At 29.8% G+C, this 72,089-nt stretch overlaps 2 protein-coding genes across 2 annotated transcripts; both read left to right on the top strand.

Moving 5' to 3' along the window:
* The first annotated feature begins 188 nt into the window (after positions 1-188).
* Positions 189-6,732, top strand: LOC129988738 (TD and POZ domain-containing protein 5-like). The gene is made up of 2 exons (XM_056097010.1): positions 189-2,151; positions 6,325-6,732. The coding sequence occupies exon 1, from the start codon at positions 626-628 to the stop codon at positions 2,132-2,134; it is 1,509 nt and encodes a 502-aa protein (XP_055952985.1). The 5' UTR covers positions 189-625; the 3' UTR covers positions 2,135-2,151; positions 6,325-6,732.
* A 33,163-nt stretch (positions 6,733-39,895) lies between these two features.
* Positions 39,896-43,737, top strand: LOC129987804 (speckle-type POZ protein-like). Its single transcript, XM_056095744.1, has 2 exons — positions 39,896-41,664; positions 43,223-43,737. The coding sequence occupies exon 1, from the start codon at positions 40,141-40,143 to the stop codon at positions 41,641-41,643; it is 1,503 nt and encodes a 500-aa protein (XP_055951719.1). The 5' UTR covers positions 39,896-40,140; the 3' UTR covers positions 41,644-41,664; positions 43,223-43,737.
* Positions 43,738-72,089: the final 28,352 nt, after the last annotated feature.

The raw sequence follows: 72,089 nt of genomic DNA, 5'->3' as shown, positions 1-72,089 counted from the left end.
CATGTGACCCAACGGGATATTGGCAAATGGTTGTTTTATCGGGACAACCATTTGCCATTTGTCCCGTTCGGATCACGTGATCTTCCTGACGTAAGCGTGGCCTTCCATTGCGCATATGGCCTCGTGTGAACACTGTTAAGAATGTTCTGCTTTTAGTATTTGTCATATGGAATTCTGGGATGGCGGAAAAATGCTATCTCTTCTAACCAATCGAATGCAGGTAGACTGTTTTTTTAACCAATAAGGTTCAAAGAATTATAAAGAAGGAGGTGATATTTCTCGGAAAAGCTGGTTGCTTTATGTTTAATGTTTTGATAGCTTACACCGCAAATGTTAACGATATAACATTTCAAGTAGCTGTTAATAAAAATTGGCGTTTTCTCGATAAGGAACAGTTTTCTACAACCTCTAAAGAACTTTATATTGTCGACAGAAAGCTAAGAGTTTTATAAATTTTATAAGGAAGGTTGTGACATTTCTCGGAAAAGCTGGTTGCTTTATTTTTAATTATTATCTAACCCAATTAAAATCAAATTTTATGTTGGATTAGAGGCCTCTTAATCTCATTTGCAATTTAATAAGAACAGTTTCAATTGCCGCTTAGCTGAATAAGAAGTTTTTGGATATGGAATGCAAAGAAAAAGTCACTTCCATTACGTGGGCAATTCAAAATTTTAGTTGTTGTTGGCAAAAAAAGAGAAAATTTCTTGTCAGTCCGACTTTCTGCATTTACGCACCTGAAAAAACAAAATGGAAATTAATATTATATCCAAACGGGTTTGTAGATGGCAATTACATTGCATTCTTTCTTTATAGAGACAAAGATTGTAATTATATTGAAAGTGTAGAAGTAGTATACAGTCTTGAAGTCCTGTGTGCTGATTTCTCTATCCTAAAGACTGCAGAAAGTAGAGACAAGTTCGAAAAAAATCAACGATTTGGCTTTTCAAAATTTCTAGGAAAAAAATCTCTAGCTATAACAGAAAAAATAACTCACGTACCTCAAGACGTTTTAACAGTGCGTTGTAGAATAAAGCGGTTTGTCGAAAAAACAATAGATATTCGACAAATATTTGCCCGAACCATTATCAATGTCGAAAGAATTTCTTTTATTTGGCGCATAGAGCAGTTTAGTCAAATGACAAAAGAAGAGACAAAATCTTTTGTAATTAAATCTGCATTAGATTGTTGTATGATAAAAATTGATCTATCTTTAACGAATGAAGAAGATACCGAGGAAAATGTGTGTCTGAGTATGCGTTCGTTCGAACATAGTGTGAAATTTTCATCGATGAGGACATTCATATTAGATTCCCAGAAACATGAAATTGATTCTGGCGAGTTTAAATGTTTTTTTGAAAGCGGAAAAGGGTTGACGCATCTACTTAAAATCACAAATAATATGATAATGAAAAATAAAGATCTTTATCTGTATGAGGATGTTTTATCTCTAGGATTTGTGATAGCAATCTCCACTGGAATATTATACGAAGGCTTGGAAAATGTCGAATATTCGTATGCCACACATCTGACCACGAATGAAGTTGTCATGGATTGGCGAAGTTTTAACGCTGAAGGAAATAGTTATGATGAAAACAGTGAATTAAAGGCTGATTTAATTTCCTTATATAGAGAAAAAAGTTTGTGTGACATGAAACTCAAGACAAAAACGAATAATTTCTCTGTTCATACATCAATTCTAGGTGCTCGATCTCCAGTGTTCAAAGCAATGTTTTCAAGTGATATGAAAGAGAATATTAATAGATGCGTCGATATGTCTGATTTACAGGATGAAACCGTGCGTCGATTTCTTTTATATTTGTACTCTGACCAACTAGAAGACTTGAAATGGGATGATGCTTTGCAACTATATAAGGTTGCAGACAAATATGCAGTATTTTCTCTCGTACACAAATGTTCTATGTTTTTGAAGAACAACTTGAATCTGGAAAACGTATGCGAAGCTTTAATGCATTCGGACTTGCACCAAGATGAAAATTTCAAGGAAATTGCGCAAAACCTTATATTGAAAAATGCAAATACAATTTTTAAATCCGAAGAATGGAAAGTTTTGGCGGTTGCTAACCCTCAATTAGCAGTGGAGACGATGATTCGGATTTGGAATGACGACTGAATGGAAAATTTGATGAGGTAACTAGCAGATTCATTATTATTTCTCCTAAAGCTTAAAATAATCTGATATACAGTTCATATTTCAAATTTTCTTCGTTTAGGTCTTTCTTTTAAAGAAATTTCTTATTGCTATCTCATGAGATTTATTTCAAAAAAGCATGTCAACATCATGTGTATCAGAATGTTTCAATTAGAAAACTGAAAATGAGAATTGTAGTTCAATATATATCAGACCTGGACAGAGAACTATTAGTTACTTTATTCTATTTTCTTTTATATTTCATCAGAATAGTTGATTATTCTAATTGAATATTAATATAGATTTTCTTTTAAATCATATTCTTTCTCTTCCTTTTCGGCATGTACATTTATTTAAATCTTACATACTTAGAAATGTTAAAGATAGAAACCTAAAATCTTTTTCTTATATTAAACATCAAATATTTAACAAAAAAATGTCGTGATAAAATAATATACAAAATGTATTATATATAATATTATGGCATAAAATGTTATGGCAATGAAGTGTATGATATCAAAATATTATGGGTTGCTCGTGATAAATATGTGGTTGCACTTTGCGCTTTGGAAATTTATATTTTTCTATTATATATTTTCGCAGATAATTATATTTTTTAAAACCTTCATAGGTCTTTTTATTGATTTATATCTGCCTTAAAAGACAATATCTTTATCTCTATCGATAATAAAAAAATATTGTGTGGTTACGCTGTAGCTCAAAGCTACAAAACCTGGCACACATATATTTTGGCACGTGGAAATATGCACTTCGGAGTGTTTTTAATTAAAATTTATATATTGTGTGTTTATTCCGCGAAAATTTGTGAAAATATTTTTGCACAAAATATGCTTTTGCATCACTTAAAATTGAAATTTTTTTTAATTATATCGAGTTATTCATCGTGAAGTTTTTAGCAATTTTTATTTATTAACTTATTTACTTTAGTTTATTTCATGCTTTAAAATGGATTACATTCTTGACCAGAATACAAACCGTTTTTTCTTATCAGTGTGTGTGTGTGTGTGTGTGTGTGTGTGTGTGTGTGTGTGTGTGTGTGTGTGTGTGTTATTGTTGTTGTTGACAACAAAGGTAGAATTTTTGTCATTAATATATTTGTAGTTTATACGAGAAATAAGAAATAAATTTGCAATACCTAAAAAGTTAGAACAGAAATAAGCAGAACAATTGCGTTTTTAACAAGGCTGCGGTGTCGTGGGACTGACCACCATTACGAAATTCCATGTACATAATGAGAAAAAAATATGCTAGTCTAATAAGAAAACATGTCTAATAGAATTATGGTGATAAATTTGCATCCAAGCTATTCAACTGAAATTAAAGATAACCAACATTACATTGATGGCTAGTTATAATATTGTTACAATTTTTTTTTTCTTCTACAACAAATACCGCCACTCAATTGTAATTACTCAGCGCATTTAATTGTAAGTTTAGCAGCTTGCTTGCTGTCTAATCCTCCAGTTTCTTTACCTGTCGGCGACTCCGACCACTCTCACACACACAACTTCCGCCGATACACACACTTCTTCCGCAGCTTCTGAGTGCCCGTCTTTTACAGTTCCGGGAGGCGAGGCTAGAATCTTCTGACCAATCAGGGCGCATCTGAGTGTATCTCTGTTATTACTGGATGGATCATGAAACTTCTCGAACTTTCTGGTATTATCCATTTAGTCGCCAAACTCGCCAAATTCAACGCCAAGTCGCCAAATGGTCGCCAAGCTCAGCACGCCGTGCGGGATAGCAAAATTACAGATTTGTAACAATATAATTATTATGATATGTAGATTAAATGTTCAAATAATGCAACTGCACTTCACATTTTTGCTACTGTTAATCTGTATACAAAGGCTTTTGTAAATATAGTTTATTACATACGCTATCTAAATATTCCGTAGACTCAACTACTTTTTTAAAAAATTATGTCCTGTATTTGTTATATGAACTCCCTACAATAGATTTTCATCATTTGGCTTATTATTTAAAAAAAAAATTCCAGTCATCTAATGTGATGATTTATGCAGAAGCGAGTGAATTATCGGTCAAAATTATCATTAGAAATCTAACTTTTTTTCCCCATAAATTAAAAATACTTTACAACTAAGAAAAAGAAAATTGTTCCCAAAATGTAGCATGAGTATTTAAAGAGCAAAATCAAAGACAATGAAAGTTTCGAAAAAGTGACAATTTATTGCATTTGCTAAATCACTTGGTTTTTCAATTTCTACAAGATCAGAAGTTTAAATAGATAATGGTAATTCATAAATTATTGCAAGAACCTGGAATTGGACCTTTGGTTAAAACGACTTTGCGAGGATGATTGTGGCTTACAAAGGGACATGACATTTGGTTTTCATTTAATATAGTATAAAGCTATAAATTTAATTAATACTTTCTTTAATTTCAAACTTTTTAATTATTTTTACTGCATTGCTTTTATTTATGATAAAGTACTCAATTTCGTTGAAAAAGTAAAAACTCGTGTATTTTGTGCTTACCCTTTTTCATATGTTCACATATTCAGTTTGTCGATGTGTCCCAATTTCGTAGTTTGCCAAAAATGTCCTTATTATGTGCAGGCCTCACAATTCGATCTTAACGTATGAAAGATGGAAACCGTGATTATGAAAACTATTGTCTAGACAGAGCAAAATGGCTATATGATGCTCGATGCTTACTAAGTAGTACATTTTCACCACTACTTAGCGACAGCATTTCGTGTGGAATTTTCAACCACTTAACTGTTTTTGAAGATTAAACTCGTCATGAAAAAAAGACAGCATTTTGAGTTATGACGAGTTTATTCAATAATTATTATATTTATAAAATTGTTTGATTATTATATTTATAATTAATTATTATATCTATATGATATATAAATGTTTATTACAATTTAGATTTGCACTTTCCGAAGAGATCGAAACAGCTAAATGGTTCAATTGAAAAAGGTGCAAGATATTGAAAAAATAATCGATTACAGAGTTGCAGAGTAATATCGATTCAGAACGAAACTTGTTGAAATTAATGTCTGGATTAGAATACAACAACAATATTCAAAACTGTGATATCAAGAAACGCTGCAGAAATGAACATTTACATGTCATTAGATCATTTATTATTCTTACTGCAATAATACGCATCGGAAAAGATGGTACTGCAATTTTGGATTGCAAATCCAACAGCACAAGGTAATTGGGTACATTAACTCAAACATTAATAATTCATCTTCAAACGTTTGCCAGATTAAAGTACTTTCTGCTTTCGAACCTGTCATTCTCAGAAAAACATGCATTATCTGTCATTAAGTTTCAGTGATTTATAATAAACCTGCTTTATTCTCACATTCCCGCTTGCACAGGTTTCACCATTTATATGGGAACCTAACTCTGCCAGAAATTTCTGAATGCATTTTTTGAGAAGAACACAGATGGACTTTTGAGAAATTTGGAAATTGCCACCGTCTAGAAGAAAATGGTTTCTACTCTTAGCATAAATGTGTGCAACTTATTCTTTCGTTCTAAACCGATAATTTCTAGAAATATTTCTAGTATCTCATGTTTGTGATAAGAATCATAAACACAAAATTCGACATAAGATGGCGCTACAAGCTGTAGCATCACGCAGCGCTTTTAAACTTATTCTTAGACGCTATTTTTTTCGATTATAGCATCGAATATATGGGAAAGGGAGTTTAAATTTTAGTGCACATCCTATATATATATTTGGAATATTGTATTGCATTATATTTTATTATAGATATAAAATTTTAAATTTATGTGTGACTTTTCAACAGCTTTGTAGTAAACGACATTTCTAGAAAATTTTTTAATGTAATAAAGCGAAACCGATACAAATCCTCGGTTTTATTTTCAGTTCCACAATCTTTGGTTTTATTCGCAGTATGTGAAAAAAAAAGTGTTATTTCAATTTATCTGAAAAAATCTTCTAAATTTCGTCATGACTCCTAATGTACAAAAATGGGAGGCACAGAATCAAAGACATAAATCACTTTTTGGTATTTGTACTTAAATTACTTTCTGGTATCTGTTAGGTAAAGTGTCCTATCTTTGGAGTAAGACATTTTAGCGTAATATGAATAATTTTTATCTTATATGTGTATTTTCTATTTTATAAATTGTGCTCTTTTTCAGTGGAGTAGTGACAGCAGAATGCAGGATATTGCTGTCTCGAGTGCCAGTGTAATAGCGCATCAACGGGACGATACAAAGCGTTTCTGAAATGAAATATCATGGAAGAGCGAAAAATAAAGCTATCATGTTCCGAGCACTGTTTATATTTAAACGCCACTGCTTCTTTTGCTATTTCATAACTTCAGAAAATGTCATGGATTCTTCAAATTATTATATGGATTATTTACAAATTTTTATAGTTTAGAGTAGATACAATTCCTTAATTTATTCAAATTTTTGTAAATGCATGCATGTTCACGAACGTGTTTAATTTTAATTCTAAATTTTTGGTTTTAATAGTTTGTTTCTTTAATAAATAAAAATGTTCGTTATAAGTAGCAAACATTTGCTTTTGAAAATTAACAAAAAAGAATGCATCTTTGTTTTTAACTTTTTGTAATTGTTTGAATTTAATCCAAAAATGTTCATAGTTTTTCTTACATTTTTGATCTTATGATATGTCTGCAAATGTAAGCACTTCAGATTTAAAAGTAATATTTAAAAGAATTTCAAAACTTATACAAGGTTCTGACATGCTTTTTTAAATGTTACATTTATCAATTTGAACATAAGTAGTTTTGAATTCAGGTAATTTTATGATTGCTTCTACATTTACAATCTAAATAGTTATTAAATATGTGTTCAAAAAAATTTACTTTCTTTGTTTTAAGAGAAGGATTCGAAGCAAACTATAATTCTTAATTTTTATATAAATAATATAGAGTTTAAAAGTTTTTCTCTAGAAGGATTCGAAACAGACTATACTTCTAAACTTTTATATAAATAATAAAGAGTTTTTAAAACATCTAAATTTATGAATGTTTATGTGATTGTAATTTATGTTACTATTAAATATAAAAAAAAAATTTCATGCTGCTTGCTTCCTTTGTTTCTTTGCTTTTTGTTTCTAAAGAATATTTCGGAATAGACAGCAATTCTTAGTTTCTGTAAAAAATAATTTCTGCTTAAAAAGCAGATGATTTCATAGCTACTTCTATGATTGTAATCTATATTATTATTAAATGCAAAATAATTTTTAAAAAAAAGCTTTATTTATGTTTTTAGAGAATAACTTTAAATTAGGGTTTATACAAAAACCGGTTTTCGAATTGAATATTTGTAAAACACCGGTTTTAGCCGGTTTTCGAATTTTTGTCAAAAAAAAATAGAATAATGGAAACTATTATTGAATCTAATTCAATAATAGTTTCCCGTTTAGTATTGTCATAAAAAGCATGAATCAGATCCATTACTCTAGAGTTGTTTCTTTGTAATGAATATCCTTGTTGTTAAAGAAACTCTCGTATTTATGAATTATTTGTAATACTATTAATAGAAAATCCATTCATTGCTGCAAATTTTGATATGATTTCTTCTAAACTACTCCTTTTCACTTTCATAAAGTTCTTTTTTTTTTTTTTTTTTGAAGAAGATTATTATTATCCTGGCGTTTCTACTTCGACGATCGTTTCTGATTTCTCTCCGATAATTATTTTACGAACTGTCTTTCAAATGATTATGTTGATTGCTCGTAGAATTTCCTTTGCAGTTGAACATTTTATTACAATCATTGCAGATTAACTTGTCTATTTCTAACTTTTTGAAACCATCCCAAACTTCCGACTTATTCATTTTTATCTGAAAATGAAATTAAAAGTTATTGAATATCTATTTTTGCAGTTTACAATTTTATTATTTTAACGATTAATATTAATTTAATATAAAAGAAACTAATCTACACAGTTTTAAAATAATCTAATCTCCATATTTTGTTTAGGAATTTTGAAAAAACCGCATATTCTAATTTCGAAGCTTGCTAAAGACATAATTTATTTCGAAACGTTGTGAAAGAAAATATGGATTATTTAACACTCTATGCTTTATTTAAAATCCCATTAGACAGAAGCCAGAACTTTTTATTTCACATTAATTTTTGAGAGAAAAATTTATATAACAAAATTAAAGTTTTAAAATGTAAAATAGAATATACAAACATAAAAATTAGAAACGTACTTTATTTTTACCAAATATAAAAATTTTATATTTTTGTTTCCAGTTTCACTTTACAATATAAAGCGAACCTGTCATGGTTCATAATGGAGATTGCACATATGTATAGGTACTAACATAAAATAAATCGGTTAGGCACGTCTTTTCCACGTGCACACGCGTAGTGCACAGTGCACAATGCACTTGCCAACGCAACTTGCAACGTTGAAAAAAATGTGTTTGCTACTCGTTGCATAAAATGAATAGCAAATCAAATAAGTTTAAAATTAATTTTTGCATAACAATATGAATTCTTTAAACCAGTTTTCTTAATTTAAAAACCTTTTTTCAAATGTGAAAAATTTACTTTAAAAAACCGGTTTGTTAAAACTGGGTTTGAAAAACCATCAAACCCTATTTTAATTGGATTGCAAGATCACTTCATATATGTTAAATGTATACTGCTTCTAATTATGTTTATTTTTAATGGAAATAGCTTTCTAGATAGGAAAAACAATTAGCAAATATATATAGATACATGATGATGATCGCCACTCTTGAATAATAATGATTCCCAAAGATTAAATGCAAATACAATCCAAATTTTTTTTAACTTCATCCTTTAATCGGTGGCATCCTTTGCCGATAGTATTTACAATAATTATTGTAAATCTTGAGCAGCATTGCATATAGATAAGTAAAGTATAAGATATTACTATCTATGAAAAATTCTTATAATACTATGATTTACATAACAGACCACTTCAAAAGGCTTTTGTATATCGGACTAAAGCAACCATTATTGGATATTTATTTGCAACCCATTATGGGATATTTTGCAAAATTTTTGATAAACATCTAATACGATTATAGATATAAATATTATTTTAAAAATAGTTTAGGCATACACTTTTATTATTGCATTAAAAACATTTGTTTATTCTAATTATTTTTTAGTTTATGTACTTGCTTATAGTTTATAAAATTTATAAAATCAACTTTCTCAAATTTACTATCAGATGGCGGCACTTCTATGGAATCAAAATTTAATATGATTGATTGATTATATGATAATTAAATCTTTAATTATTAAAATGGTTCATTCACATCGAGAATGCATGCAAATACACAAAAACTCTTGCATATCAAGCCGAAAAAATCAGTTGATTACAGAATTCGATCTTTAATCGATCAAAATTCGAATCATGAAGCAAGTGATGCTTAAAAACAAATGGTTTATGAATTTTAAAAGAAGTAAATGAATATATAGACATTAGAATTCCTGCATTTCAATTTTTAAAAAAATCTTTGCACATATATTTTTAATGGAGAATGACTGTTGGATCCGGAAGAATAAGCTTAAAAAGTATTTAAGAAAAAAGAAACTTCTAAAAACAATAAAAATGTTGATTACTTAAATTCATCCTCTTTTTGCGACCAGCTAATAATTCGTGATATCGTTTGCTCTATTTCTATTTCTATTTCAATTTCTTATGCATAACTTAATGTTCCTGATCTTCCCTCCAAGTAAATATTTTTCAGCATCTAATTGTAAAGAGCATCAAAGCAGTCTTATTTTAATAGCATTATATCTGTTCTATTCATTAAGCATGCGAGCCACTCTTAATAGAAAAGACAGGACTGTTCTATTAAATAATAATACTTTCACGATAATCTATTTTCTTTTACACTATTGTAAGATTGATAAATATAGTGTGCATGTCGCTAGTATGAGCTCGGTAGTATAACTATGGCGTTATATTGGTAAAAAGCTCATTATTATTCCCTTTAAATAAAAATTAGAATTTCACTGCAAAAAAAAAATCCTTACAAAATAAAAGAAACTCAGTAGACAGAAAATAGAAAAATAATACAGAAAAAGAAAGAAGAGCGAATTTTCATTTCGTTTTTCTCATATAAAATACATATACAATATGATAAAAATTGAAATACCCCTAATCTGAGCTCTCTATACAGCGAACTACTCAATATAAAGCTTCAAAATTGATGACCATGCTATTCAAGACATGGGGAAAAGGATTGCGCGAAAAAAATAGTTCCAGAAACACGCCGATAGATGGCGTTGTACAACAAAAAACATGCTTAAAAGATACAAATAATCTAATACACACACACACACACACACACACAAAAAAAAAAAAAGGCTACATGCAGAATGGAATTTTTCCTTTCTAGTTTCTATTGCTGAAATGAAAAAAAAAGAAGATAAAAAAGTGAACAAACTTAAACTATCATTGTAACTGCAATTTCGCACTGTAAGCACAAAATTTTGCATACATCCTTGGTTTGCAGTTACTATTATACGCATAAAAGGAATAAAGTTGGGAAAATGTCATTCTTATCAACGATGGCTTCTCGCTTAACTTGTGAAGTTGTTTTATGAAAACAAAGGAAATGCTGCAGCTGCACTTCTAGAGTTTTGTCACAAAGGACCAGCAGGTACAAAAATATGTTCGAAAATTTTACTGTACCCCAAATGCAACAGCGTTAATGTTTTGATTCAATTACCTTTCTGCAAGATGAAGTGCCTCCATGCATTGGACTCTGCACAGCAGTTTCTCCGACAACATTTTACTTATGATAGAGTAATTAGTCGTGCGTTGCTGGCAACCTAACCATCTCGTTCTACGCATCTTAATCCCTGTAATTTTTGGCTTTGGCGATACTTGAAAAAATCGTGTTTACCGAGGACGTCTAGTAATCTTGGCAGATTTGAAAGACAATATCAATCTGCATGTGAGAAGCATCTCAATCGACCAATTAGAATCCGCACTTGAACAAGCTAATAAGCATCTATAAGGTTTTTGTGATTGAATGTTTAATACATCCAAATAAAATGTGTTAAAAATGTGTATTTTGTCTTTTCAACATATTTTTTGTTGTACAGCGCCATCTATCGGTGTGTCTGGAACTATTTTTTTCTCGTAATCCGTCTCCCCGCTGAATAGTATGTTCAGCAATTTTGGAGCCTTTCCACAGATTAAATCGCTGTATAGAGAGCTCAGAGTAGGGGTGTTTTAATTTTGATCACCTTGTATATTAATCATGTCGTTCTTCTCTGACTTACAACAATGGAAGAAAATCACATAATTAAACTTTTGAAGGAACAATGAAAACAGCTTGGATTTCACTTCAAAAATGAAATTTACAGCTAAAAATTTGTAATAATAAACCAATTCCAAAATTCTGGAAGCATTTTCAAAATCAAATTAACATAATTTAAAAAGACAATTTTTTTCGAATTGTAAGGTGGTGTAAAAATTATATTTGCGATGCGCTAAATTTTATTTTAGAGATTTTGACATTTACATCCCAAAAATCACTTTTCATGATGTAAATGTCAAAATTACGCTTTATTTTTAATTAATTAAAATTCTGATTAATTTTTTAAAAAATTGATTCTTTTTATACATTTTTGTTTTTTAAAATATGTCTCGAGCCGCCGTGGCCTGCTGGTAAGGTCTTCAGAACCGGAGGGTTTCAGGTTCGAGACACGATTCCACCGAAGAACTGTCGTGTAAGCTGTTTTGATGCACGTCAAATCCGTCAGGGCCAGACATCATCCGACTGGTGTGGTGTGAAAGTTTGGAGAGGGGTGCCAGCTCAGATGTCATCCTCGTCATCTAATCGCGATTCAAAATTACGATTTCCAAAGTAGCCCTAGAGTTGCTTTAAAAAAAAATGGTGCGTTAATGTAACTAAACTGAGCTCTATGTGTCTATGTCAAATTTAGTAGCTCTAGATCGAATAATCTGCTGTAAATCGCCAATACACATAGGCGCATGCATTGTTTATTATTAATAGAGATTTTCAGTACTAAAGTAGGGTATAAGTGAAGATATAAATGCAAATAATCATAAAACATGTTGCTCTATTCTCATTGATTTAATCATCTTAAATTTCTATTAGCAATGAATTTATTAATTTTTTTTTCTTATTAAAGGCAGAATCATTTTCATGATTAATTTTTGGGAGTGAGCTTAGTATTGATTGAATAAAGAGAGGTAGAAAGCACCACAAAGAAATAAAATGGCTTGATAAACTACCTATTTATATTTTATTATTTTGAATGCTTCATTCATTTTATCTATTTACAGAATTTTATGAGTTAAAATATGACTTGCGGTATTCATTCAACGTTTCAGGAAAAAAAAACATTCATTTTCAAAATATTTCTTATCCGGCATATTTTTCAACAAACTGTCCTGTAATAGAAACTTCATTTCATGATAAAATTATACTTGGTAACTAGTATTTAAATTCCGTACTGAGCAAAATATTTGTAGTATGTCCTTGTAATGATAATAACCACAAATGAATTCGACAATGAAAACGATTCTATATTGCTCTAGGGATTCTCTAAACCCTCATATCGATTAAAGAGTTCTTCAAATAAAGTTTCGTTTCTGCCGGCAGTTTCCAGGAAAAGTTACAAAATAGATAAGGGGAAAATTAGGTGCCGTTATATTAAGTGAAAGAAAATGAAATGGTTGCGTTTGAGAGTAATTGGTTGCAATAAAATGAACTAGAGAGTAATTGGTATCTTGAGGCAATTCATAGTAAAATTCAGAAATACCAAAAACGTTTATTACTTAACACTGAAAACTTTTTGAAACGTAACTGCCTGTTTTCACTTTTGTAGTCATTTCGCGTTCTCTTCGAAAATGGGAGAAAATGGGAGGAGATGGGTGGAATGTTGTGAAATGTCCTGTTAACAAGATAGCGAGAGACGAATGCAAACAGTCATGTCTAGAGGTCAAAGGATATCAATAAAGGTGAAAGTCGAAAACAAAAGAAAAAATATTGGTAATGTAGATAATCATTATCTTCTATACATTGAATATGTTTCATCTTTGATTTATTAAACATTAATTCGTTTCGTATAGGTAAAAATTATCAATTCTGAGTAATTTGTATTTGGTTATTTACGATATAACATTTGCAGTCAAATTTTTAAATATTTCCAACCAATACCTTTATTAAATTTTTGGTGTGTTTTAAATACTTGGGCAATAATATTACTGATTTTTATATTTTGTGACCCGTTCATTTAATTTATATGTTTTTCTTGAAAAAAAAATGCTTCCTTTTTCTGTCATTTTTACTTTTTTATACATAACGTATACAACAATAAAATATTGAAATAAAAAAAAATCGAAGTCGAGATTTTTTGACTCCGAAATATATAAATTTTGGAAATATAGCGTCTGTCTGCGAACATGATGACTTAAAAAATGTTTAAGTTAGACAGATAAAATTTGGAATATGGACTTCACAACAAATTTACAGATTTATTTCAAGAAAGTGCAGTAAGGTTATGATTTTTCTTACTTTTAATATAAATATTTCATTTTAAAAACTATTCATTGTTTTCAATATTATGTAGCGTGGATTAAGCATTTCTGTGGATTAAGCATTTCTGTGGATTAAGCATTTCTGTTGTTGTCGTTACTTATGGCACACTGACCGATCTATTAGCGATTTAAGCCTGTTTTTTTTTCAGTAGCTCCAACTAGGACCAAGAGTACGGCTTAGCTTCTTCACGCGTCACATTCGCTTGCACAACCCCTTTTTACAGGTGGGCGCATTAACACACCTCACAGATAGAACACAGAAGAAGAACAACCATGCCCGAGCCGGGACTCGAACCCGGGACGGCCAGATCACAGGAAAAACGTGCTCCCCTATGCAAGGACGCCGGCTTAAGCATTTCTACTGAACAAATTTTTTGATACTTGGCGAGTTATTTGGCGATTAAACCCTCACATGCATTAATAATATCCAAAAATCGAATTTCTCTTTAAGACATGTTTTTCTTAATCGATAGAAACAAAAATTTTCACACAAAATTGTAATCATAAATTCTCATACCGACTTTGATGTCTTTAAGTCATTGTGTTTTGAATTAAGGCGTTTATTTATTTCTGTCCCACAGACTATAAACCCATAGTTGGATTTGGCTTAAATTTTGATGAGTTCAAATTTTTCTAAATATTAAATATTTGTACCGAATCTTATCTATCTAGCTCTCTTTTTTTTTGTAATCGTGTTAACTTATATTCAAACATCCGAACAGACAGGCTTCCTCTGACCAGATTTTACTCAAAATTTGATAGAAATATACAAATTTGGTATAAAGACCGTATACTAAATTTCAACCGTCTAGCTCAAATTGTTTCTGAGTGATTTTTGTTGCAGAAGATGGACATTTTCCAGAAATGTGTTTCTTGAACTCAGGGAGATCTAAAACGTGGAGATTCGTCAAAATCTTGAGTTCGATTTTTTCGAGGATTATAATACTTTTTGTATACTACGTATACGAGAAAGTTAAAAAAAAAAAAAAAAAAAAAAAAAAAAACACCTTTGAAATTATATGTTAGATGTATTCATATTACATTCGTAACAGGTAAAATTGTTTTCTTAAATATCGATTAAACATGTTTTCTTCTGGGCGTCGTTTTACATCAGTCATTGGAAAGATACACAAATTATGTACTGAAAATTTATTTTGAAGCTTCGGCATTTCATAATGACATGATACCTTGCATTTTAATAAATACCATTCAATGCCAATATTGTCATGTTTACTCCACTATCTGATTCACTTATGACTTTTCTTTTTATGGTTTTGAAATGATTACTTTGACTTCAATTAACCTTTTCTAGGACCGTGGGAAGTATGCTTCCCACCAAATTTATTAATCTTTGTATGAAATTTTGTAGGTTGGCATAAGTTCTGACAAATTTTTTTTATAAAGACAGAAACTTAGATGCTTCTGTTCTTTATCTCACACAAAATGATACGTCTTGGTTTGTTACTTTATTATTAATTAACTAAATTAATTAATTAATCAAATTAAATTTATCTAATAAGCTAAATGAATCCGTTTTCTTATTCTAATTTCAAGCCTAAAAATATTTTAACATAATATGACTAGAAAAAAATGGCCCTTTAAAGGGTTAAAATGGTATATTTAGTATGGGCTCATGGAATATTTAAGATATTCATACATTTCATAACAATCTCTACTGAATTATTATAACATCTAGTAATATCTAAATTTTACTTTAGAGGTTCAAAATATGATAAATGAATGTAAGTATACCAAGAATATAAGAAAAGTTTCTGATTACTTTCTTCTATATGAAATACAGAGAGAATATTGTACAGAGAGAGTATGCCAAGCATATAAAAAAGTTTCTTATTACTTTCTTCTATATGAATTACAGAGAGAGTATTGTAAAGAGAGAGTATTGTACAGAGAGAGTATGCCAAGCATATAAAAAAGTTTCTTATTACTTTCTTCTATATGAATTACAGAGAGAGTATTGTAAAGAGAGAGTATTGTACAGAGAGAGTATGCCAAGCATATAAAAAAGTTTCTTATTACTTTCTTCTATATGAATTACAGAGAGAGTATTGTAAAGAGAGAGTATTGTACAGAGAGAGTATGCCAAGCATATAAAAAAGTTTCTTATTACTTTCTTCTATATGAATTACAGAGAGAGTATTGTAAAGAGAGAGTATTGTACAGAGAGAGTATGCCAAGCATATAAAAAAGTTTCTTATTACTTTCTTCTATATGAATTACAGAGAGAGTATTGTAAAGAGAGAGTATTGTACAGAGAGAGTATGCCAAGCATATAAAAAAGTTTCTTATTACTTTCTTCTATATGAATTACAGAGAGAGTATTGTAAAGAGAGAGTATTGTACAGAGAGAGTATGCCAAGCATATAAAAAAGTTTCTTATTACTTTCTTCTATATGAATTACAGAGAGAGTATTGTAAAGAGAGAGTATTGTACAGAGAGAGTATGCCAAGCATATAAAAAAGTTTCTTATTACTTTCTTCTATATGAATTACAGAGAGAGTATTGTAAAGAGAGAGTATTGTACAGAGAGAGTATGCCAAGCATATAAAAAAGTTTCTTATTACTTTCTTCTATATGAATTACAGAGAGAGTATTGTAAAGAGAGAGTATTGTACAGAGAGAGTATGCCAAGCATATAAAAAAGTTTCTTATTACTTTCTTCTATATGAATTACAGAGAGAGTATTGTAAAGAGAGAGTATTGTACAGAGAGAGTATGCCAAGCATATAAAAAAGTTTCTTATTACTTTCTTCTATATGAATTACAGAGAGAGTATTGTAAAGAGAGAGTATTGTACAGAGAGAGTATGCCAAGCATATAAAAAAGTTTCTTATTACTTTCTTCCATATAAAGTACACAGCGAGTATTGTAAACAATTAGAACTTGAGATGTTGACAAATATTTACATTTTAGACCTTCCTGAGTTCTAAAAACAAATTTTTGTATTATGTATTTCCATCTGTCTGACTATCTGTGACAAAGTTGGCTAAAAACGCTTTGATTTAGACGGATGAAATTTGGTGTATGGACTTTCCATCAAATTTATGGATTCCTATCGAATTTTGAGCAAAACCCATTCTGAGGAAGTCTGTCTGTCAGGCTGTTCTAATATAAGTTGATATTAAAAATTACAAAATGAAGAAAGCTAGATCGATAAAATTTTGTGAATGGGTTTTACATCCACCGTATAGACATGGATCCAAATTTTAGCCAAATCCAATAAGGGCCTGTCTGTATGTTCAGAAACATGTAGGCGCGACAACAAAACAAAACAAAAGCCGCTATAACTTAAATACATCAAATTTGGTATGTGATTTTTTTCTACTACGATTGCAGTTATGTATCAAATTTTAGATTCAATTTGTTGGAAAAAGGAGTCTAAAACACAAATTCGATTCAATTTGTTGGGAAAAGGAGTCTAAAACACAAATTTTAGATTCAATTTGTTGTGAAAAGGAGTCTAAAACACAAATTTTAGATTCAATTTGTTGGGAAAAGGAGTCTAAAACACAAATTTTAGATTCAATTTGTTGGGAAAAGGAGTCTAAACCACAAATTCGATTTTCGGATGCTATTAACATAATGCCAAGTATTAATCGCGAAAAAACTCGCTACTTTAATTCGATAGATTCGTAAAAATGATTAATTCCTGTCAAAACTTAATATTTCGTAATTATTGTAAGCCAATACCATGCAAAATGTTCTCTGTCTTACGCAAGGACCGAGTTGCGAGTTGTTGGAGATAATGATTAGATTTACTAGAGAGTATATCAGAAAGCTTTTGAGAAACCACTTCCTCTAATATATACTCATAAGGAACAGTCTCAAGTCCTTGTTGCTAATACGTGTGAGATTTTCAGGCGCGGAAACGCACTGACTCAAATATGCCCCTAGCTCTACTGTAAAAAAATCCCTTCAAAATTCAATTACCTTTGCATTATATCTATGGTGGTATTTATCAAAATAAGCTGTTCCTCTCTAAACGGAGCTATTCTAGCCTTGTCAAGGGCCGCGGTGGCCTGGTGGTAGAAATGGCTCTCGGCTGGTGAGCTCTGGTGGTGGCTGTCGGCTCGTGAGCCGTAGGGTTTCAGGTTCGAGACCTGGTTCCACCGCAGAACCGACGTGTAAGGAGGTCTGTTGCACGTTAAATCCGTCAGGGCCAAACGTCTGATGTGGTATGGAGAGGGGGGTGTTAGCTCAGGTGTCGTCCTCGTCATCTGACCATGGTTTAAAATTACGAGGTCCGTCCCCAAATAGCCCTGGTGTTGCTTTTTAATGGGATGCTAATATAACTAAACTAAACTAATCTAGCCTTGTCAAAATGGTTATAAACATAAAATACATGATACGTACTGTTCGTTTTAGTATGTTAAGACACCACTTTTCCACGGTTCTATCTCACTAAGGGGTGAGACGCGGAAGGACGAGTGCATTTCTGGAGTTCTTTGTCAACCCTTGATTCCAACGCTATTAGTTACTCTTTCATTCAATTTTTTTTTCACGCGTATATGATTATCATGTCGTTTCTTATTATTTTATTTTATTTTAGTCTGCGGATAATCCGGGTTTAGTTTATTGTTAAATGTAAAAATCTCCTCCTTTCAACTATCCTCTCAACCCTGTTTGGACGAATTAAACCCATCTTAACGCATGTGCAAAAGCGAGGAGGGTTTTAGAATACGTTGGCAAACGACTTGTATATAGACAGACTTAAACCTTTTATTTTTAATTATTATTTTTAATAATAATATATTTGAGCCACTGTTGCCAACGCCACATGTATATGGGGGTAGACACGGTTGACAAATTCTTTCTTCCTTATATTGATGCTTATTGACTTTTGCCATCGTAATAATTTTAGAAACATTTTTTTTTCAAGTTTAAAATAATTGAAAAAGAAGTGATAACAACATAAAAGAAAGCCACACCTGTAGAAAAAAAAAATTAATTTCAATTTTATATGTATGGTTGTTTTACTGTACTGTATACAACAAAAGTGTACAACAAGTTTTTGTATACAACAAAAGTATACAACAAGTTTTTGTATACAACAAAAGTATACAACAAGTTTTTGTATACAACAAAAGTATACAGTTTTTTTAAGTATACTTTTACAGTACAGTATACTTAAAAAAATATTTCTGTTAACAACAGTTTAACGGTTCAAATGAATTAATATTTATGAGACTTACACTTCTGAAAATCTAAATAATATAAACTGCTTTGTGAAAAATTATCGATCAGATAATGTTTCCAATTATATAAGCCAGTATTATGGATAGTAAAGAAGTAGCATCTATTTTAGATGTTGATACAACGTTTCAAAAAACCAAGAAATATAAAGACCTCGAAAAATAAAAATAATTTTCGTATGAAAGAGAAAATTCAGCCTATAGAGAACGAAGAAGTGAACTTTAGTGAAGTAATTTTTGGGAGAAAGAAGTAGGTTAGATATTGTGATATTGTCTATTAATGAAAGGTAAAAATCCCCGATCTTCTAATTCAGAAGTTCTTAAATCTTCGTGGAATTTTCAATTCATTAAGTACTTTGGGAGTATTAATTGGTAGAAGTCAGAGTAATAAATAAAATTGAGCATATACACGAAGTTTTTCCAAAATTTTGGAAAAACTTCATGTAGCCTTGCTGATTGAAATTTTAAACTATATCGTTGCTAACACTTTAACTTACACATTTTCCAACATTTAAAATGGTTTAATCATTTTATTAACATTTTAAGCCTCAATGGCTCAAGTAGACAGAATATTTCCAAATTTAAAAAAAAAAAAATACCTGAAATGTATTATAGTTCTCAAGAGATTAGCAAATCTTACTGTTATTTCTATTGTAAATAAAATGGTAAAAAATTAATTATAAATTTACTTATAAAACAATTCGTAAAAATCAAACCCAGAAAAGTTCAATTGCTATGAAATAACTTTAAACTTTATTTATCTATACTTATAAAAAACCTCAGTGTGTGTGTGTGTGTGTGTGTGTGTGTGTGTGTGTGTGTGTGTGTGTGTGTGTGTGTGTGTGTTGGCGCACTACGGGCAAGACTGTTTGACCTACAACTACCAATTTTTTATTGTTTTATATCATTTACTGTATGTTTCTGTTACTATGTGAGCAATTTTGCTTTTGTTTGTGTATCTACTTGTTTACCCCTATTTTTCTTTCTTCTTTTTTATTTATGTTTTTTTTAGCATTTGTGCCTGCATCCTTATATTTGAAATTTATTCTACTGTCAATTGCGTACTGACTTACATCTGTAAGCCTTGTGGTTTACTTGTTGGCACACAAGGAGTTTATACATGAAAAACAAACAAACAAACAAAAAACTACTAATTTTGGCACATGTTTACCTTGGTGGTCTGAAATGGGCACCTCGGAACGATTTTTTCGAATTTTTAATTAGAATTTTAATTAAAAATTAAGTGAAATTTTGTCGTTTTCCTACTATAACTTCAAAAATATTACAGCACAAAATTGATTTTTACATCATACTGAAGTTCAAAAAATAATCGTTTCAATGATAATAATGTTATAATCTATAAATTAAATTTCTATTTTTAATGATTTTTTAACAGTAATTTAATCACATTTTTCAACAATTTATTTCGCACAAAATAAAAAATAAAATTTAATCTGCACGAGCATGGTAAAAAATAAGCCTTTATCAACGTGTTGACATCACATTTACAAAAGGTCTGACTAAAAAAAATAAGTTAATTATTACCGCAAATTAAACTTAGAAAAATGTAATTTTCAGCACGCGACTGAATGAATTGAAATAAATAAGAAATTTGATATTTTCTTAAAAAATGAATGCAAAACAAAGGTTTCTAGATCGTTTGCAATATATATAGTATTAATTCTGTAAATCATCTTCATTTAATATAAACAGGATTTAATACATACAGGATATCCATTCAAATCCGGACCCAACGGCTAATTTGTTAATCTTTAGTTATAGACATTCATAATGTTTAGTACTGTTAAAATGTTCTAAATGAACTAAATAATTATATTTTATGTAACTTGGGTCAAAAAGTGCTCTGATGAATTACGAATTTTAAATTTTTTCTTACTCTGTTCTGTGATCCGCATTTCACGAAATATTATTCAGACACTAATATCTATACTTATAATAAAGCCCAATGTGAGTATGTTGGCGCTCTGCAGGCCAGACCATTCGACTTAAAGCTACCAAATTTGGCACATGTATACTTTGTAAAACGGGAATGTGCACCTCGGAGCGTTTTTTTTAATTTTTAATTAGAATTTTTATTAATTAAAAATTAAGCTAAATTTTGACCTTTTTCCGCTTTAACTTCCGAAATGTTACAGCACGAAATTGATATTTACAACCTATTGAAGTTCAAAAAACAATATTTTTAATGATTCTAACATTTTGACATACAAATTAAGAAATTGTAATTCTTTTTTTAAAAGTAGTTTAATAATATTTTTCAATAATTTATTTCACACAAAATAAAAATAAAATTTATGATGCACGAGCGCGTTGCACATTAATTGGAAAAAATAAACTTTTATTAACGCGTTGCTATCATACTGACGAAAGCTCAAATTAAAAAAATAAGTTAAATATCATTCCAAATTATACATATAAAAATGTAATTTACAGCTCAAATCTGTAAGAAATGAAATAAATATGAAACATGATATTTTTGAAAAGTAAATGCAAGGAAACGTTTTCTATGATCTTTTACAATACCTATATTACTAATTCAGTTAAATAGTTTTATTTAAAGCAGCATGGTTTATCATGGGCAAGATATATTCTCGAATCGGAACATAACAGCTAATTCGTAAACCTTTAGTAATAGACATCCTCTACCAAATGGTATAAATTAAGTAAATAAGTATATTCTATATAAATTGAGTCAATAAATGTTGATGAATTACATCTTCTAAATTTTTACATACATCCTCTGCCCTGTGAATCATATTTAACAAAATATTCTTAAGACGCTGATCTTTTTAAGTAAAAAGACTTGCACTCCAATCAACTAAATTAATCAATAAAACTGGTCGATTTATGAAAATTTCAATATCACTATTCAATAAAAGCCGGTGATTTTAAATCACTTCATCGACCGTCTCAAAGAAACCAATCACCTCCCAGAATTTCTCAAAAGTGACTGTCCTAGATTAAGAAAATGCTGATTATTCTAAAATTATGATATTCAAAACTTAATAAATCGATTCGATTTGAACGCAGAATGTAGAAACTTTAATTTATTTATTTAAAAATTGGAGTGTCAAGAATATTTTGCAGAACATGATTCCTTAGGTTGAAAGGACTGTCTAAAATTTAAACTTCATAATTGTTTGAAATATATTTATAAATTGAAAAAATAAAATATTATTATTGACAACGTATATATCCTTTTAAAAATAGAGCTAAACACTGAATTTTTTATTGAATCTGTGAAATTTTTGTTGAATAATTGTTTGAGATATTATAAATCATGAAAATTATTATGTAGTGCATATAAGACTTCAATGCCGAAAGACTCTACTTTTAGTTCTCAGATTTTTTTAAAGACATGCTGGGATGCACTAAAATAGTCTTTATATTAATTGTAGTTTCATTATTTCCACTTCAATTTGAAATTGTATTATACGGGCATTATGGAAAAATGAGAGAGACGCTTAATATAATGATCAAAACCGCTTAAGGCCTACATAAAACAGTATAAGTAAATAATATGACTATCAAAATTTGAAGCTTAAAAATACTTTGCTTAAAACCCTATTCTGAGACAAAGTTACACAAAATATTAAGAGATATTTTAGAGAGTATTAATACTGGCGAACATCCTGGTCGCCAAAGGCGGATAGTTTATAATAAGCTTATTAAATGCTTTGTCAATGCGATTCAACACAGTTTATGTAAACGTATATTCAATGTCTTAATATAAATTAATGATAGTAAATAATTAAAATATTATTTACTTATCTGCATGGTCTATCTATATTTTTCAAATATTTGATATATCTTACATAAATAAATTTGCATCTAATTGTAATATGATAATGTTAAGCAGTATATTAGTTGGATATAAGATGTGTTTATTATACTATTTAGCCTTGCTCGTTAAGTTATTTTAAAAATATAAATTTATTAATAATTTATAAATGTGTAATATAAATAAAATAATTAATAATTTATAAATGTGTAATATAAATAAAATAATTAATAATTTATAAATGTGTAAAATAAATGTGTGATATAAATAAAAAATATAAATTTATAAATAATTAAAAATGTGTTTGAATGAAGGTTTTAACAAAAAAAAAAACAAATGTTTACACATTTCAAAAAAAATTAATTGTAAAACGGATTCTTAAAAATGTTTTCATATTACTTTTATTTTAGAAAACCTTCATTTATTATTAGCCATAAACCATTCTCCCTTAATATAAGGGATGATACAGGATAATGGATATACATTTGTACGACGACGCCACAGACTTGGCGCGCCCCTGGGAACAACAAATGGGAAGGGAGAATATTTTATTTGTATTAAAAATAACATAAATGTCGCTAGTAATGAAACAATTGAAAACGTACAACATAATGCCTGTGTAAATACATCTCCAATGAATGCGTCATAACAGGTACAGTTCATTTCATGTGTAGGGATGACGAATATTTTCAGAGCGGTTATTACTAGGGATTGCAATACCGGACCAAAATTTCAATACCGGTATTCGGTATTTTTTAAATCTTAATACCGGGATACCGGTTTTAATACCGGTATTAGAAATTTTAGAAAAAGAAAGAAAACACAAGTGTTTCTTTGTTTCATTTGCCAGTTTTGTTAGAGAGTGTAAATATCACAAAAAATAATTTGTAACTTATAAATTATAACAGTATATAATCACAAAAAAGTAAAGAAACATCTTATTTATTTAAATCACCAAAAAGTTTAAATATCACTATTCAATCTATGGTACTATTACAAATTTTTGAAAAGTGATTTTAAAAAACATAATGTATCAATTGTACTGTCATTAATCCTGGAACGCAATTTTTTGCAAAAATGACCAGCTGTCGAAAACGCTCTTTCGGCATCTACGCTAGTTGGTGGTACTGTTAGCAATGCGCGATATACTTTTTCCAAGTATTTACCTCTAAATCCCTCATCTTCAAATAAATCGATTTCTCATCGGATGGTTTTGGATATAGCTGATTTCTGAATTGTATTTTGGTTCGTTGAATTTTTTTTATTTATCGCTAATTTTAATTTTTTTTCAAGAGACAATTTCTTTTCACTATCGACAGTAATGACACAATAATCTTCGATAATTGAACTGAATTCTTCTGAATGTGGATAGGTTTGTGGGTAAAAAATTTTAAGAAAATTTACTCTAAACTTAATCAAAATTGAATTGGTTATTTTCTTTTCTTCTTTCTCATTTTCATTTTTAAAATCATTATAATTATGTAAATACCATAAGACATTTTCTATTTCGGTATGCCTTTCTTCTGTGCGATTTTTCAATATAATATATAATTCTTCAGATAGTGATGTGTCCTGTTTTTTCAGTGACTGCAAGATGAAATTTATTGTTGCATTAGCTGTTAATAAATTAGAATCTCTCCGACATAATGCGTCAATAGTCAGTTTTATTGGAAGTAAAGCTGATATAGTTCTGGATATTAAGTCGAATTTACTATCTGAAAAATTAATTTACAGGTTTAAGTCGATGATTGCTTTTTGGATTGGATTTCTCAGTTCAAAAATCGTTCCATCATTAGGAGTAAACTGTTCCAACGTGTTTTAGAATCTAATATTAACATGTATTCTGCTTTATTTTCAGTTAGTATATATTTTAGTAATATATCAGTTTTTATAGGGAAACGTTTAAATATCTTAACAATTTTTCGAACTTTATAAATTATAGGAAGCAATTCTTGATAGGTTAATATTTCACCCTCATTAGCAATATCTTCTTCAACAATTACATTGTCATTATCTTCATTTTCAATATCACTCTCACTCTTACTCTTTTCGAAGTTGGAATCCGAAGTTTCTATATCCACAGTATTTGGATTCTTCAGTTCTTTATTTTTTTGGTATTATACATCTATTACTCCTAATTGAATTCCATGTGCATAGCACAACTGCTGATTTGCACCAATCAACTTTCCAACTTTTTCCATAATTTTTGCTCCATCAGTCATTATGGAAATATTTTCTTTCAGGGATAATCCATGTTTCGCTAATTTAGATTTAAGCAATTAGTTAAGCCATTAATTAGCTAATTAATTTCGCCCGTTAGGGAGACATAAAAACAAAAACGTATACTATTTTGCTATGTTCGCGATCCCTGAACATATAGGGGAGACAATTTTTAAAATTTCTAGTAAATACCGAAAAACCGGTATTTAAACTTGTGAATACCGGTATTACAAAATTGTACAAATGGCTCAAAATACCGGTATTCGGTATCCCGGTATACCGGTATTGCAATCCCTAGTTATTACGTAACCAATATCAAAAAGTCACAAATACAAGTGATCAATACTTTTCAAAGAGGGGTGTGATTCAAATCCTTGATACGATCTTACTGATGATATTTCGATTACAGGTTTTGGATCACGATAGAAAGTAACAATCGATACGATATCACTGAAATTTGCCGGAGCGGTGACTTCACTGGAAAGTAACAATCGATACGATCTGTCCAATGGAAGTTCTCGAAAGAAATCTGTGATTGGATTGAAAAGTGAACGGACCGGTTATTTTAATTATCGTATCGTATCATTGAATTGCATATCACTGAAATTTATCGGAGCGGTGATTTCACCGGAAAGTGCGAGGCTTCACTGGAAAGTGCGAAGTCACCGCTCCACTTTACGGGAGTCATTGATATTCGTATTTGATGATGCACTATTCCATACAGATCATTTTTAATTGCTCGTGACATGATTGACTTTGATTACATGTACTCTGTTTACTGCTGGCGCCATCTCTTGGTAGAATATAGGACTAAAGTAAACGTTTTAAAGAAATGACATATATTTTTAACTCATCTTTTCCAGAAAAATGGTTCACACTAATAAATAAATTAAATAAATAGTTTTGAGAAAAAAAATAAAATTTAAGGAGTAAGCTGAAACAGATAAATTAATTCAATCACACGTTACTTAAATTAGTAAATTAAGTATTAATTACAATTAATAAATTTTATATTTAATATTAAGTAATAATTTTTAATTAATAATATGATGGAAATAACAGATATTTGGGACGCATATTTAAAAATAACAATAGCAATATTATTTGTTATTCAAAAAATCGTGGATTATGCATCTCTATTTATGTGAGTGCAGTGAAGCAAAGAAGTTCAGTTACAATTAAGTTTATTTTAACCAGAAGAAAGAAAAAAAAAAGTTATCCGTATCTCCTCTTGACTCTTGAAAGGTCACGACTTACGAAAGGGAATTTCCCTTTTAACATTCTACCGATCACGTGCTCCTTCCCTTCTTACTGCGTTTATCTCATTATTGAGCAGTAAGACTGAAAGCATTTTCATGCGTGAATGTCTACTCAATTTTCATATGAGGAAAAAAAAGCCTTCGTTGCTTATGATTTTTGCTTTTGTGAGACGTAAATTCATTGCAATATTTTCAAATACGATATTACGTACTGAAAAATCAACTTTTATGCCGAATAGGTTGGAAAAATTGAAATAATGGTTTAGAAATAATAATACTTTTTAGTTAAAATCATCATTTTGGGACGAAGAAAAAAATGAGTGACTGTGTTTCCATCACCTGGGGTATGAATAATTTCAGTTGCTGTTGGCAGAAACATGAAGAAGCTATTATCAATCCTACATTCTCAATTCATATTCCAGAAGAAACCAAATGGAAATTTTCCTTGTTTCCACGTGGAATTTTAGATGGCGATAGTAGGAGTTTCTTTTTGTATAGAGACGATGACTGCAGTGATATTGAAATTGAAGTAGGTTTTACTCTGGAAATGCTAGCAGCTGATGGATCCATCCTCTCCGAGGCCTTGGAAAAAGTAGAATTCGATAATAATATGGTTGGGGGGTTTTCAACGTATATTTCTAGAAATAAGGTAATTTCGACAGAAGCAATGAAATATTTGCCACAAGACGTTTTGAAGATACACTGCAGAATGAACTGGTTGGAAGGGAAAAAACTGTTAATTCAGCAGATATATGCCCGAACCATTATTAACTTCGAAAGAATTACTTTTATTCGGTGTATAGAGCAATTGAGCCTAATGACACCAGATCAAACTAAGTCTTTCGTAAACAAGTCTCCTTCCGATGGTAATGCAATACAAATTAATTTATCTCTAACTACCGACAATAAAGCTAAACTTTGTTTGACAATTAGCTCTTTTGATCCTTGTATAAATAAATTTCATGTTTAATAAATTTTCATGTAAATTTCAATATACTTTCAAACTTTTTATGCAAATAAGTATAAAGTTTTGAATCGTATTTGAAGTTTGTTTACATTTTTATTTAAGATGTTGTAGCAACTTGGGAATAGAACAGCAGAACTGTATAGAAAGTTATATTTCGAAACTTTTTGAGAAATATATTTATTCACAAATAATATAAAGTATGATTATTTCTATTCATTTAAAGCTTTTCTTCCTAAATATGAAGATTAAAAAATTTGGTATTGGTCATACTTTAGTGGTTAAAACGGATATCTTATGCAAAAGTTCCAAGCACCTAATTATATTCCATATTTATAACTATCATATTTTTGATAGTGATATTAATTTTTTAAATCTTGTCCTTTTTAGGAAAAAAAACAAAATAATTACCTTTTCTGCATATTTTTTGTTTGCTTAGAAGCATCATTCATTGAAACAAGACACTTTATAATACGCAAAGGTCAATTGTTTTTAAAAACTACACAAATGATATCTAGAGAAACACAAATGAAATCTAGAGAAGTGTAATTTTCTGCGCGTTTCTGTATGAAATGAAATATATTTTCTAAAAAGTAAATGCGAGAAATATTTCCCCAAGATCTTTTACATTATCTACATTATTAATTCAATAAATCAGCTTTATTTAACGCAACATGGTTTTATATATATCCTTTTAATTCAGGGTCCAGAAGTAAATTTGTAAACTTTTCATAATGGAAACACATGTGTTAAAATGGTCTAAATGAAGTAAATAATTATATTGTTACGAAATTTCCCGGGGTTCGTTTGGATAGTGGGAGTTATATGGTGTGAAGAACACTCAATCAGGCTAGAAGCCTCTCAACCAATCAGGAACGTTCGAGGCGTAACTCAGTTTCTACTGGACGGAACGGGAAAATTCTCGATGTGTCGGGTATAATCTATTTTGGCGCCAAATTCGTCGCCAAGTCGCCAAGTTTGTCGCCAAGCTCTGGGACCTCCTATGGAACAGCTATGCTGGGAAGCTGCATCACAGGTTCGTAACAATATGTAACTTGAGTCAATAAATGCTCTAATAAATTACGAATGTTTAGTTTTTAACTAGATTCTCTGCTTTGTGAGTTATATGCATAAAAATATTCTTGAGGCACTAATATTTTAAATTAAAAGAGTTGCACTAATATCAACTAAATTAGCCACTAGAACTAACAGATTTATGAAAATTTGAATGTCACTATTCAATAAAAATGGGTGATTTTAGACCACTTCATCGGCCATCTGAAAGATGATACCCCAATCAGCATTTAGGGTTTCTCAAGGCCCATTGGCCGAAAATTATGAAAATTCTGATTGTTCAAAACTTCATAAAACTATCAGAATTGATAACAGAAGAGAGATAATTCATTTATATATTTAAAAGTTGAAGTGTCAAGAATGTTTCGCAGAATATGATTGCTTAAGACCAAAGGACTGCATAAAATTTAGATTTCTTTATTTTTTAAAGTATGTTTATAGACCAAAACGAAATAAAATAAAATATTATTATTCACGAATTTAAATCCTTTTGGAATTAAAACTAAACTCTGAATTTTATGAAATTCTGAGTTGAGAAAATTTTGAATGAGAAATGAGAAATTTTTGTTGAATAATTCTTGAGATATTGCATTAATTATAAAAATTATTCTTCAGCTATTACATGAATTATAAAAATTATTCAGTGGTGCACATAAAACCTAAATCCTGATAAACTCTCATAAAGTACTCTTATTAAAAAAAAAAAAAAAAAAAAAAGGCCTGAAAACATTTTTTTTTTTTTTTTTACATTTAACATTTTTTTTTTCTTTCTTTTTTTTTTTTTTTGCAGTTTAATCATTTTCACATTAATATTTAAAGTTAAAATTTTACGGAAGCTGACAGAACATTATAAAGCCATTAAAAGACAAGTTACATAAAATACTTAATTTAAAACTTAAAGAAGCATTAAGTTCAGTAGGTCGACAAAAGCGATCTGTAAATCAATAAAAGCGGACTGCCTACTTTTAGACGAAATAAACAGTATTTAATAAGCTGGACGAGTACAAGGTAAAACACATGAGATCTAATATAAAAAAGCCTAAGTCATCAAAAAAAAAAAAAAAATGATAAGAAATTTTTACATTATAACTTTATATTGAAGAACGCCATCTGTCGGCGTAATAAACAATCTATCACTTTCTTTCAAAAGAAAACATCCAATAATATGAAAACATATAAGACAAATATATAAATGTACAGAGCACAGTTATAAAACACATATTTGAAAAATATTTTTTGTTTAGATGTAGATATTTTCTATTTTTATTTTTTAAAAATTGATTAAAATTTTTCTTCGAAATTTGGTGTAAGTCTGCAGCAAAAAATTATGAGATCACTTCTTAGCAACATAAAATATCTAATATCAATTTTGTGACACAATAGTAGATTTAGGAATTTCAAGATATAAATTATGTGGCCCTTTTTTTGATAAATTGGGCAATTTAATTAAGCCAACATAGTATTTTTAACGCGATAATGATTTATTTTAGACTACTCTTAATTTTATGAAAATTTTTATTTATTTGTTTATTTACTATCACTCATATACATGTGTTGTATTCACGTTATATCACTTACGCAATTATATTTAACTACATGCTTGATATAATAACTGAACAGATATTTATAAATACAGTTAATAATATTATAAATACTACACTTGATGTTTATATATATAGATAAAGAAATGAAAATACATTATGAAACAGATAAAGAACTTGATCATTTATACAAGATGATAAATATTAAAACACCCCCTACTCTGAGCTCTCTCGCCCCCTACTCTGAGCAGACTCACTCAGTGTAAAGGCTCCAAAATTGTTGAACTTACTATTCAAAATATGGGGAAAAAGATTACGCAAAAAAAAAAAAAGTTCCAGAAATATCAATAGATGGCGCTTTATAACAGAAAATTTGCTGAAAAGACACAAAATACACATTTGCAACACATTTAATTCGAACATATCAAGCATTCAATCACAAGAACCTTATTGATATAGGAGCTCAATACGGTTTCGTTCTTCAAGATGTAAAATCTGCATTCTGTGGACAGCTTGTTCAACAGCGGATTGTAATTGGTCGATTGTAATGCTTCTTATATGCAGAGGGGTACTGTTGTACAAATATGCCAAGATTACTAGAAGTCCTTGATAAACAAGATTTTTTAAGTATCCTCAAAGCCAAAAATCACAGGGAAAACTGGCGAGAGATTCTGCATTAATTTAAAGCTGAATGTATCGAAAAGCGAGTTCTAGAAAAGTACCAATACTTTAGTACTGTCATCTGCTTTTATCTCGCAGTTATTTATTTGTGAACAGTATTCTTTTAACACATCCAAAACTTTGGGAGAATTTGAATTCCATTTCTTAAGATGGGAACCATAAATCGACAAATGCGAAAAGAATATCTTACAAACGATTACAGTCTCTTTAATGGTACTTGATCCAGACATACCATTGTCCATATAACATCTTTCTGGAGTATTTTAGCTGTTACAGAGTCATCAAATGGTTTATTTTAAACATCTTGTATCTAAAGATGATGCGGAAGCTAGACGGTAAGTCATTGTTAATTTATATTCTCCAGTTTGGCGACTTGAATTATATCTAAAAATTCGCCGAAACTTATAATCTCCAGAAGCTATATGTACTTGATGATATATATCAGCAAGTCTTCATTAAAAGCAACCTTAGGGAATTGAAATTCAAGAGCATCTGAAAAGGATCTCTTTGTAATTTTGGGGCTTATGCCCATAACTGAATCCAATGATAAATTCTTTTCAGTCCTAGATCAACCATCAGAAACAACGTAGTGCTATTTGGAAGCTTGGCAATCGCATGATGAGGTAGATAATAGTCTAGGTGGTGTCGGAAAAATTATCAACAACTAATGACATGTGACCTGACTGCTGATATTCATACATGAAAATTTTATTGTGTCTTTGAAATTCAGGATTGTTTTTAAGTTTCATCTGCATTGAAATTAAATGAGAAAAGGCTGCGGGTTTGGATTTACCTAAATTTGCATGATATTTGTAAAATGAAAATCTTTCCAAAAATCGATCATCTAAATTGATTAAATGCTTCTCCTAAAAATGTGTTTCACAAAATTGTTTCTCAGGTGTGAAAGGATTAATTTCTGTTTCCACTATTTCGTCCATTTCCCAGAATTGTTTGAATTCACAATCGATGTTCAACTCGAAAATATTGATACGAAATACAGTATCGTGGCTGATATTACAATTTAGCAGTTTTCTGGAGATCAAATATCCAAAGAGGAAATTCTGTGTTATTAAGTCATTTTGATAGCTTGAGAAAAATTATTTGCTATTATAATTAGGCCTATTTGGCTTGGTACTTTAAAAAAGTGTCTAAAAAATAAGATTATTCCAAATAATTTTCCAGCTTTATTACATGTGATGAAAGTGATGTTTCAACTTTATTTAAAACAGATACTGTATCTTTTAACTCACTTTGGAGGTTATTTTGAGGGCAAATTATCAGATCTGTAGATTCGTCTATGAGGCCGTGTTTTGTATCTTTTAATCCTGTAATTGGATATCTCCTGTGTCGGATTTTCTGGTTAAGGTTTTTTTGGTTTAGCAACTACTCGAAATGAAACTACCATTTGCTCTGGAGTCGAAAATAATCCTTGTTTTGGCCTCCTGACATATAATATTGTTAAGGGTTACAATCGCAATAAGCAGAATTGCATAAAATTTATGTATCCGTGCATCCGGTAAAGCCATGTTCACACCGTAAATAAGATCTTCTTGTGGCCTGCATTGAGTCACTGTTTGATTTGAATAGACATAGGAATTTTGGTAGGCATGAAATTCGAAAGTGAATTTCGTTGATGATTACGATCATTCATGTTTGAATGATAATTTTCTTTGCAAAAGGGACGCAAAAAAAGGAGACTTACAGGCGATTTCTTTATATTTGTAAGAAAGGCAATTTTTTCAAAAGCATAACTGATGCTTTAATTGTTACTTTTGCTGAGGACTTATCTTTTAGCAGACTAAAACATTTATAAAGCAGGTGATTTCCTTGGCAGTCAGGCATTTGGTATAATTACTAAATAATTGAATAAATGCAAATTTAGTAACTTCAGGAATTTTGTTTATTCCTTCAATGGTACTTCTGGCACAAATTTCAAGGTAAACACCCTTTTTATTTTGGAATTCTAGAAGTAATTCATATGCCGGGAAATCCTTATCATCAGGTTTTTGAGCCCAAGCTTGACGGGTTTCTAGGTCGAATTTTTGTAATATAATACAAATTAACTAGGGATCTCTGGTTGAAGTTTATTTCGGGCTATAGATATTTAGCAGGGACGGCTATTTGTGGGCTGCGGCAGATGCTATGCACCAGGGCCTCGCGATTAATTGGCCCCCAAGATTATAAAGAACTAAAATAATTTTCTGAATACTAATAGCGAAAAGAAGAAAAAATTAAAATACATAATAACATAAAAAATAAAATTGGGAATACACGGAGTTCACAGTTTAGTGCAAGTGTGCAACATATTGTATATATAAGTTAAGTAGATTTTCAATCATTTACCTTACTACCATATTGTATTGAATATAATATTTTGATAATTCATACTATAAAATGTTATAATTTTTAGATCTAATCATGTCCATGAAAAGAGAATAGTCCTCTTGGTAGAAAAAAAGAAAATTTACAGAAAAGAAAAAAGCTGTTTAAATTTCAAGAAATCACAAGTAGACTTATTTTCTTGGCTATAAGTAATTCTGGAAATGAAATTGCTTCGACTTAAGAAGTTATAATTCAAGCAACAACTGGAGAAGAAAGCTCCTCTCAAACTACACAATCTTGCAGTAAAAATGTGGAAATTGTGAAATTTGTTGAAAAACTGTAGGTTTATATAAATATGGTCGAATTAGAAGATAATGTAACAAATATGTTCAAGGTATATAAATAATCCAAGTTTATGCTAAAGCATTATAACAGATAAGTTAAAAATGTTTTGGGTTAAAATCGGACCTGTACAACACAAAGGAGTTTTTTCGAAGAATGCTGAAGGTATATCATTTTTCCACTACGTATTACTTAAAAAATATCAAATGGTGAAACTCAGCTTCGCAGCCGATTAATTTATTTAAAAACGCAAGACTGGCCTTCTGTTGCTGCATACTATTTTTCAAAAGAGGAAAGAACAGTCTACACGATTTATAGGTGGCTATAACAACTAGAGAAAATTGTCAACTAAAATTCAAGACAATGAGCATTTTTTTTTCTTTTATTCATTTATTGCTTGGAAAGAATTACTAAAACGACTAAATTTATGTTCCATTATTGATAAAACAAATCAAATTAATATAAGTACAGAAACGGAACGATTTAAATTACTAATTTATTGAATTGAGGATGTGATTCTATTTTTAACATGTAATAATCTTCTACTTCGAGGAGCCCATGAAAATAATAGGAACCCCTAATAATGGAATTTTTTTAAGTTTAATTGAATGATTAAGTAAACATGACTCTATGCTAATAGATCATATTAACAATATAAAAAATTCGAAAAATAAAATTGGGCATCATTTAGCTCATAGATCACAAAACAAATTATTCCTGTGTTAGAAAATGAAGCCATTAACAAAATTAAAAACGATATAAAAAGAGGCATTGTGCGATAGTATCCAAATGGATTGTACACCTGTTATTTCCTATAAGGGACAAACTTCAGTCATTATTAGGAATGTAAATTTTGAAGAGAAAAAATTAACTATAAATGAATTATTTATATGGTTTATTGAAGTAACTAATGTGACTGGAAAAGACTAGCAAAAACTCTATTGAAAAGATTAAGTGAGTTTGACTAAGATATTATGAATTGTAGAGGACACTCATACGACAAAGGTATAAACATGAAAGGGAAATATAAAGGTGTAGACTCTAAAATAATTGCTCTAAACCCTCATGCAATTTATGAGCCTTGCCTATGACACTCTTTTAATTTATTAATTTTTGATACCGCCTCCAGCAGCATATATTATAAATTTTGCAGCTTTTATATTGCTTTTTTTCTGCATCTACAAAAAGATGGGAAATTCTGCAAAAGTATTTAAATATTACTCTTAATCGATTATGCGATACTGTCTAGGAAGCCAAAATAGATTCGATTAAAGTAGTATATGCACAGTTTGAACAAATTTCTAATAAGAAGAATTTAGATAGAAGAATTTATTGATACATTCTAGAATACCGTAGAATACCGAAGAATGATACATTTGAACATTTGATACATTTGTATATTTGATACAATTTATACAAATTTGTAATAAGAAGAATTTAGATAGAAGAATCTATTGATACATTTCAAAATACCGTAGAATACCGAAGAATGATACATTTGAACATTTGATACATTTGTATATTTGATACAATTTATACAAATTTGTAATAAGAAGAATTTAGATAGAAGAATTTATTGATACATTCTAGAATACCGTAGAATACCGAAGAATGATACATTTGAACATTTCATACATTTGTATATTTGATACAATTTATACAAATTTGTAATAAGAAGAATTTAGATAGAAGAATCTATTGATACATTTCAGAATACCGTAGAATACCGAAGAATGATACATTTGAACATTTGATACATTTGTATATTTGATACAATTTATACAAATTTGTAATAAGAAGAATTTAGATAGAAGAATCTATTGATACATTTCAGAATACCGTAGAATACCGAAGAATGATACATTTGAACATTTGATACATTTGTATATTTGATACAATTTATGCAAATTTCTAATAAGAAGAATTTAGATAGAAGAATTTATTGATACATTCTAGAATACCGTAGAATACCGAAGAATGATACATTTGAACATTTGATACATTTGTATATTTGATACAGTTTATACAAATTTGTAATAAGAAGAATTTAGATAGAAGAATTTATTGATACATGTAAGAATACCGTAGAAGAAGTTGTTGATACATTTAAGAAAAACCGTAGAAGAATTTATTGGTACATTTGACGATAATATAGCGGTATCCGAAATCATTGGATTCAGTATAAGAAATGCCATTCATTTTATGTTTCATTGTATGATTTGCAATATTACCCAGAATTAATACTATCAATAAACTCTTTCAATTAAAAACAATTGCTCTTGACTCGACTTTTAATTTAATCAATAAAATTAAAAAACTGAAATCCAACATTTACGAACAGAATTAACACATTTTTAGACGAAGCGAAAGTGATAGTACGTAATTTCAATATTTCAGAACATTTTCATAAAAAACGAATTCAAAAAAGAAAAAGATTATATTCCGAAATAGCAGAAGATGAAGTTATAAAAAAAAACATTAGTAGAATTTAAATGTTACTTCTTAACACTGTAATTTGTTATTGTGCAGATAGAAAATAAATTTAACAGTATTTCAAATTAATTCATGATATAAAAACTTTAATAAAACATAAATTAGAAAAAAAATTCCGGAAATTCTGTAAAGTTTTATAACAAAAATGCAGATGAAAACCTAATCCAGGAAATTGATTTACGGAATTTGACTTCCAAAAAAATAATGTAAATAACGCACAAGACATTGCAATAAATTCTAAACAATAATTACAATGAGTTACTTCAAATGTATTAACTCTGTTAAAAAAAATTTCTCACGTTGCCAGTTACCTTAGCAAATATTGAAATCTATTTCAGTGAATTAAAATTAATATAAAAATTTAATTCGGTCAAGCATGTGCGCTGAATGCTTAATGCATTTGCAATATTAAGTATCAAAAAAGAAACTGTAAAAAAATTTGTAATTTTTCTGTAGTAATTAATAGCAAAAACTAATTGATGCATTAAATAAACATGCAATAGTATTTTACGTTCGTGTTCGTGTTTTTATTTATTTATTTATTTACTTTTAAAAACATTTAGAGCGCTAAATAGTTTCTTGGATCCAGGCCCCTTTGATCTGATTTTCAGACCTCTTATTATTTCCTCATCAGCAGTGGTGCGTCAGTTAGATGCATTTAATTGAATAACACCAGAATTTATTCATAAAGTTTTTAATTAAGGGTAAGGCATTCTGCTCTTTTTTATAAAAACAATTAATGTTTGTAACGCTTCTGTGTAACTAGAATCTGAAATTGAAATACGCTTTATCACAATAACTGATTCATCAGAGAAATAATGGAATTTTTGAAAATTAGAAAGAGTTTCATTTGCGTGAATCGGTGATTACTGTAGATTTTTGAATACTTGCTAGTCATTATAGTTACTTCTAAATGATTTAATATTAATTCTAGGTGATATGAAATTACAGCTAGATATATTAGTCATTTGCATAATATCATTCACAATATTCATGGATGTATGCATATTCAAATTATCAATATATCCATATAGCTTGACTTTGGTTCCAAAATACTTATTTTTGAAATTCTCGATTTTTCTCATATAATAATCCGGTAGTTCAGCATCTACTGAATCTGAATCAGAATAGCCGTTTCTAATTTATAATTTCTGTTTAATAAATCTTAATTTCCTCAGGATTCAGATTGATTTAAAGAATTTGTTAAGCGAGTTAGTGGCGTTTAAGGTTGCGTTTTTTCTTCGCTGTTTCTGTACCTTCAGTCATTTTGCGAAAAAAAAAATGAAAAAATACTTATCTGTATAACTTCTCGCTCTAGATTATCCTGTCAGTGCTTTCCAAATGTTTTTGATGTTCCAGTTAAAAGTCGATTACAAGTTAAAAATAACTGGAATTTTCTAAAAATGTTTACTTTTGCGGTAAAATTCAATGAACATATTGAAGCTTCATTAATACAGATTTTTGAAAAACAAATCGTAAGAATGTGGTTATATAGCGATTACAAAAAAGTCATTAAATAATAAATAAAACTTCCTTACTGCAAGAATCTGGAGAGCTAAAGATAGTCTTGCGATTCCTCTTGGAGAATAATGAATTATTTAAACGTAAGTAACAATAAATAAACTATTAACGGTGCCTGAATGTGATGGTGCAAGTTATAGAAATACTGTCTCTTACACATACTACCTCGGAAGATTTAAGCCATACTGTTTATTATACTAAACATTTCCTAATTTTCGATCTACTGGGTGGGCAAAAAGCCCGAAAATCTTTAAAAATTCATAAAACCCGAAAAAATAACCAAAATAAAAAACAGTTTGAAGGTTTAGCATTGATAGGTCACTGGATTTTTTTTAAGATAAGAAAAAAGTTTGAAAAAATAGCCGACAGATGGCACTGGTAAGGACGATTAAGTTAGAAATAAGCAAATGAGACAGATGATAATAAATCATTATCCTCTTGATCCAGAATAACAGTCTTTACCATGAACTTTTTTCCGTCGGATATCGTAGAGAGAGAGAAGTATTTCCGAGGTGGGCTCTATCCAAAATTGAACAAGATCCCTCCTGGACTTTTAAAATCTTGTGGACAGATGAAATTCATTTTTCGCTTCATGGTGACGTTAGTACCCATAACTGTCGCATTTGCGCGGCGTCAAATCCACGAATGTACCCTGAGAAACCACTGCATTCCTCCAAAGTCAAAATGTGGTGTGTTTTCATATGTTCCTTCATGATAGGACCCTTTTTCTTTGAAACAGTAAATGGGTGGAAAACGGTGAAAGTAAATTATCGGTGTTATTTAAGCTTCTGCGCTAAAAGGTTGTTCGATGTTTGTGTGAAAAAGAGCTCCTCCTACTGTGACGTTTATGCCAGATAGAGCAACAAGTCAGATTGCTACTCCAGTCAAGAAATTCTTGATACAGACGTTTGGAGTAGAGAGAATCATTGGCAGACGTTGCAAGTTTCCAGGGTCTCCTAGGTCTCTAAATATAACACCAGAAGACTTTTGGTTATGGAGAAGTTTAAAATTCCGGGTGTATCGATCCTGTTCATCCAATCTGTTCGGAATTGAAAAATGCAATCCGCCGAGAGCTGTCATGTATACAGCCTGACATTCTGTACGCTATTGTGACAGGCCTGCAATCTGTTATCACCTGTGTTGGTGGACATGTAGAACAGATATTGCTATAATAAATATTTTGATATTTTTGATGTTTGTGTGTCATCTATGTGCGAAACGCCACCTATTGGCTGTTTTTGAATTATTTTTTCTTATGTTAAAAAAATTTTGTGACTTATTGATGCTAAATATGCAAACCGTGTTTTATAGTTAAAATTAGTAGCTTAAAATTTCAACATTTGTTACAATTTTATATCTAATTTTTAAATGCACCTTTAACTCCTAAACTTTTCAGGTTATAATTACTTCAAATTAATTTAGACATTAATTTTTATTTATCTATTTTAAGGTACATACTTGAAACTTCGAAAATCGTTCAAAATATCGAATTTTTTTTTTATTGCTTAATAATGTTCTCTGATCCATTAGCTTTCAAACGATACCTAGATGTTGTCAATATTCGAAATATTTCTCGAGTTATAAGAACCTTTAACTCCTAAACTTTTCAGGTTATAATTACTTCAAATTAATTTAGACATTATCCTTTTTATTTATCTATTTTAAGGTACACACTTGAAACTTCAAAAATTGTTCAAAATATCGAATATTTTTTTTATTGCTTAATAATGTTCTCTGATCCTTTAGCTTTCAAACGATACCAAGATGTTGTCAATATTCGAAATATTTCCCGAGTTATAATTATTTTTCTTGAGGTGCTTTCATTAAAAACTCTAGTTACGACTTTTTTTAAAACTCGTTTTATGAAGAATGATATTTTTCCATTATGTCGCTTCATTCAAACAATCATAACTCAACAAAAATTAAGCAAATACAATTATTTATTTATATATCAAAATAATCTGTATGAAATAGCGGATGTTTTGTGCCTCAATCAAAGTTATATTTATAGAAATAAATTTTTAATAGCTATTTAAAAGTTAAAATGACAGAAAAAATCTCACTTTTTCTATCATCGTTAATTAAAAAAATTATTTAAAAAAACTATACATTTTTATAACTTGATTGAGGCAGACAACATGAAGAGTAATATTAGGCATAAATTCCAAATAGAATTGTGTGTCTGTACAAATTAGAATTATGTTTCAAAAAATATGCTAATTAGCTCATTAAATATTAGTTAATTAGTTAATAATTAGTGTTATATGGGTTTTTTTCTCACTGAAATGAGTTTAAACATATATTAATGACCTATTATGAAAAAACTGGATTTTTAAAGTTAAAATTTAAAAGAAAAATCTTCTAGTATGTACGTATACCTTAAGGAAGATAAAGAGAATACGTTTTCATTTTGAAGCAAGTAAAACCTCGTAGAACGAATCAAAAGTTTTATCATTGCAAGTTTTTTTTTTTTTTTTTTTTTTTTTGTATCGAAGTGCTAAGATAATGAAATTTAAAGTGAAAGTTAGTGAAAATGAGCGATAGTTTCAATCGAAACAGATAAAAATATTTTATCTATGTATTAAGTTGGTACTACTTTTACAACATTGTTCGTTTCTAAAGTTGCAGTTGCGATTGCCATAAGTGAAGGTCAAAGATAAGATATAAATTTATCTCGAAGAGAAAAAAAAAAGTTCGTCTGTGATGGGAATTTTCCCCTTTTCATAAATGATTACTTAGTCATGCGGTTTTAACATTCGATAGGCGTATAATTTTAATTGCTTTCGTCCAGAGTTCGCTCAAAAATTTATTGATACAGGATGTCGGTGCTCTTAGTTTACAAAGAAGTGAACAGCAATACGCTACGAAAGAAATTCCTTTGATTTTTTGTATTAGTAAAAGTGTGATACCGGCTTTTTCTAAAAGAAATATTTTATAGTGTTTGCAATTTAATGCAAAGTTGAGGATTAAAAATCGCTGAATAATGTTCTCTTTTTCGGAGTTGGCATATGAAGAAATCTGCGAAAAAAACTATTTTTCATGGTCTATAAATAACTTCAGTTATTGTTGGCAAAAGACAGGTGAAGCTCTTATCAGTCCGTCTTTCACTTTGAACAAGACTGAAGAAACCAGATGGAAATTATTATTGTTTCCACGTGGACGTGTCCATGATAGCAGCTTAACTTTATGCCTGCAAAGAGAAAAAATCTGCCATGTTGTTGAAAAAGCCGAATTAAAATATCGTATTTACTTCTTCACAGCTGATGGCGCCCTAATGTATGCAAGTGCAATAAACGATTCATCCGATGAAATTAGCGTAGAAAGGAATGTATTTTCTAGAGAGAAAAAGGATTATTTTTCTGGTGACATATTGACATTACGTTGCATATTTTACTTTGCAGAGAAATCAGTGGAAATCAGACAACAAATTGTCCGAAGTATCATTTATGTAGAAAACTTGTCTTTTGTGTGGTTTATAGAAAAATTCAGCCGTTTAACAACCGATGATATTAAAACCTTTGAAATTAAGTCTCCAGCCAATCAAGTTATGACTAAAATTAATCTTTTTCATACTGAAGCACAGTATTCTGAAGCGAACCTTTTCACGAGCATCTGTCCTATTGACCAGAGCATGAAATATTTCACTGTGAAGATTTTTTTAATAGATTCTAAGAAACGTGAAGTGGATATAGGAGCATTTGATTGTTGGTTTGATAATGGGAAATATTCAACGTTTCCATGTAAGCTCAAGAAAAGTGACCTAATAAACCATAAAAATCGTTATTTGCCAAATGATATCTTAACCCTGCGATTTGAACTAATTATTTCTACTGGACTTGCTGTCGAAGCTGTTGAAAAAGTTGTTAGTGATTATACTTCATTAACTACGAATGAAGTAACTCATAGCTGGCAAAATAGCATTACTCAAGAAAAGATATTTCATAATCCATGCTCGTTAACATCTGATTTAATGTCATTATACACAGAGCAAAGCTTATGTGATATGAAACTCCAAACAAAAACAAATACATTTCCTGTCCATACTTCAATTCTTGGTGCAAGGTCTCCAGTATTTAAAGCAATGTTTTCTAGCGAAATGAAGGAAAAGATAAATGGAAGCGCTGACGTCTCTGATTTAGACGATGAAACAGTTCGTCGCTTGCTCTTGTACTTTTACTCTGACAAGCTGGAAGATCTGAATTGGAATGTTGCTTTCCAATTGTACAAGGCCGCTGACAAGTATTCTGTGATTTCATTGAAAGAAAAGTGCTCTTTCTTTATGAAGAGCAATCTACATCTTGAGAACGTATGCGATGCTCTAATACTTTCAGATTTGCACCAGGACAAGGATCTGAAGGTAACTGCTCAGCAATATATTTTGAAAAACGCGAAAGAGATATTGAAATCTGAAGAATGGAAACTTTTGGTGGATGCATATTCGAAATTAGCTGTAGAAACAATGAGTCGAAACTGGATTGATGATTAGATAGAAATATGGATTTACATGGTAATGTAATAATGTCTGAATTTTTTAATTATATACTTATGCTCATGTAAATTTTGTTTCTAAAATGTTTTTCTTACTTTCTTAAGGAATTCTATTGTTTTTTAGAATATGAATACTATATTCAAAAGAAAACTTTAGCTAAAGATTCAAATCCATACTATTGAAAGATAAACTAGAGTTAGATTGATGATCTTTGATTTATCTTTAAAAATATGCTTATAACAGTTTATTATCCGTACTAGAATCATATTCTCAACAAAAATAAGATGGCTTTCAATCAGTCTTGAAACCAGAATCTATGTCATAATAGAATATCTTTATAATTAGATCTTCATAGCTATATGGAAGTTTTTTGTATGCACTATTTGCTATTTTTTAGATTAGTGAATATGTAATTTATATTCACTCACAAACTATCGTATATAATATATCATTGATTTATATTTTCACAAAATGTCTTATGGGTCCAGCTATTATATCAAAATTCTTTATTTTTTATAGTGTATAGTTTTGATATACGATATTTTGATATAACAGCGACGATATCTTTACAAGAAAATTCAGTAGAAAGGAAATGGCAAAATATATCAGTAAAACAAATAAACTGTTTTATATCTGTGGATTAAAGCTCGGAATTTACTTTGAAGCCACCTTCAGCAATAATGCACATATTTTTCATTTTCTTACATTTTTAGACGTTTAAAAGTGTTACTTATCGTTTGTAACGGCGACCGAAAAGCGCCAAGAAAAAATTATTCCGCCAATTTGGCGATTTCAATAGCCCTTATGTTTCTTATATAATTTTTTCTTATATATATTTATGCATTTGCGCATATCTTTTAATTTGGATAAATTTTTTCTTGTCGCTTTTTGGCCGCCTTTAAAACAGAATTGTTCAGATAATGAAAACTCTATCTTAGTGTGTAATTTTAATTTAATTTATATATTATTTTATAATAATAAATATTAAGTTAAATGCATTCGTATTCGATATGTATGGTTTGACGGGCCAATTTTTAATTAGGAGACAATATACTTTTTCCAGACAGAAAAGAACATACCGCTTCAAAATAGACTTGCAGTTTTATGTAAAAAAAATCAAAACTTCTGTTTCTTAAGAAATAAAATAAGGTATTCAAAAGATCTCTTCACATATTTTGAATTATTTAATTTTGTATCGATTAATGCTTCATGATAAGAGAATTTCACATATCATTATATTGTGATTTTATTTCTAACTATTACTTTTTATTTCATGTCAGTCTTCGAAATTAATTCGCATATTAAAAGCATTTTTTATTCATATAATTCATGAAAATTTATTACCATAAGCTGAAATTTTATTCTGAAGCATTGTGGAATATTATCACTTTATAATTACTTTCTTGATCACTTTTTAATAACTTTGTTGATTAATTGTTAATCATTTTTATGAGAATATGATTTAGTCCTACAGGCAATAAGAAAGTAACTCTATTTTTCATAATGTTAGCTTCTTGCTTGACTTACAAAATTCTGTAGCTTTGTTTTCTGATCATAATTTATCTTCTTTTTTCAGGTTATTAAGAAAAAGAAGCAAAATTTTTTGAAACTTTGAAAACAGGCATGCATCGAAATTTACACTCTACTTGTGAGGAATGAAAGTATGAACGTTTAAAGGCATTGGCTACAAGCAAATGTCTCGCAATTTTCCACGTTCTCCACATATGAATATCTTTATGAAGTACTAAAAGACGTAAAATTACTCAATAAAAGACGTAAATGTTAATACTACCATTTTAAGACTTTTACTTAACTTACCGTGTTTCATAATAAAAAAGAATGGAATTTTATTGTCTCTTTTAGTTTTACTTCTTAAATTATCAAGCTCTGAAAGTTTTATTCAATAGTAATTATAACTATTGTTAGATTTTCAGATATTAATTAGTAAAATAATAATATAGAGTTATTAATGTAATAATATATAGTTAATAACCACTAACTTCGATTAGTGAAAAATTCAATGGATTTTGAAAAATAAAATGTAGGGTGTCATTTACAAATGATTTTGAAAAACAGTTATTATAAATTATAAGATCCTGTAATAATTATAATGAATTATATATTATAGAAAAAAGAATTAAAAATTCTAATTTTTTTCCATATAATATTTGTAAAACTGTTTTTAAAAACTATTTTTAATAAAATTATTTCAGATAAGACTAATAACTAATTTATTGATTCCTATTCCTACACTTATTTCATCTTTGCATTGTGTATATCATTCTTTCACATATTTCAAGTTTTATTTTTTTCCCACTAGCTTCCTTACTTATTTAAATTAAGCTGTAAATCATTAATATTCTTTTTCTACTTAATTATTAAATTTTTCTTTCTTTTTTATAAAATTTTCTCTTTTATATAAATAATTTTATTAAAATGCCAATTATTTTGATAAATTCTTATTTAATCAGTTTTCTTTGCATTGGAAATTGCCTAAGGGTCTTAGAAACCATTTGTGCTAATTTAAATTATTGTGAATGTATTAAATTATCCTTTTAGTCCATTTATATCTTGTTGCCATATAATATTTCATTCTTCAAATTCACTAATTTAAAAATATTTTGATTTATATCCATTTAAATGTTGTTAAATTGTTGTCTCTACAATTACATTTCATGTAAATTTTAATAACTTTTCTGATTAAACAGATTTAGAGATTTGAAATCATTAATTGTGACTTCACTAATCAGCGATGAGATGAGAGAAGCAAAAAATTGACCAATTTTTATCTAAAATGTGACACATTTTATAATTAAATATTAAAATAATCCGTAAAATTTGGTGTGATTAAAAAACGCTAACAGTCTGTTACTTCTAAGCTACTTCAAGGCCACTCCAGAAATCCCCCCGATCTTTATCGGGTGGATCCTAACATAAAAGCCCGAATCAAACGAAGCTTCTGAAAAAATCGGGAACAATTTTTCCACCTTCTGAAGTCTCTCCGAATTATATTTCGAAGCCTTTTTTTCTTCTCTGGAAAATAACCGCATTTTATTTTCATCAGATATCCGCCTCCGGTTTTCTCATTGGTGAACATCAGTTTCCTATCACCCAATAGCTGCTCAGCAACGCTTCCTCAATTGTCTATAAAATCCGACCTACGGAGTGTCTATTAAGGAACCATCTTTGCGACCGACCGCCTCTTGAGCATATGTCAATTACAATCAATTCGCTGCTAAAGCCGGCTAAAGTGCTGGTGATTGATTGACTCTTGATGACTTGAAAAGTTTCTCTATAAAGGAAAACAAGTTTAGCATCTGGATGTTTTGACATTCCTCTTCCTTGAAGACATGATGGGTCTATTTGAAACGATGGGATACACTTCTGTGTTCCCACGCCTGGATAGTAACAAATGATCAAACACAATGACTCTTCTAGTGAAAAGGATCCACATCTGGCGTCTGCATGCACTTAACTATTTGTGGGAAAACGGGAAAAGTTTCATCTAGTCTGATTGTCTTTAACCATGTGAGGGCAAAAGGGAAACAGTATAATATAATTATAAAACTTTTAGCTTCATCATTATAAGCATAGCATTGATGTCTTTTCATGAAATATTTAAAAAAAATCTGTAAATGCAGTGACAGTAATTCTTATTACACAAATGAATACCATGACAGATAAGCTTTTTTTATAATTACAACGGCAACGTCGTGATGTTTCGGATTTCTGCGATGTAACAAAGTGGTCACGAGCACATCCACATCATAATTTGGAATATATACTTTAATTTGTTAGTTTAGGGAAAGTTAGAATTAATTGAAACTAGTTTAGACGAGCGCAGTAAAGCTCTAACGTCATGAAATTTGGTAATTAATTTTTATATATTTAAAAATTTGATACAATTAATTTAATTAAAATAATGAAAAGATTATTTATGGGGTAAAGAGAGAATTTTAATGGATTTACGTTGCACGTGCCTTTTTCTATGGGGACTGACTTTAATTGGGCTGAATAAAAAATTACAGAAAATTATTCTCGCGTGTAGCACATCGTAGCTATCTAAGGCCTAAACAGTAATAATTTTGAGAATTTTAAGCCACCAGATTGGCAACAGAGTTAGGATGTTCTCATCTTTTTTATCTGGGAAATTAATGTAAACATTATCAATTGCAGCTCTAGGTCTTTCCCTAGAGCTGGGTAACGTTGGATCATACGCTGGTAATTTCAATAACTCGTTGCGAATCTGGGGTAACTTTTCAAAGAACTTAATTGACGTTATTTTAATAAATTCCGAAACAGGTTCAATTTTGAGGTCGTTGTGTATTATATTTCCTCTGACATAAAGGGTGCGTTAACTATTTTCCTCAGTTGTCTGTTTTGAAAAACTTGCAACCTCTTGATGTTAGTGGCTGATGTCGCCCCCCATATTTGGGAGCCGTACATCAGAATTGGTCTTAAAATAGCTTTGTAGAGCAGAAGCTTCAGCCTAATCGATAGCTTGCTCCATGGAGAAATTAAGCTGTTGAGTTTAATACTCATTTTAGTAGCTTTGGAGAGGACTGCTTTAATATGGCTATTAAAGCTCAATTTTGCGTCTAAAACTAACCCTGAATATTTATAATCCTATAACCCTAAGTATTTTATAATTATATTTTGAAAGATTTTAAAATTGCACGATAGTTCTGTCGAATGATAAAGTTGATGATTAATTTTGTCTTAAGTACGTTGCCTTGGTAGTGGAAGCTGCAGGAAACCTCACAAACTGAAGGGTGAAGCAAAAGTGAAAAAAAACTTATGAGCAAATGAAGTACCTGATATGGGAAGAGAAGAGCCAACGACTGAAACGGTGTATGAGCTCTCTTCTTAGGTATCTGTTATGCTGACATCTATCAGCATAGTTAGCACTGTCGATTTCGGTATCCTGATACGACTTCTTTTCGACGATTCTATCTCACTTAGGGGTGAAACGCAGAAGGATGTGCGTATTTCCGGAATTAACTTTATTACTAAATGTAAACATCTCCTTCTTTCATCTTACCTCTCTCCACTATTTTGTTGGATTTACCCGTAACTGGAGCCATGACTTTCCTCACTCGGCCAGGGACATGGAGTCAAGATGACTCCATCGTCATTTTTCTTTTTTGTCTTTTGTAAACAGCATTGGAATTTATTTTGGAATCACAATACACTCTGGAAATCATGTAGTTACCAAAAATATTAATATTAAAAATCTTAAGTGTTATAATATTAAATTTTGGAAAGATGTTCTAAGAAAAACATAAACAATCTTTTAATGAGTGTTAGCTTCATTTAGATATTACGGAATTACACTAATGTTAATAACTGTTAGAATTTAACAAGAATAAATGAAGAATACAATGTTTTGAAATATTATTTTAAGAATATTTCTTTATTCTTTTTGCATCATTCAAATTAAAAGCAATTTCAAAGACATGGAATCAATGATTCCATAAATAATAACAAAAACTTTAAAAAAGAGTAATTGGCATTCATATTTAGACCTTTATCAATACACTGCTGGAACTACAAATTGAAGAACAAAATTCCATATGATAATCAGAGCTAATGAACAACGCAAAGACATTTTGATTCCCATCTCCAGTTACGAATTAAACCCATTCTAACGAATGCGCAAAAGCGCGATGTGTTTTAGAATTCGTTTGCAAACAATAACTTAAATTTCGTGGTATATCTATCCCCGTTTCGGAGTTCATTTTCGAAGTTATCTGTTCTTCATGAAGAACCTTAACAACACAAGTTTTCATCAATATTTCTGCGGCATTTTTATAGTACTGCACGATATACGAAATATCGGACAACTTCGCGAATATATCACTTAATATGTGGCACTAATAGGGTAGAGCTCCAACTATCTGAAGCCCTGTTGTAATAATCTCCTTTCGACCGATGGCGTTATGAGAAAACAGAAATATACGAAAAATATCAAAAATGGGAAAATAATTGAGGGAGAACGTTCCTAGACCATCACACATTTTCTCAACAAAAAAAAATTATATTTTTATGCCCAAGTAGAAAGCTATTGTATTAAAGCCATGACTCATTTCCACCCAATATCTTCCCTTCGCTTTTTCAACGCTACATCATGTAGTAGTACACGGAAGCCTGATGGCAATGTCTCGGCTTCGGCGTTGGAGGGTTTCAGGTTCGGGACCCGATTCCGCCAAAGAATGCTTGCATAAGTTGTGCACGTTATACTCATTGGGGCCAAACGTCCTCCCGCTATTGTTGTGTGGAAGTTTGGAGAGGGTTGCAAATTCATGTGTCGTCCTCATCATCTAACTAAGATTCAAGATTACGAGGTTCATCCCAAAATAGCCCTAGTGTGACTTTAAAACGGGACGTTAATATAACTAAGCTAATTATCAGTTTGCACTCTTTTTTATGGTGATTTTACATTCAGTAATGAAGTATATTTCCTCTGACTGCTTGAATGCTTTTAGGAAAAGGACTAGTCCAAACTGAGTTCAAAGCACAAACATTTTATTCTTTCATTCATTGAGTGATAAAAATATTAATAGTTATTAATCAGAAGATGAAAAATTCTTTTGCAAGCTGAAACTTTTAGGCCCTTTGAATCTCAACAATTCTCAAGTGGACTAAATTGAAATCCGAATGTGATGTTGAACTGGACCTGTCCATCAAGTATTTGCTGGGACTAGCATGGGACGAAACATGCAAACTGTTTAAATCATTCACTATTTTTTATAGGTTTCTTCTAAAATAGGGTGCATATATATTGCTTTGTTCATTTGTAATTTTAATAAATCGCAAGGTATTCTATGACGCCTTAACAATGCTATAAAATACTCTGAATTCTGGACATGAAGAAATCCCAACAATATTGATTGACATTTTGTGCTGATAGTTTATGTACTTCATACGTAATGCAGTTTGTACTACTTTTTTATTAATCATATTGTTACGAAATTTCCGGGTTCGTTTGGATAGTGGAAGTTATATGGTGTAGAGAACGCTCAATCAGCAGACGGCAGTAGAAAATAAAACAACGACGTTTATTTATACGATGACACACAGGACAGCACAAGGACGACAACTATATACAGCATAGAGAAGACAATTATCTTCAGCCGAGACGTGCACACAAGACTCTGCTGCAGACAGTAGCGCACAGCTTAGTTCAGCATTAGCTTGACTCCGTCGCTGCTCTGCTAATCTCTGGAAGACTCATTCTTTACCGACGATTCCGACTACGGAATCGACGGAGGCGGGGATAGAAGCCTCTCAACCAATCAGGAACTTTCGAGGTGTATCTCGGTTCCTAATGGATAGATCGGAAAAATTCTCGATGTTTCGGGTATAATCTATTTTGACGCCAAACTCGCAAAACTCGCCAAATTCGTCGCCAAGTCGCCAAATGGTCGCCAAGTTTGTCACCAAGCTCTGGGACCTCCGACGCGGCACCCGGACTCCGTCCAATACCGATGACTGTAAAACAGTCTTTCTGATGATGGAGCCAACTATGCTGTGAAGCAGCATCACAGATTCGTAACAATATAGTATTTGGAATTTTCTCTACCTTATTTCTGTTAAATTTATCTCTATGTATTGGACATCTTAATAATGCTATAAAATACTCAGAATTCTGGACGTGAAGATGCCCTAACAATATTATGAGGCATTTTGGGCTAATAGTTTATGTACGTGATGAACCTTCATACGCAATACAGTTTGAATTGTCTTCTTTACATAATATAGTATTTAAAATGTTCTATATTTTATGTCTATTAAATTACTTTTTCAAAGTAGGCATAGTTATTTTTCGCAAAAAACAGTTTCGTTTATGATGTAAAATCATCAATATTCGTTACTTTTCCAAGAACAAATGAAAGCCCTTCTATTTATTTATTTGAATTTTAAAATGGTGCAAAAATTAGGATTGAACAATAATATTTTTGGAAGTTGTCAAAGGATCCTCTGAACACCCTTAAACATCGCTTAATTTTTAAATATTTAAAATTCAATTCTAATAAAAAAAATACAGATTTCCAATGTCCGAAGTATATCTATTTCAAATTTGATTGCTTTAGTCCAAATATGTCCTACAGAGCACAGTCTTTTTTTATTAATAGCGGAGACTAGAAGCATGCTTGTCTAGATGGATTATTTAATATATTTTTAACAATACCTCAGGCATGATTGTCACAAATTAACTATCGAAAGTTGTAATAGAAAATCCCATGTAAATTTGAAGAGTGGTGAAGAATTAATTATTTTTAACACACTTTACATGTAGATATATAATAACATTGAAAGTTTTGTTTTCTAACAGTGTGATTATTTCTATCCATAACTATCAAAAACATTCAAATCAAAAATATTTGCTGAATTCCATTTGAAACAAGTAACAGAAGACAAGTTAATAGAAAGAAATCAGACATGACTCAGACTTGGAAAAAAAAGTTGTACTTCATAAAATAATTAATTCTGCCAAACATAAACACCGAAAAGTAAAATAAATATAGTTAAAGGAACAATAAAATGAAAAAATTTATACCATGGAAAATTAAGTTACCTCAACAATAACAAAATTCGATTCCGAAGATGATGATATCTGCATTTCCGGAAAATAAAATTTCAAATGCTAAAATGTTGGAAATAACACGCTATATGTCTTCCTTTTTTCTTTTTTTTTCATGTAATATTCACCCAATCATGTACGATGATGCTATGATGCGAATGACATTACGTGACTTTACATGGATCCTATGGTTTCATTGTCACGGAGAACCATTAAGAATGCGATTTGTGCTTCTATCTTCATAGTCTTACATCAATATGTTCAAAATAAACATTCATTGCTTCGAATTGTTTCTTATCTCTGCATACTATTTTCTAATACTCTCCCCTTCAAAAATACAAATAATGCTGAAAGAATATTAGCATTCGTCAACTCATTAACTTTCGCTACAATCTAGCATTAAAAAAATGTAAAGTTTGCTATTTGATAACTGCTTAATATTCAGGAACATTGATATTAAAATTAAAAATTAAACTAGCAATGAAACAAATGACGATCTAAATGAAAAAAAAGTGCATCCGCCCCCCCCCCCCTCCGAATCGAATTGTTGAATAGAAGGAAAGAAAGACCCATACAAGAATTCGCAAGCATTCCGAATATGCTTGTATTCATTATTAGTACACATTTAAAAAAAAATCTAACTTTAAATCAGAAGCTGAATCAACGGGAGAAAAGCGTTTGTGGTTAATTTCGTATTAACTGTAAATAATTTTTGTATAAACAGATCAAAATATGGCAATTTTTTTTTAAATAAAATATCCGGTCATCAAAGCAAAATCATGAAAGCGTGAGACACTGGAACAAATGCAATGAGTAAACAAAACCATAATGGATATCAAGGAAAGAAAATTCTTAAAATCATATTAAAAAATTTAAATACATATTGTAAATGATTATAATTTTAATATAAGAGTATTTCGATCATTACCAGTTGAGATTTTTGATTTGACATTATTATTTTCGACTTTTAAAATGTATTTTTGATTTTTAACCCTTTAAAGGGTCATTTTTTTTCTAGTCATATTATGTTAAAATATTTTTAGGCTTGAAATTAGAATAAGAAAAGGAATTCATTTAGCTTAATAGATAAATTTAATTTGATTAATTAATTAATTTGGTTAATTAATAATTAAGTAACAAATCAAGACACATCATTTTGTCTGAGATAAAGAACTGAAGCATCTAAGTTTCTGACTTACTAAAAAAATTTGTCAGAACTTATGCCAACTTACATCATTTCATACAAAGATTGATAAATTTGGTGGGAAGCATACTTCCCACGGCCCTAGAAAGGGTTAAGGTGGCTAATTTAAGCCTGCTCTTATTTTTTTTTATTTTTATTTTTTTTTTTTTGTTAAATAATAACGAAGTTATTCACCATATATATAATTTGCAAGTGTACAACCAAATCCCCATTGATTTACAAAATCACTAGTTTTTCCCCAGTTAGTTATTTGAAATTTGCAGAACTATTTATCCGTTACTTCCTGGTAGGAATGCGAAATGCTACGAAACCAGACTAATGTGGAATATTTTCCAAGTTTCCGTTTTCAATTCCCATGCCTAAATTTCTCACAGTCACCGAATGATTAAATTCTGTTGGAGTAGAATTCCCAAACACGTTACGGAAGCATCAGACTTCAAGCACGCAGTCCGTTATAAATTGCATAAATTCGAGATAAGCAATACTGCCCCGTTTGAAATTCTAAAGCACCGACTCCTATTTAATTTCATCTTGCTTGACAACATCAATATCTAAGAAAAATAAATCTCCTTAGATGAGTTTAGAAACTTCTGTGAATTGCACCTCCCTTATCATTTGCATTTGAAATATCTAATCTGTGAATTCGATTGCTGCTCATCTAACAAATTGCCAGGAATTTAAAGTGCCCCTACTTTTCCATTGCTCAGATCTCCGGCATGAAGTGCATTGAAATGATGATTGTTGGATAAAATGTCACTCAAACTAATCAGGAATGTGTTTTTACTTTAGTACTTTTGAAGGAATTAAAATAATAAGATAAGAAATGATTATCAGGTTAAAGAAAACATATTCGAGAATAAACAGCATAAACTTTACAACAAGTATTTACGAGGAAGAAATATTTAAATGAGTTAAATAAAAATGAGTTTTTAAAAATATTCTTTTATTATTCTATTAAAAGGTAGAAATTATTTTTAGTCATTTGCTGATAACTAGTTCTATTTCAATATTCATCTGAATGAATATTATGGAACCTTGTGATCATTTTATTTCTTGAATCTGCCAACAGATGGCACCACATATATATAATAAGTATTTAATTAAATTATTTTTTGGTTCTGAAAATGTTAAAATACAGTATTGCCGTTTAATACAGTTCCCAAATCTCAAAAATCTATCACATAAGGAAGCGTACTTAAAATCGATTTCAAAATCTGTCAAATTTGAGACATGTGAAGTTAAAATAGATGTAGGTAAAAATAAACAATGTTTAAAACACAATAGTAACTGCACCCAAGTGACTTTGAGTTCCACGAGTGGGAAAAAATTTACACACAACTATTCTTTTTAATACGGATAATATATAATTTTTATATTTTAAGCTCTATTTTTAACATCTGGTGAGGAGGGGAGAATGTGAGTTATTCAGTAACAGTACCTAATTCAATCACTCAATTTTTCTCGGATAAGAAACATTCAAACAGAAAGTATTGTGATAAACAGACAAAGGGTGTGATGCCCTCAAGACCTTCTCAAATACTTTATAATAAAGATGTTATCCTCCCCCCCCCTAAAAAAATATGTGAATCTTCGGTAAGGCCGTAAATGTAAAGCATGGCAATGGCAAATAATAAAATATAGATCTTTATATGATCAAATAAATATTTATTGTCAGAGATGCAAATTCATAACAATTTGACGCCAGTTGCTCGATTTTTCTCTTTATTATGCTATTAAATTAAACCTCAAAAGACTCATATCATATGATCTCCTCCAATAATGTTTCAGATAACTGTTTGGATAACATAGGTGTTACATCATAGCAAATTTGACAGTATCGCATCATATGATCTCCTTCAATAATGGTTCAGATAATTCTTTTGATACTAGAGGTGTTACATCATATCAGATTTGACGCCAATTATTCGGTACTCGCCATCTTTGGCGACCAGCTTGTTTGCCCAGATTTCTGGGTGTTTTGAATTAATATGAAATTAATTTTGTTTTTAAATTTCAACTTATTATTTGATACTACTGATGATTGTTTTTTGATACTATACCAAAAATATGAATTTAACTTAATCAATATGCTGCTAGTTATTGCGTATAGAAATTTAGGAATATATATACTATACCAAAAATATGAATTTAACTGAATCATTCTGCTGCAAATTATTGCGTATAGAAATTTTGGAATGTATATACTATACCAAAAATATGAATTTAACTGAATCAATCTGCTGCAAATTATTGCGTATAGAAATTTAAGAATGTATATACTATACCAAACATATGAATTTAACTGAATCAATCTGCTGCAAATTATTGCGTATAGAAATTTAAGAATGTATATACTATACCAAAAATATAAATTTAACTGAATCAATCTGCTGCAAATTATTGCGTATAGAAATTTAAGAATGTATGTACTTCGAAATAAAAAGAAAGATGAAGATCTCATTTCAGAGTAAATGTCAAAAAAAGGCATCTTCATTTTAATATCTGCGTAAGCATGCGATTGAATGTTTTGAATTTTAATTCGAACGTTATATTAGAAACATTGTTATTGATAGTGTACTAGATCTAAAATAAATTATTAAAAATAAAGAAAAAATTGAACAGAAATGAAGCTGATATCATTAAAAAGAAAATCTTTTGAGTTTTAAGATAAGCCTTAAATCATTTTCGTGAAATACTAATTTTGGAAGATATGAATATCAATTCCCATATTTATTTATTCATCTGACAACATTCAAGCCTACTTTCGTGCTCGATTAAAGTTCCTATTTAGAGTCTATTTCTTGTTTCCTTTCAATGAATGGAATTTTGGGAGACGTAGCAAACCCTCTCCAGAACATTTCTAATATCATTTTGAAACTCCTTTAATTAGCGAACATTGAAGTAAGTGCACCCTAAAAACGTTTATTCATGCAGTCTGAAACGTCCATATACAAATTTGTTTAAATTTGTATATGGACGTTTGGATTAAACTTTTATCAAAATTATTTCATGTTTCGAGCCTAGATAGCTAGATTTGCTACACGCGTGAAATTTCTGGAAATTATTCAAATCTTTAAAATAACTAAACTTTAGTGAAACTAGTCCTAAAATAGAAATGCACAATCAACGTAATTACACAAAATTCATCTTTCCTCTGTAAATAATTTTTATATTATTTCAGTATTAAATTTGCTAAAAAGAATTAAATGAAACACGTCGTTAGAGGTTATGGGCGCTTCTAAATTATATAAATTAAATTTAATTTTCCTTAATTACATGAATTATGTGGCTAAGTTATATGAATTAAATTTATTTTTTCCTTCAAATTTACAAATTATAAGTTACTGTTGATGTGAAGATGCTTGTGACTACTTTGTGACTGTGTTACTTTTTGTTTCTCTCTTTCAATTAGTTCTACTCAGAAGTTAGCTTTTGGAAATATATATATTTTTTTAAATTGCATTAACTCATATAAAGAACTCATACAACATATTATAATTAAATATCATATATCACATTGTTCAGATGAAATAAACAAAGAAATAAAAAAAAATCATTCAATTTGTGTAAGTTTAAAACAAAGTTACAAAGCAGTTACCAAGACAAAGCAAGAAAAAAAAAGCAAGAACTGGCTGAAAACAAAGTAGTTATTAAAATGTATTTACTCACTTTATTTATTATTGGTGTCGCACCTAAATCACTTGCCCAATTAACTTTCAAAAACAAAGTTATTAAGAATAATTTTCCCTTGGTTGAATCAATTGGCAGAATTAGGCATTTTGCGGTCCTAATCAGAGCAGAAAATGCGGTTTTCCTCTTTTAATAAACACACCAATGAATTTTGACATTTTCAATTGATTCAACATAGTATAGTTTATGACCAATTGGTTTATCTGGATATCCTGTGCCTTCTGCACAAGATGTACATCTGATTTCGAAACTCGGAAATAAGATATAGTTCATATTTTCTAAAGATGAACCACTTAAATATTGCAAATATATTTTGCCAGTTAATAAGACTTGGACCATCCTATAATCAATTGTCATAAAATAGGACTTATGAAGTTTAGCTAAAATCTGAAACACTGTATATAGAATACGAGTAAACAGAGGCACGCCTTACTTTCACGTGTATGAAATATATAAAAAAATATATATATATTATAATCATCAAAAAATAGAAACCGAAATTTTGATGAATTTGTACGTTTATTTGTGTCTATATGTCTGTGAACATAGCTTGTGGTGAAAGCTTATAAGCCAGTTAACAGCTAGCAACCCGAGCAATTGCTTTAGTATTGTGGTCATATTACTGAACTGCGAAACCACAAGGTCCCAGGTTCTATCCTCGCTCATCACAAGCTCAAAAATTAGAAGGCGGGAATTTGTTATAAGGATTTAAGGTCGAATTTTGGACGACATCCAATCTGTGCACGTATTTTGTCTGGTTGTGCAATTACAGGATTCTATAATTATTAAAAAAAAAAAAAAAAAAAAGAATTTGATTGATTTTGATCCATATTTTTCTATGCAAGCAAACGCGGTAACTCATAAAGACAATGGCCTAAATCCAGGAAATTTGGTACGCGATCTTGTGGCTAAAATTATAGTTTCATGTAGAATTTTAATGAATCAGTGGGAAAAAAGGGGGGAGGGGCGTCCGCATACATATTCTCACGACAGATATATTAAAAAGGCGAGATTCACACCAAACATCAAATTTCATAAATAATGCTCGCCAGGACCACACAAGATGTTCTCGGGTTCACCCTAGGTTCACAATTTTATGCAAGAAGAAAACATGACCTTTATTGGAGAGTAATGGCAGAAGAGCTTTGAAAGACCACTTCCGCTTGTTTATTATCCGCTTTTTCCAGGTCAGCATGCTCTGATTCATCCTTCAAAAAGGGTCGTTTTACACTAAACGAATTCGACCAGATGTTAAAATTGTCTGGTTATTTGCTTTGAGTTAGGAAGAGAGGGGGGGGGGAATAATGAAAAGATTTGAATGAGTCTTGTAAAAATAGACAGCTGATGAACAGTCAAGCCGGTCGAAAATAGCTTTCGCAATAATTTAACCCATCAGCATACACAGGGGGTCTTTCTGACCTCATCTCTGTTATTTAGAAATTCTAGGAATAATGAAAATTTCTACTTGTTACTTCCTATACCTCATGGGAGAGCTAGAAGAAAATTCTTTTGGTTCGTCTTCTTAAGAAAAGATTTCTTTCTTAAGAAAAGAAAATTCTTGCGTTTCGTATTTCGTACTCGAACAACCCTACAGATTTTTTTTATAACTGGATTTTGTTTAAACTTAGTCAGAAGTATACAAATTTTGTCTTACATTCACATACCAAATTTCATGCTTCTAGTTCAAATTTTTGTATTAATTCGAGAAGACAAACCGACATAATGTCCAAATTGCATTTTTCGTACTCAAGAATGTTTGAATCACAGAGAATCACCAAAATCTTGAATTTGAATATTTTGAATATCATAGTGCCATAATCTCTCTATATATTTTGCATATCGAAAAAAATTTTTTTTTAGCTTTTTGTAATTTTAGGATATGTAATTAAAAAAAAAAAGAATGCATGGAAACAAGATTTTTTTTAAAAAATCTTTTAGTTAAAAAAAAACATGCCAACACAGACAGGATGAAAATTATAACTTGAAAAAAAGAAGAAATAAATAAGAGAAAATAATAGCTGTCAAATATTTGTCAAAATTAAGTTTCTTTTAAATTTGTTGATAGATTTTTCAAAGAATAATTGGTAACGATAATTTCATAGTCAATTTCGTTCGCTTATTGATTAAAATGTTTGATGAATTTTCGTTAAAGAATTTTTATGTACATGAGTAACAATGAGTTAGTATTGTAACATTCCCCGTTTCCCAGTACTGATAAGACAGTTACAGTTAGCTATGTCGTCGCTGTTAATTACTAAACTCCTGGAGATAGCCAAATGGTGGATTTTTTCACCTGGGTGGTCTCACATCTGTTCATTAGTGACTACAGTGAAAGACCACATGTGGGAATTCCTCGTCCAAGAGATATTGACAGTACCTTCAAAGAGAAAGGGGTATCCAAACATCTGGATGCTAGATGTTTCTCTTTGTGAAAGGACCTTCCCACGACCCACTGGCGCCACTGAGAGAGCATATGGCTGAACCCCGATTAGCCGAAAGAGAGCTCAAATGACCAATGTAAATTAAGAGGCGGAGATTGTCACCGAAATAACGTGCTTTTTTTTTTTTTTTTTTTTTTTTTTTTTAGGGAGAGGAGAAGAAACGAAAGGCAGGGAGACTATTGGACGCCCATGAGTTCGGAGTCCGAAAACTACCCCTGTACCCCTGGAGTGGTCGTGTTGACTAACAACCTGTTAGTTCCCTGTGTGTTGCTTCTCCGTATTGATGGAGAACTGAGTTTCAAGATAAACCTTCGACTTTGACTGTTGTTTCTCCTACTACAGGTGTAAAAACCATATTTATTTAACCAAGATTAGAACAAGTTGTTCTTTTGTATATATAGGGCTGTAAAATAAAGAATTGTCTGGAAATTCTGCTTCGTTATTTGATAAGTTAGATCAAGACATTACAGTATTTATCATCTTATTCTACGGACTTTATAAACGGTACCTTGTAGTGATATATCTGTTTACTTGAATCTATATATTCATATGATATTGGAATAAATGTGGTCAAATTGTTTACAACCATGTGACCATTTTATCCACCAGAAGGCATACAATAAGCTGACTCATTTGCTTATTTGTCACACGCGGTAAAGGAATAAATATAGACTATTCGGTGAGGTAATTCTTTATCTGCTTTATGTTTAAGCGCATTCATTCAGTTGCTCATATTTCATAACAATGTCTCTTTTTCTTTTATTCCCAGAATCTATATCTGTTTCATTGATCCATTTTAAATTTGGAAAACCTGATGAAAAGAAAGTTCCACCATAATTTATTCAGTTTTTTTTCCCTCTAAATTTTATTTATTATATTTAAATTGTATGACATTTTTTGCTTTGATAACAAGATTTAAATGTGCATTTTCACCATTTCTTATATTTTTACAAACTAACTTTACACTTTTTTTCTGCGTAAAATATTTAAGGAATTCACTTCAGTTAATTCTTCATTTGTTCCTAAGACTAAATTTTTATCATAGATCCATTTTAAACATGAAAAAGCTGACGATAAGAAATTTCAATTATAATTTATTTTGGTTTCTTCTGTCTATAAATTGTGCTTATTGTATTTAAATATGTAAATCTATATCTTTGACAACAGAATTTAAATTTGTATATCCGTTATATTTATATTTTTACAAACTGAACTTTTTATCTTAAATGCTTAAACATTTTACTCTCTAAAGAATTTGCAGAATTTATTTCAAGTTTGCTTAAATTTGTCCTCCATTTGACCTTACGACTTAAAACTCGTCTACTTAATTAGAAATTAAAGAGTATTTTTGTGCTAATATTCACGATTTCATATCATATTTAACCCTAAAATGCATGAATTTTTATTTCTTTACAAAAAATATGTGTTTTGAGTAACTGTTTATAGTTTTAAAAAAATTAATTTTTTTTCCGTGAAATTAAAAAAAATCAAAATGTGGTAAATGGCTACATTTAGAACTACACAATATTCCAATGGTACCAACATTATTATAACTTATAATGCAATAAAAATTACCAATTACCCTTTTTACCAATATAATTTTTTATAATGTAAAAAACATTTTGATAGTATTTTTAACGGTAGAACTATTCATTCGACAGCCATCATGGTATTTTTCCAAATTTCCAGTTTGAATCGAATTCCAGTATTGCTATTGCCATAAATCTGCCTTTTCTACAAATGTTTATCAAAAAGCCTTTAAATAAACTTTTTCTAACATTCATTGTTGTCCTTGGGAACAGTCATATGAAGTTTATGAATGAAAATAAAAACGTATAGCCAAACGGTTACATGATACACTGTAGGGTTAATAACTCACTCATATAAAATTCAAATTTCAAACTTGCTAGCCCCCAACAGTATGAAAGCCAATAAGTTAAATGGTCTGTCTTTCAGATCAATCTTGCTGAAATATTTCTTACCTATTCTTTTTACTCTATAAAGAATTCAAGGAATTTATCTCAAATTTGGTTTAATTTATCTTCCATTTGACATTACAACATAAAAATAAATTTACTCATTCAAAAATTAAAAAGTGTTTTGTACTAACTTTCATGATTTCATAATAACTCCATTCATAATAACTCCCTCATATAAAAACCAAACTTTCAGACTTGCTATTCCCAAAAATATGAAAGCCTGCTTTTGAAGATCTGCTTTTTTGACCGCCAAGCGGAAATACGTCTTACCTATTCTTTTTATTTCACAAAGAATTTTAGGAATTTATCTCCAGTTTACTCTAATTTATCTTTCATTTGACCTTACGACTTAAAACTAAGTTTACTCACTCAGAAATTAAAGAGTGTTTTTGTGCTAACTTTCACGATTTCATATCATATTTAATAACTCGCTGGTATAAAAACCAAATTTCAGACTTGCAAGTCTCAAAAATATGAAAGCCAGTATGTTAAATGGTCTGCTTTTCAGACTAGCCATGCAGAAATACTTCTTACCTATTCTTCCCTCTAAATCCCAGTCTAGACTAACAGCTGTTGCCAAGACCGTACAATCCGTGCCTTTTCTTTTAGAAAGAAAACAATCTCTGAAAGTTTTCCCTTTTCTTCCATAACTTATGAGCAGCTTTGGATGAAAATAATTCTCGCTGAATATTGTGATTATATTCATCGAAACTTAACGAGCATGAAAGACACTTGATACTCCTATATTAAAAATGATAGACCAATTTCTTTCTCAGAAAGATTTCAGAACTGAGCGAGCATTAAGCAAACCCTCCCATAAACCACAGTTAAAGCACATTCACTCAGAAACTGTTATAATCGCCACTTCTTTCAAGAGAAAATTAAAAGACGCGGTTTCTTTATAAATAAAACATGAAAGCGATTTAATGCTTGGCCGATTTCGGAAAGAAACTCACTTGGAAGTTTTCGGGCGCGCTCTCTGGATTGTAAAGTAATTGGCAATTTACTCAGCAGGGCTAAAAGTAAGTGGGAAACCACAAGATATCAAGAGATACGCAGCTGAAATTTTGGCTACTTTACGTGTTTTATATATGTAAGTCTTCATTCATTCATCTCAATTTAAAATTTCTAAATCTCTTTATGTAAATGTAGGCTGGTACAGAAAGTGTGATTTCAACGATGACTGAAAACTCTTGACGCAATGCTAAAATATTTATACCTGGCTTTTTATTAATAAAGTAAGATATAAATGTAATAAATTAAACTGTCTGAAATTGTTCATTGCTTATTTTTAAACGCTTTTATTAAATTTGTTCCAATCCCACATGATAATGACAACCTTCCTTTAGTGGTTGATTCTCATTTCCTTCTAGCAATATATTAAACCTGCGGGGTTAAGTCACATCTGCTTCCTTTACGCGACGTATTTAATACGGAATGGATTATTACCTTGTGTGGTGATGTCCATTAAGATTCATCCATAATTTCTGCCTTGGTATTATCATGATGATGATCATTCCGTTTACCCGGGATGACCGGACAAGGCGGGGATAATTCTACTACGGTTAAATTGTTTCTTTCCCAGAAATAGGGTGAGAAATTATCTAAAAAGTAAATAGGTTTTTGCTCTCCTGGGATAAAATAATAGTGAAAGGCTGAGTTGCTTTCATTCCTATGACGGTACGTACTTCTTGCGGGAGAAGGGACAGACCGACTACTGTCAGCTCATATGTTTCCGTCTTATTGTCCGTGTTGATGCTTGTGCTGACAGTAATTCAATTTTTCCCTAGGTAGAATGAGAGTAGCTTTTTCAATATAATTGAGAAAATAACTTTCACTTTTCTGGAATAATCGTTTAAAAAAGACTCATTGAAATTCTATGCGTTGGAAAGAGAAAGAGTTCGTGTGTATCAAGTACATAATTGATATATTTCGTATATTTATATCAAAATGACAGCAATTATTTTAATGATTTTGTGGAAAAGAATAAAATTGCATTATTTTGTACTATTTAAATTGTAATAACGGACAAACATTCATCTCGATATAAAAAGAAACTGTTTCGACATTTAACTCAAATTTCAATTCATTATTATTGTGCTCACGACTTTCAAATGGTGCAGTATTTTCAATGGTTCTTATTTTCAATAAGAATTTTGTCCGTCTTTTTTCGAAACAGCTTTAATTTATCTCTACAAAAAGTACAACAGCTGTTTTCAATTAGTTTAAAAAAAGGAATATGGTTTTTATCTCGATCGTTGTCTTACACCTCTGGTAAATATTTGAGATATTTGTCCGATCGGTATTTAGGGTCAGCTTTTGTGATAAAAAAGCAAACACCTCCCTGCCCTGCATGTTCCTAGGACATAAATTTATGCTGTAACATCTTTTTTCCACAGAGGTGCAGTTTCATCAGATTTCCAGAAAGAAGAAATTGTTTTAATTTCTTCAATGGCTTTACTACCAATACTTCCGAATGTGTCAAAAAAATGTTATGAGGAAAATGTATATTTTTATTTAAGAATCGAAGCGAGCCCAGAAAAGACAGATCTTTATATAATTTTCTATCTTTATGCGTGTCAAAAAGCATAAAATGTTGGCACAAAATGATTTAAAAATTGCACTTGAATTTTAAATAACGTGCACTATATTTAACCTTCTTTTTTACTTTCTCGAATGCCTAACATAGATAAAATATAGTAATCGTCAAAAAATTCGAACTCGAGATTTTGATGAATGTCCACGTTTTATACTTCCTTGAGGTCCTGAGGTTCATACTTCCCTGATCCCTGAGGTTTTTAAAAAGGCTTTTAGAAAATGTCCGTCTGTCTGTGACAAAGATAACTCACAAACTCTTTGAGCTAATTGGTTGAAATTTAGTGCACGATCTTAACACCAAATTAAAATTTTGAAATAAAAATTTTAACATTCGATTTTACTGTATAAATTAATCAACAAGTTTGAAGATTTAATATTTACAAATAACTAAAAATAGAAATATTTTTTCTACTTTTTTGTTCAATAATAAGAATGCATTTAATTAATTAATATATGTATAAAATAAAATGATTGTATTAAATGTAATGAATGTATTGAATAAAATCCATTAAAAATTAATTTAACCATTTCTTTATTATAAATAAATATTTTCTACATGTTTATGCTTTCAAAATTAGTTTTGGATTAATCCGATGAAATCAGTTTTCTTTAAATAGTCATGTTTGCAAATGATTCCAAAAATTTGGTACTTATAATTTCGATTAGAAACGCAAGAAAGCAAAACAAATTTTTCAAGCAGTTTGGCGAAATATATTTCATTATCTTCATTTCAATGAAGATTATGCTAAAGGTCAAACCAAAAATTAGAGGCACTTTAAACTTCTGACTTCTTGTTAGATGAACAGAGGTCAGATTTATAATTTAAATATTTCAGATGAAAATGATGAGAGATGCAATTTAGAAAAGTCCAGTCTCAATACTGATTAACAAAGATTCGTTTAATTTAAATATTGATACTGTCGAGCAAGACGAAATTAATTAGAATCGATGCCTTAAAATTCCAACCTCACTACATTGCTTATCTGGAATTTATGAAATTAATAACGCACTCAGTGCTTAAAGCTTCATGCTTTCATAAAGTGTTTATTAGGGGAAATTTTAGGGAAAAATAGGAGAAATACAGGAGAAAATGGGCAGAAATCTTAAGAAACATAGAAGAAATTTTAGAGAGAAATAGGAAATGAAAAGAATGGAATCATTTGATGGCTAAAAGATATTTAGCTCCAGTAATTAAAGAAAAACTCGGAAAATATTACATGTTTTGAAATCAATATTACATACCAAGTTTCATCGCTCAAGCTGAATGCGTTTTAAAGTTACTATCTTCACTGATAGGCAAATAAATAATAAACGGGACAGAAAGTCATACATCATTCTAAAAATGTATTTATAGGAATCCAAATAATCTGGAACTTGGAAATTCATCAAAATCCCGAATTCTTATTCATTAACAGTTACAATAATTTTGCTTTGTATACATCGCACATGAGAAATAGAAACTTTTTTTTATCCCATAAACTCAACTTGATATTTATCAACTTATGTTTCGATGCTCAAATTCAATACGTTTGAGAATTGCCGTGTTCAATGATGGACAAATAAAACATTAATAGACGAACAGACAGACAGAGGTATTTAAAAGAGTCCATGTAATCTGAAACTTGGAAACTCATCAAAATCTAGCATACTTATTCATTAACAGTTACTATAATTTTGCTTTGTTATACATCACACACGAGAAAATCGAAACTTTATTATCTCACAATCTCAACTTTATATTTATCAACTTCCTTTGATAAAAAATATCATTTATGAAATGGAAAATGCTGAAAGGCAAATTCTCTTTTTCAAACTTGCTCAACAGACCAATTTCACCTAAAATAGAAAGTGGGCGCTTTCTGGACAACATGAAATATTTGAGAATTATTCTGCTGGGAGATCTGTTTTCCCCTCTGAATAAAAATACGCTCTCTGGAAGACATGTCGATGCAAATAAGTCAGCATTTTTCTACTTTTATAGAAAATTTTATTTCTAAAAGAATATATATATTTTTTGGAAAGTTTTTTCATAGCTTCATTTGGACTGAATAAAAAATAAATAGTTTTGATAAATATATATTTGTCAGCTAAAAAAATATGTAATGATTTTTTTTTCTGTTATAGAGTGAAATTTCTTTAAGCTGGAATAAGACATATTACGTATACCAACAGTGATATAAACGTTTTAAAGATTCAAACTTATTTCGAATTTGCGTTAATTCAATGCAAAGATAGAATGACATTCATAGTACAGGCATTAAAAAAAACCATAATTAAATATTGAAGAAGTAACGAACTATTTACAATAGAAGAAACAACAATTACTGTTTTCAAAGGGCATAGATAATAATACTGTTCGTCAACGGATTCTGAAACGACCACATTTCGACGATTCCATCTCATTAGGGAGTGAGACGTGGAACGATAAGCTCATTTCCGGTATTCACCTTTGACCTTGGATTTACCCCATTAGATATTTTTTTGTTCATTTTTTTTTCACGTGTATGCGAGTGTTGTGTTATTTCCGACAGCATTTTATTTTAACTTAAAATTTCTTACTGATATGTGTAGCCAAAAGTAATAAAAAAGCTTTCAGGAATGGTACGAAGAAAATTTTACATAATATCATTAAATATTGTGACCAAAAAGCAGAAAATGGAGAATTAAAATATTCCTGAAAAAATTTAATAACACATGAAAAAGAAACATTTTAATATAAAAAAGTAAATACCAAATTTTAAGAACAGAAAGTTTTCATTTATTCTTCATAATTTAATATTTATGTCCCTTATATTAAATAAAAATTGCTTTGAAATATTTTACTGTGCATTAGTACCTTTTTCTTTCTGTATTACTAATTATCTGTAATGTTTACATCTCATAAAATCTGGAGTCTTCATTGTTAAATATAAACATCTCCTCCTTTCATCTTTCCTCTCACCCCTATTTTGTCGAATTAAACCCATCCTTTACCTTGAAAAATGGACGAAACATGGAATAATGAGGGAAACCCAGAGTTACACAATCCGTTGTCAAACAGTAATAATTTTTTTGTTTATTCAGTGTCAAAGATTGATTATACCACATCAATGGAATGATAGGTGGAAATAATGAAAAAAAAGTGTAATTACTGTAAACAAAATAACTATTAGTTTATTCTTTCAATTTTTTTCATAAATATATAATATTATTTAGAATATAATTTTATGAAATCTATTTTGAACTATTGATACCGAATTTAATATACAAAATCATATTGCAACTAAACTTATATATATATATATATTTGTTTCACATATACAAATACTAATTTAAACTTTAAACATTTTTCTATATCATCTTTATTTACATGTTGTTTGAACTGATGTGAAAAATATGTTTGATTAAAAATAAAAATCAATTTAAATTATTATTATCTTACATAAGCCAAATAAAATTTCACTAATTAGTAAAATTATAAAATTTCGAAATATAAATTTTTATCTAATTAATATTAGCTGATTCTATTAATATCAATTTAGAAATGTTTTCAAATTCAAATTTCAAGTGTTAATAATGGAAATTTATTTTAAACTAGCCATCTTTGGCTACCAGCTGGTTTGAATTAATGCTGCTTAAAATTTTCAATGAAATATTTTAAGAATTTAATAACTTCTTCAGCAAAATATTTTTAAGCTTCAAATTTGCTAGTCATGTAACTGATACTAATTTTGAAGCTTTATATCATTCTATTCATTGTACTAGGACAATTTAAAAAGTGAACTCTAATTTGAAACAGAAGTGTTGAATTTCAACTAATGCAATGGGTATTTTGCAGAAACCAAACATGTTAAAAATTATGAATACAGAGAATGGAATTGAAATTGCATGTGTTCAACCGAATATTTTTTATAATTTATGAAGTACCGTAGAGAATTATTATATAAAATTTCTTTGATTCCACTATATATATATATATATATATATATATATATATATATATATATATATATATATATATACAGTTTTTATTTTTGCTTTCAAAAGGTTTCAAATGATTTCATTAATAATATTTCATTTTATTTTCATTAATAAATTAATAATTAATTTCAAAAAAGGTATGCATTGAAATTTTATTTGGTACTTAGGCCCTATGAATCATATTCAGAAAAGTGTTCTAATCATTCCAACTTTTAAACCAAGAAATGTTTCAATCATCTACATCATGAAAGATAGAGCCTCAATTTTGCTTTATGAATTGTGGAAAATAATCTGACTTTTTCCAGCTATTCTAAATTGAAAATTAAACGATTGTTTTTGTTCAAAATCTTAAAAAAGTATCATTTTCATATGGTAAGCAGAGTTTCGTTGTAAAATTATACATAAAAAAGTAAGCAATAGCAGAGATGGATATTGTTTCAATGATTCTTCAAATATTTGCCTGCAGTGCAAAATTCAGGGTTTTTTTTTCTTTTTTTAGTATTGTATAAAAAATACTAATACAGTTTAATTAGAAGTTCGGATAATAACTATTTGAATTAATAAGACTAAAAATTTGTTCTGCAGAAAAAAAAAATATTAGAGATAAATGATTAAAAGCCATTCGAAATGTGAAATATTAGCAATTTGGTTTAAAAAGAATTCAGAAATGTTTTAAAGAAATCACGAAGGATAAAAATCATAAAAAGACATCCGAAAAATCAAATAAAAATTCCACATGCCAAATAATTTAGAAAAAGAACTAGCATCCAACATTTGGTATTAAAAAAAAAAAAAAAAAGATAAACCTGGACTTGTATGAAACAAAAAACTCGCCAAACAAGTATTTGGTCTTTCTTTTCGGAATGAGTAATTTTCCCACCTCTTGGCGAGCTAACTTGCTCAAGGTCATTTCTTGTCCTCAACTCGTTAGATTTGGTTGTCAGTTGCTCTTTGTTGTGACTGCATTGAAGGATACAAGACATAAAGCTTTAGCGAGAATTATTTTAAAATAGAATAATGTCTGGTATGAGTGGACATACTTTCAAGTGGAAGATAGAAAATGCCAGATATTGCGGGATGAAAAAGAATCAATATCTTAGGAGTCCTACCTGGGTAGTTGAAGAAATGGATAATACCGCATGGTATCTGAGATGGAAATACATTGAAAATATCATATGCTTTGGACTAGGAAGAGAAGAAGGCAGCGATGGAGAAGAAAGTATAATAATATACTTTGAGATAGCAATTTTAGACAAATGTGGTAAAGTTATTGAAAAAGTGGTTGGGACATATAAATTTAGGACATGCATCTATATCGACATTATTACAGTACTTCGAGATGATGCATTTGCAGATGAAGAATCAGGAAATTTCAGCAAGGATAGTCTGTCTGTTGTTTGCCGAATGTGCAAAAGAAGTTACGTGTTTTTTGAGACAGCATTTACAGTTGCGCGAACTACTATCAAAGTTGAGAAGAGGTCATGCCTTTTGGTCATTGAAGATTTCGCTAATTATTTCAAGAATGAACGTTCTGTGTTCGATATTAGTTACGGTCGGAGGAAATTTATTAGAGTTGCATTCTTTTTAACTGGAGATTCGAAAGAGGTATGCAATTTTGAAATTGAATACTTAATCAAAGATTTGGGATATGTTTTTATGAAAACTTATGTTTTAAACGCTGAGCATAAATTGATCAATTGCGGCGAGTCTGAGGGATTTTGCGAAGGTGAAAGAAAAATTCATCATTTCTCTCTACCTATGGATAAAAAATTTTTAACAGCCAAAGAAAACAATTTATTACTCGAAGGCGCTTTGTATTTTCGTTTCCAGTGCTTATATACGACTGGCATATCTTTCAATGAAATTGAAGAAGCTGGTGTTGCTTATATTCCTTCAGCTTTAAAGGACAATATTGCATCTTCCAACGAAAATTTTGCATCTTCTGTACAACTATTTTCAAGTTCTATGAAAGATGATTTGATACCTTATGATACTTGTGATGTAGAGATTCATACATCAGATAGGATATTTGTTGCTCATAAGAAGATACTAGAAGCTAAGTCTACTGTATTTCGTGATTTCTTTGTCTTTGATCTGACAGTAGAAGGAAAGATAGTTGCGGAATGTTTTGATGTGGATAGTGAAACTATGGCCCGTGTGCTGTCGTTTATTTACACGGACACTTTGGTCGATCTTCAATGGAGTTCTGCTTGTCAGCTGTATGAAGCTTCTTGGAGGTTTGGTGTTACTAATTTGAGAATCAAATGCTTTTCTTTTTTAAAGAACAACCTCTGCCTAGCAAACGCAAGGGAACTCTTATTTCTCGCACACAAATACCAGGATGGTAATCTGAAAAACGTTGCGATGAGTTGCATTTTCGAATGTCAAGAGTCGGAATCCCAGATGATCGATGGATAATGAAGATTCTTTAACTCAAACGTCAGGTAAAGAAATTTCCTTTTCTTTATGATGTAATTTTCATGCTTAGAAGTATTTTTTTTTATAATTATTAATTTTCTAAAGACATCTTAATCATTTTGTGCTGAATATTTTCCATGTTAAATAAGATGAAAAAAATTTTTTCTTCGTGATATGATTTTTATGCTTAGAAGTATTGTTTTCTTATTAATTTTCTGAAGACATCTACTGAAAATTCTCCATGTTAATTAGGAAGATGTTAATGCTTTTTCCTCGTTATATGATTTCCATGCTTAGAAGTAATATTTTTCTGAAGACATCTTAATCATTTTACGTGGAAGATTTTCCTTAGTAAAATTATTTCAGGAGGATGTTAAAAATTTCCCCTCGTGATATGATATGATTTCCATGCTTAGAAGTATTATTTTTCTGAAGACATCTTAATCATTTTATGCTGAAAATCTTCCATGTTAAATCGGAAGATTTAAAAAAAAAATTTTTCGTGGTATATTTTTCGTATTTGGAAGTATTTTTTTTCCTATTTATCTTAAGTTCAATAATTTAATTTTAATTTTTAATCAGTAAACGCCAGGTAATGAAATTATTATTTTTTGTGTGTGATGCAATATTCATTCTTAAAAGTGTTGTTTTTTTATTATTATTTTTTAAAAAAACATCTTAATCATTTATGCTGAAACATTTCCATGTTAAATACGAGGATATTAAAGGTTTTTCTTCGTCATGGGATTTTTATGCTTAGAAGTATCGTTTTTTACTATTTCTTAAGTTTAATAATTTAATTTAATTTTGATTTTTAACTATGGAACTATTGATCATTAACAATTTGATTTTATCCTAAAACTTTCCATGTGAAATAGGAAGACATGAAGAAAATATAAGATAAAATGAGGGAAAAAAAAGAAGAAAAGTTCTTATTCATAATTATATTTAGATAAATGTCCAAACTGAAAAATCGGATAGACGTTCTTATAGTAAATACAAATTTTGTCCTTCGCTGAAGAATTCTATTTGCGTTTTATTATTATAACCCCAACGAATATTTTAAGAAGAAATGCGACATAATGTTTTGCAAATTTAAACGAAGTATTTCTGTTATTTGAAAAATAATGATTTATGGATTATTCTGGTCATAGTTAGGATTTTTTTTTTTTTTTTTACGTGAATATTTTGTTACGTTAAGCAGTGTAGTTGAAATAATTCCTACATGATTCGTGTTCCTTAGTATGAATTATTAGATGTTTAGGTCAAAAAATTTTATAATATATACTTTTGGTATTTGTAAGGAAATAATAACATCCAATAAAGATTTACGACATTTGTTTAAACCTCTGAATTCTTTAGCACTTTGAAATGTAATTCATTTTAAATCCCAAAGACTAAAAATAAAGACGATAGAATACCAATATTCCCATCCCCTTTCTTGCCATTAAGTTTAATTTATGTCGTAGGGTTTCTTGTATAGCCATATTTTTAACAACAAAACTAATATTAACCGTGTAGAAATTATAATAACATTTAATTTCATGAAAATAGTTCTAGAAGTTTCTTTTTTTACCTCCGAATGTAATTATATCTTGCTAATTGAACTGGATAATTCACTGTGAACACAATATAATAGAAAATTTAAGATAAGTGATAGATAATTTTTCATTTATTTAAAAATAAACAAATTAATTTTCATAGGAGTTACTGATTAATTTATTAATATCTAAAGAGTGTGAAGTCCAAAAGCTGAAAACTTATTTTAAGATATATTGCCAAAATTTACTAAACATTTTCAAAATATTAAATGACAGATCAGTACAAGATGAACACAGGGCAGAAAATATTTGTCTGGACAAAGTATTTTCCTGCCAGCTGCACAGTACCATTTGCAAATATTGTAGGCTTACTGTTAAAGGAACCGTATCAAAACCTCTCCTTTCTCTACCAAATGCTTTTTACAAGATAATGGTTGTTTTTAAACAGAAAATGTGAATGAAATGAAGAAAACAATGTCTAATTTGACGAATTTAATCATCGGGAATTTCTATTCAATAGAGGAAAACATTTTTATTATTTTTTTTAATTAAGTGGTAAACTAAAGATATATCGAGCAACTTTCAAATGATCTCTTATCTAATTTTTTAAATGAATATTTAATTCATTATATTTATAATTCAAATTTCTACAAAAACCGGTAATAGTAAGAACTTAGAAAAAAATTCTCGATATTATATTAAACAAAAGTATTAAGAAAAAATAAACTTTTAATTTAATTTATTTTTATATACTTTCCGATATGCTTTTAAAAACAAAATTTACAGTTGGAAGATCATTAAGTGTCTTGGTTTCTTACATAAATAATTTTCACCACAACTTAGAGTACGTATTCAATTGGGTTCCCCGCCCCCGTTTCTAAAATGTAAACTTATTTTTATTTCTAATTTATTTAAATAAAGCCAAAAATTTGCACCTGAGCAAAAATGGCTGAAGCGTATTGTATGATTTTCATTTTCAAAACATTTCGGAAAATGCATTTTTACATCACATCCCAAGTCATATTTTCCGAGTAGTTCTCGGATTTATCGCAATACAACTCAAAACTCAAGGTATAACATAAATGTAAAGTAACATCCATATTTTTATACTTTGTTTTGCTAGTTTCCGAGACATGTTCTAATGACTTTTACATCTCACAAGAGCTTCATCCTTGGAAATGTCTGCTGTGTACGTAAAAAGAGTCATACATTTTTATCAGGAGTATTTACTCTTGCAAAGTCTTTATTTTTGCAAAGAAATTGAAACTTATATCATGCGAGAACATGGTGGTTTGGTTTGGGGTTTTCAAGCCTCTATCAAGGACGAAAACCCTTGAAAGGGGAGAATTCTGGGTAGGGATCCAGGAGTTTCAACTAATGTTAAGATAACGCTTTATGAGCTTTTTCTCACTTCTTTCTTCAACAATGGGCATCGGAATTTATTGGAATGTTTATTCCAATGAGACGAAATACGAACGAAATGTATCAAACATGTTGCAACTCGAGCTTCTTTAGTATTCTAGATAGAGAAGAATTTATTGTAGCCATTTCTGGCAACTTCATGTTTAACCTTATGGGTTTTTAACTTTTAAGCTTCGGCAACCCAAACTCGAAAAAGTTACTTTGAATGCGGGCATTCAGAGAGAGAAACTAGAAGATGCTTTCCCCTTCTTTTAAAGACGTTTGTTGAAAATAACCTCTTTGATTTCAAGCACCCGTTGAGTTAATGGGTCATCTGTCCCCTCGGTAGAAAGCGGGTTGCTGTTTTTTTTTTTTTTTTTTTTTTTTTTTTTTTGCGGTTTTGTTTTGTCCGAACCCTAGAGAAGGCTTTTAATCTCAGTTTTTTTTTTTTTTCCCCTGAAAATTATTTCAGCAATTCTGTAGGAGAAAATATTGCATTAAATATTATGATACTAAATAAATTGTAAATACGATATCTGCTGAATAGTTTAGTACATTAAACAATAATTTTACAATGTTTCAATTATATTTAAAATTAAATCAGTTTCTCAAGCATTACTGAAGCTG

Source organism: Argiope bruennichi, chromosome 10, assembly GCF_947563725.1.
Source record: "Argiope bruennichi chromosome 10, qqArgBrue1.1, whole genome shotgun sequence".
Lineage (NCBI taxonomy): Eukaryota > Metazoa > Arthropoda > Arachnida > Araneae > Araneidae > Argiope > Argiope bruennichi.
This window is presented reverse-complemented; position numbering and strand designations above follow the sequence as displayed.

Bases quoted from the DNA above. Each gene is read 5' to 3' on its own strand.
- LOC129988738 (XM_056097010.1), top strand. From the start codon at position 626: ATGGAATGCAAAGAAAAAGTCACTTCCATTACGTGGGCAATTCAAAAT.
- LOC129987804 (XM_056095744.1), top strand. From the start codon at position 40,141: ATGTTCTCTTTTTCGGAGTTGGCATATGAAGAAATCTGCGAAAAAAAC.